Source organism: Dermacentor variabilis, chromosome 4 (assembly GCF_050947875.1).
Source record: "Dermacentor variabilis isolate Ectoservices chromosome 4, ASM5094787v1, whole genome shotgun sequence".
NCBI classification, from domain to species: domain Eukaryota; kingdom Metazoa; phylum Arthropoda; class Arachnida; order Ixodida; family Ixodidae; genus Dermacentor; species Dermacentor variabilis.
In genome coordinates this window covers 76,901,214-76,973,302 of record NC_134571.1, presented here as the reverse complement: position 1 = coordinate 76,973,302, position 72,089 = coordinate 76,901,214, and the positions used below count along the sequence as shown (strand labels likewise).

At 44.9% G+C, this 72,089-nt stretch overlaps 2 protein-coding genes across 3 annotated transcripts in view; both read right to left on the bottom strand.

Annotated features, from left to right (window-relative positions):
* Nucleotides 1–21,853: 21,853 nt before the first annotated feature.
* Nucleotides 21,854–39,159, bottom strand: LOC142578246 (uncharacterized). The gene is made up of 5 exons (XM_075687646.1): nt 38,789–39,159; nt 36,623–36,794; nt 30,943–32,181; nt 27,288–27,638; nt 21,854–23,488 (listed from the first exon to the last, which is right to left on the bottom strand). Exons 1-5 carry the CDS (start codon nt 39,157–39,159, stop codon nt 23,357–23,359), a joined length of 2,265 nt encoding a protein of 754 aa, XP_075543761.1. The 3' UTR covers nt 21,854–23,356.
* Nucleotides 39,160–44,537: 5,378 nt separating this feature from the next.
* Nucleotides 44,538–72,089, bottom strand: part of LOC142579398 (cell adhesion molecule Dscam1-like) — a 377,301-nt gene continuing 349,749 nt past the window's right edge. The window contains exons 23-28 of one of the 2 annotated variants that reach the window (XM_075689534.1): nt 71,272–71,442; nt 69,111–69,355; nt 64,551–64,635; nt 55,342–55,462; nt 50,983–51,110; nt 44,538–45,455 (exon numbers count right to left, since the gene is read on the bottom strand). In XM_075689534.1, coding sequence (XP_075545649.1) covers nt 45,400–45,455; nt 50,983–51,110; nt 55,342–55,462; nt 64,551–64,635; nt 69,111–69,355; nt 71,272–71,442 — 806 coding nt within the window. In that variant the 3' untranslated portion in view covers nt 44,538–45,399. The remainder of the gene's footprint in view (nt 45,456–50,982; nt 51,111–55,341; nt 55,463–64,550; nt 64,636–69,110; nt 69,356–71,271; nt 71,443–72,089) is intronic. The other variant, XM_075689535.1, reaches the window with a different exon arrangement.

Genomic DNA, 72,089 nt, shown 5'->3' with positions numbered 1-72,089 from the left:
CTGCTATTTCTTCGTCATGTCACACACAAAGAAGTACGCCACTTCTCGAGCCATTTAGTCGCTTCATGTATACCCAACATAATGTGACGATCTTGACGGCAGGTTCCAACGTGATAGTGGATCTTGAAGAGGAAGCAAGGAACTTTATACAGAAATTGAATGAGACGGCTGGAAATATTATAAGTTGGGGCCTTACGAGCAAATACGGCTACTGGAGCAGCAATGAAACCAAAAAGTAAGTTACAAGCCGACAAGCTCCGCGGTTGTTTGTTTTTACGTGAATGCCACTAGTCTTACGTATACCCAGTGCGACTTCGTCCGTGGTCTATCAGGAATAGCACTTCACAAGTAAAACAAAAACAAAAAAAGGTTTCTTTCACGTGTCTGCACTCATTTTAAATGCCAACTACAACGAAATTAGAGGAGCCTTCGTGCGAAAGTTGTAGTTTGAAATACGAATGTAAGCATGACAAAAAGCTCTCATAAATCGCGCTTTTTCATGCTGAAATTGAAAAAAAGAAAAAACAATTATGCAGATGCAGCTCTCATGCTGGAATCAATCTGAAGCGAAGCTTTCGTGAAGTGGTTATTCTAATGCTACAAGTTAGCCCATTCGATTTCTGTGGCTTTAAGGTAAACTGGCGCGGGCACGTCCGCGCTCTGTACACCCATGCTCCGCAATGCATGTGACACACTCGGAGACCCTCTCAAACAGCTCGTTGGCATTGGCCCGAAATAAGTATATACGTGTGATTGTGACCTAGTGGCTGGAACATCGGGCCGCTCTGCTGGTGGACAGAGGTTCGATTCCCACCATCGAGCAAGTAACCTACTTCTGTTAGGTATGAGCTGTTCGGCAGAACAGCAGCAACCAGTCACGGTCAGGAAAGTTCAAGAAAGTGCACAAAGGCAGCTCCGCCTTAAAAAACGCCGCCATTACCGCTTACCCAAAGTGACGCGTGGCCTTGAAATCGTGGCTCCTCAGCGTGACTCACGGGATAGGCGACATGCGGAATAATCTCGGAAGTGAGGTGCTGGAACTTACGCCAGAGCCTCTAACCACCGCTTGCGCATGTCGTCAGCTTAAGCTGCTGTGTAAGGTCTGCTAATAAGAATTTTATTCAGTTACGAGCCCCGCAGCTTTGCGGAGATTGTTTCAGTGGCACATACTAATCACCGTTACAACCAATTTACTTAAACTGAAGTTTTGTTGCAGTGAGCGTTCAAAGGTGGTGGTACACATCAACGAATCCATCAATCTGCGAACTCACTCACGTGATTATTCACTTGCTAACAGAAGTGTGTGCTGGAAAGTGAGCTCGCGCGAATGCACTGTTAGCTCCGATTCTGAGAGAGGGCAAAAAAAGTGTGGTGGATGAGCTTTCTTGTCGTAGTAAGCAAAACGAAGAAAAAGAAGCCACGAAAGCCACAGCAGAGAGCAAATGACCTGTCATGCGATACTGCGCCCTCCAGCACGCGTTGGTGCGTCCGCAAGTTTACGAAAGGTATTGTCCCCAGATCGAGAGCGTTTTCCTATCCCGTTCAAAAGGGCTTTCAGTAGCCCTTTAAGAACACACACTGTATAATTGGGTCGTTCTCTGCTAGATTGCATGTGAGGCACACTGCTTGTGCATGCGATGTTCTTATCGTGTTTTAGTGAGTAGCTCCCTTATAAGTAGTGTGGACTTGACAGAATGTATGCACCAACTTACTTTCACTATCGCAGTAAGCAGAGCCTACGCCACTGATAATGTTATTTAATATTAAAGATAGGTGTACCAATCACTGTAGCTTGTCGTTTCTTTTTCTTCAGGTACGCAGTTAAAGCCCTAGTGAATGAAATGAAATGTGAAAACGGCGTCAATGACCAAGTGCCTCCTAATATTGCGAGAAAGTTTTTTGTATGGAATATCACTCATGGCATAAGTAGCCCTTTTAAGCTTGCCACGAACGTTACTGTCCCAATGATACGAGAAAAAGGTGCCCCCGGAACCAAGATCACAGTCGACGTGAACAACAAAACAAAAATAATACTATCCAAAAAAGTGTCCCTGAAAGAAGCTGCGAATGAAGTTGTCAAAAGATGGTCGCAGGTAGGTACTTTAATACCTCTTTTTCCGTGCTTTGCTATTTGCTTACCTCTGACTCGCCTACAATATTATTTTTTATAACTAATCTAACCCGATCATAGCTTTTTCGCTCTAACGGGGGAAATGCTATTCAAAACGCCAGAGGCGCGGAGCTGCGCAAAAGAATGAAAGCAGCGTATTACAACCACAATGTTGGTGCGACTGTAAGTGCTTGAAACCGCTATGCACATGTATTTCCACTGTACTGAGAAAACTGAACTCTGTATGTAGTTTAAATTTTCAGGGAATAAAGGGCATACTTCAATGGCAGGATGATTTTTTTTTTTCAAATTGTGCGGATTAGTTCCCTATGGTGTTATATATCGGAAAAATAACTGAAAAATTATTGCTGGCTGAATTCGCTTACCAGAACCGTTGTAAACCATTACACAAGGATGAATTCGCCTATTTCACAAATAAACTAGAAATAACATCGCATCATAATGTGCAGATCTATACTCATAACTGTCATTAGGTATGGGCTGAACGAGTACCGGTGGCTGTTTGTAACAAACACCGGCACTCAACTATAAAAATTTGTGAAGACACAATCGCGGTTGTTATGGAACAATAAGTTTAGCATGCTTCCAGATGTGTTTATGTGTCCCACTATGTTGTATTATGTGTTACGGGTGAAGTTATGTGTTTTGCAGTTTGATTATGATGGGTGCATTCTTTTAGTGTGCAAGCGCTGCGCGGGGTTCTAAAGTGGTGCTTGAGGAAATAGTACTCGGCGTAGTACAGGTTGTCCTCCACATATGGGTCTGGTTAGACTCTATGCTGTCTTCGGGGTTGACCCACGAAAACCATTAGACAGACATGCGAAAGCGGAGTAAGTTCCCAGAGAATATTAAACGCAATGAATAAACTGGACCTCGATGATTCAAAGATGAGCGAGCCAAATCGTAAAAATTTAGGAAAGATCCGAACGTTAGAACCACTGACGCGTCATGTTATAAGCGGTCACAGACGCAAATGCCAGTGCCTAGATTCGTTTCAAAAGTTACGTTTTACAGCAAAGCTGTATACCTCTACCATCCAAGGAAATTTTCGTGTCGTTGTGGGTGTGGTAAGCAAAAAACTCCCCATACGTGGGCCGATCCAGGAGATAGTGAAATGCCGGGCCGACCGGCGGCGGAAGTGAAGCAGGCGTTAAGCATTCCCCATACGTGGGCCAATCCCGACGATCCCGTCACCAAACGGTCGTTCGGCGCATTAGTAAAAACATAAGTCTGTGGGTCTCGGAAGCCGCCTACAACACAGTATGTTACCAAACGGTAGCGCCGCTCCACAGAGGGTTAAGGGCATTTGATAAGATTACTAATATTTGATTTCTCCCTCTTTAAAGGCACTCCAAATGGAAATTATTCAAGCGAAACACTGTTACATGAATCAAACATTGCACAATCTCATTAAAATGTCTCTTGGAAAATTTTGGAGGTACATTTCAGGGCCACAATCTGGCATTCAATTTCTGACGAGTGAAAATGCAACTATACCGAATAACTCTGAAATGGCTTGCCTCTTCAATGAATATATTGAATCGGTGCTCACTTTGGACGATGGCATGGCACCCCAAACACGACTTTCTATCAAGCAATATCTACCTTAGCTAACTATAATATAAGACGGCATTCTGAATCTGCTTCTTAAACTAGATGAGGAAAAGGGACCAGACCCTGACCAAATTTCTAACGCTTTTTAAAAGCAATATGCTGTGGATATCACTACCAAATCTCTTCAATCCGGTGACGTCCCGATGTAATAGAGGTGGGCTAAGATAATACAAATTCACAATGTTCCACAGTGATGTCGCTAATTACCGGTCAATCTTACTCACAAGTACGCATTGCAAGGCGCTGGGACACATTTTAACTACCAACCTAAAGAAATTTATGGCAGGAAATGGCATTTTCGCTAAAAATCAGCCTGGTTTTCGACGAGGGTGCTCGACACTCCCAATTTTCACTAATGCTACACATGAAATCTGTAAATGTATTGATGCAAAGGGTGAAATGCGTATAATCTTTATGGATCTCCGGAAAGCATTCAATAGAATATCCCACAGAAACCTGCTTATAAAGTTTTCTCGTTTCCCAAGTATACTACTCAGCTATCAAAATGGATAGAGGCATATTTGTCAGAAATCCAACAATTTGTTTCAATAAATTATATTTGCAGTACCCATAAATCAGTTCTATCGGGTGTTCTGCAAGGATTCGTTATAGGCCCTATAGTTTATTCATTTATATTAGCAATATGGGCGCACCACAAGTAGGACTAAAAAATGCAGATGACACCATTGTGTATGTTAAAATATGCTCCCCTATAATGACCAAGAAGAACTTAGTAACCATTTAAAAAACCTAGTCTCTGGCACAGCGAGTGGCAAATGGAAATGAACGCATCAAAAACTGTCTTTATGCGTATGATGCGTAAAAAAATATCTATTAATTTTTCCCTCCAGCATCAGTTGAAGTTAAGGAACTTAACTACTGATTCATATTACACATGAGCTGAATTGGTCAGTACAAGTTCACAACATTTGCAATAAGGTCATGCGTAAACTGTGGTCATTGCGACAATACCTTCACAATGCCACCTTGGAGGTAGTAACAATGGTTTGCAAAATTACTTCCTGCACTGACTTACGTAGGTCTTATTTGGGAACCGTACACACAGCAAAACACAGTAAAATGTGAGCGCGTACTAAACAATGCTTTGAGTTTTTTCTTTAACTCACACGCTAGGACCCAGTCAGTCACTGAACTTAAAGGCGAAACTGGACTCATGACTGTACAGCGGAGAATGCAGTTTAATAGGTTAATAATGTTTTTTTCACGTGTTGAGCGGGGACTATAAGGTAGATTTAGAAAAACACATCACATTACAGAATCCCGCCAACCCCGAAACAGAGCTCTAAAAACCTATCAAACCACCCAATTATAAAACAGAATCAATTAAACACCCACTTTTGGATAGTAGAGTGTCCTGACGTGCAAGGTTTTGAAAGGGCTGCTTCCAAACATTTGTAAACGGTTGTTTACTTCATTGTTTCTTTTATGAATTTTGTATAGGTATTGTTAGCCGTTATTTCTGAATCGTCTTTATTGTTGGCTGTTTCCTGGTTCCAGTTGGCGCATTACATTGTTTCAAATTCCTTCAAACATAGGCGCCTACTACGGAGGGGGGGGGGGCATCTCCGGGGCCAGAGCCCCCCCTTTACAATGCTGAAGCCTACCCCCCCCCCCTCTTAGGTGTCATTACCAGAGTGTCCTGTTACCCAGATCATTTGGAGTTTTTTTTTTTTTAGTTGCCTCCACCTTTTAACATAAAATTATACTGCGGCTTATTGCATCATTGTTGGCGCGGACGTGCACGACTGTAAATTCGTATTATCGATTGATTTCTCCCAATCCTGACAATAGGAGGACAAGCGCATTATAGTAGCAGCGGCGGCTGCCTCACCGGTATTTTTTCACTTAAACATTCTTGTTTTTAATTTACACTATGTCAACCATGCACAAATACAATATATGTGAATATACAGCGTGTCTAAACTATATCATGCACCAAGATGCAAGATAAGCAAATTCCACAAAGCTCACAAAAACTAAGGTAATGTTGTTTGCCGTTGCTTGGAGATAAATGTTATGTTTTTGAATTCAGCCTAATTAGATCATTGGTCCTAATTATTCCACTTCTCAAATATTATTATTAGATTAAAAGTGTGTGTGTGTCTGTGAAAACATTTATTGTAATGAGGTCCGGAGTCTCGACTTCTTAAGCCAAGGCGGGCCACTCCCACGTTGGCACTGTCAGGCCAAGCCTTTCAGCGACATCATAGGCCCTCTGGACTGCCCTTAGTTGGTCCTGAAACAATGGGCTTTGAATCCTTTTCTCCCACTGTGTCCATTCTTCAGCGAGGTTGGGGAGAGTCGCGAGACACCCCGCCAGCATATGTCTGATTCCAATGATGCCATTACAATCGTTGCAGTCCATCTTAATCTCCCTCTCTGGATATATTTTATTAATGGTGTACGGTGTGGGATATGTACCCGTTTGCAATAAGCGCAGTGAGACTGCCTGAACCCTGTTCAGTTTTGAATGTGACAATGGGAATTGTCGGCGTGCTAAATAGTAATGTTTGGTAATGTTATTGTATGTTAATAAATGATATCTAGATTCCCTGGCTTGGTGGTGAACGGCTCGGTTGTGACTGTCACGGTTAGCAAGTCCCCGTGCCAAGTCATGAGCAACCTCACTGAGGTATACCCGAATCTCGTCCACTTTCCCCATATGCGTAGGAAACCAGCTGATTTCAGTTCTCATAATCCCAATGTTTTCAAAAAGTTTAGCTGCAACTCCAGCTACGTAGCCTTTATCAAAGCACATTACAGTGCATTTCGAATCACTGTAAATGCAGGCCCACTTATTACTCCTGATGGCTAGAGAAATTGCCGCTTGTTCCGCCACCATGGGGTCCTTGGTAAAAATAGTGAGAGCGTCTTGCATCTTACCTCCTTAATTTGATACAATGGCCGTATTGCTTCTTTACCTTTCACCCAGGCAGCATCAACTATAGCTGCCAGTTGGTTCTGCTGCTCTATTTCCTGCAAGAGTGCTTTAGATCTTGCATTTCTCCTTTCGACATTATATTCTGGATGCATGTTTCTGGGGAGAGGGTTGGTTCTGATCTTGTTCCTAACTTCAGTCCTTAATTCTACTTCAGCCTCTATTGGGCTCCTTGATGTATTCAGTTCTGCACCTATTGCCTGTAATATGTTCCTGCCAGCACGTGACTTTGTCAATCTTTCGTGTTGTGCTAGCTGTTGGGCCTCAGCAATTTCTTCCATTGTGTTGTGCACCCCTAGACTCATGAGTTTGTCGGTTGCAGCGTTACTGGGTATCCCTAGGGCTACTTTACCGAGCGTCCTGAGCATCACGTTAAGTTTGTTAAGTTCTGCCTGCTTCCATTTGAATAATCCAGCCACATAAGTGAAGTGACAGAGAGCAAAGGCGTGTATTAGTCTCAAAGCGCTGTCTTCTCCTAAGTCTTTGTGTCTATTGGTAATTCTCCTTAGTAACCTAATGACTTCATCTGTTTTATTCGAGATATGTTGTATTGTTCTATAGTTAGTATTGTTTCCGTCTACGTAATACCCAAGAACCTTGATTTTTTCAACTAGCCTGATTGCGGATCCTTCATGAGTGTATAAGCACACTCTTGGCTCATCTTCCGGGATGTAACCTTTTGGTTTACGACCTTTTCTGCGATGTTTAATGACTAAGAGTTCTGATTTGGCTGCCGAGCATTTCAATCCCATGTCTTTCAGTGTGTTCTCTACAACATATAAACTTTTTTTGTAATCTGGTCTCTGTCTGTCCTACATTGCCCTTGGCACTCCATATGGTTATGTCGTCGGCATATATCACATAATGTATACCCTCAATTTTGTCCAGATTTGTTGCAACCTTGGACATTGCTAAATTGAATAGCATGGGTGAGACCACAGCCCCTTGTGGAGTGCCCCTATTTCCCAAATTCTCAGCTTCTGATTTAAGCTCACCCAGCATGATTTGTGCAGTTTTATTTCTAAGAAAGTCCTTAATCATGTTAAAAGGTATCTTACCTAAACCCATCTCCGAGAAAACGTCGAGCATTGCTTTATGCTTTATACGATCAAAAGCTTTTTCCACATCCAATCCCAAACGAGCTTTCGTATGCGCTGGGCAGGCCTGTATAAGTTGGTGTTTGACCAGCAGCATAGCATCCTGAGTTGAGAACCCGGGACGAAAGCCGATCAAGTTGTATGGGAGGATGTCGTTCTGCTCAACGTATTTCGCGAGTTGATTTAGGATGACATGTTTCACAGCTTTGTCTAGGCATGACGTTAAGGAAATAGGACGGAGGTTGTCTAGAGTGAGTTGTTTGCCTGGCTTTGGTATGAGGATAGTATTGGCCACCCTCCATTCCTCTGAGTATACCCCTTTTCTCCAACATTCATTGAAGTGTTCAGTTAGATAAGAGATTGATTAATCATCTAGATTTCTTAATATCTTGTTAGTTATTCCGTCAGGTCCAGCCGCCGATCTACGATTAAGACATTGAAGAGCCGCCCTCACTTCACTCTCAGTGAAGTCCTGGTCAAGTTCTTTACATATGCCTCCCGTATATTCGAGGCTGTCGTCTCCTTCGTTTGGTTGTTTAAGTGGCAGATATTTGGCTGCGAGACTATTCGCGATATCCCTATCTGTTTTATCTTGGCTTTCCTGATGAACCAACTAAGCTGTAGCTGTTCTTTTGCTTGTCCTTGTTTCATTCTCGTTGAGCAAGTGCTTGAGGAGGTTCCAGCTACCTCCATGTTTGAGTCTACCATCAGCCGAATTACAGATCTCATCCCACTGTTGCTTCACGAGGGTCTTCGAATGAGCATCAATTTCTCTGTTTAATCGCGCTATTTTTTCCTTAGCGTTCTGTTAAGTCTCTGCGTTTTCCATCTCTGTAATACAGCCTGTTTGGCCTCAATTAGATGCGCCAGCCTGCTGTCCATAGCTTCGATATTTTCCTCTGTCCTGATTTCTTTAGTGGCCTCCTGGACGTCCTCTCTGAGCTGGACGACCCATGTCTGAAGGGGCTCCTGCTCGGCATCTAGAGGCCCCACTTTCCTTCTATCCACCCTGATTTTTCTGAACTGATCCCGATCAGTGAATTTGAAGATTCTAGTTTCCTGTCTCGGTATGCGTACGGTTATGTGTATGATGTAATGATCGCTTCCGAGATCCAAGTTTGAATTTCTTGAATTGCTTGCAAAAGTAAGATCTGGCGTGGAGTCCCTGCTTGTGGACGTGCCACAACGAGTGCGATACGCCGGATCAGTAATCAAGCATAACCCCAGATCCATAGCAAGACTCCATGGCTCCTCTCCCTTCTTTGTGTTCCCAAGTGTATTCCCATGTGTGCCAATGAGGAAATTGTAGAGCAACATGAAAAACTCCCGATACAGCTTTGTGTTGCTCAATACGTCCTACATAAAAGTGTTCTTTCGAGCGTGAAAAGAGCCCCCGAATACATGCAAAGTGCATCGAGTGGCCAGTCGCATGGCAATCTTGCGTGTATTCGTGGGCTTCTTTCATGCTCGGAAAACATTCTTATGTGGCATGTATTGAGCAACAGAAAGGTGTGTCGGGAGTTTTTCACGTTGCTCTACACCTTTCTCATTTACACTACTAGCCTAATTACAGTGGTTGAGAAGTTGATTACCCAATTAAGACTAAAGATGTCATTATGTGGAATGCAAAAAAAAAAAGAATCTAAGTATTTCCAAGCGTCGGCAAACAAGATTACCTCAGTTCTATCCTGCAACGTGGCATTTGGATATTTTCAGTCTCGGTGCATGATAGTTGGGACACTCTGTATACACAGGAGAAAGTTTATTATATTTTTTAAAGAGAAGGAACTAGTAAACTAACAATTATTCCTACTGATCTGGATAGCCTATCCCTAGAGCACGAATACTGCATGTTGCTGTATGTTAACTTCGCGCTTCAAATTGCTTTGCGTGCTTTGCTGATCTTGAAAAAAACCTGCAGACTTCAGTGACCCCTGCGGCAGAGTCTTTCATCAAGGGCGTGTGAAATGCACGTGAATGATACACGTCTCAGTATTGCTTCTCTTTCCAGCAGGCAATGCTAACAACTCATGAAAAAAATCTTCTAATTTACAACATTTATTTGGGATGGAAACATCCCCACTTGCATGCAGTGATCATAGATATGTATAAGTTACTCAGTAATCGATATGAGGCCAAGCCGGGTTCACCCGAAATTATAATCAATAGCAGTCATGCTCAGAAACGCTTACGCTTGAACTCACAGTAAAAAAAAAAAAACATTACTCGCCATTCCGGCCCAGGCGTGCGAAAATGGATGTCCAGCGAAGCTGTCGAAAGCCGCCACAATTACAGCTGCTGAGGAGTGTGTACAATGCTTTGTTGCATTAAAGTAATGGCAGCAGTGATAACTTAGAGCAATGTTAGTAAGGGTAATTTTGAGAGCACGCGCTGCCGCTGGTCATATTGCCGTTTCTTTTTCCCGTTGCCGCTCATCGTACTCACGCTCCGTCTCTGGAGTACTAACTGTGCGTTGCCTACCCATAGCGGTGTTGCAACAACAATTAAATCAGTTGCTAGGCTTGTTATTTTATGCACGAAAGGCCAAGGACGTCACTCTCCATGTCGCAAGCTGTCGCTGCCGCAGCACCTTGCGCGACAGTAATCTTTGCCGCCGAACGGATGCGGGAAGTGCTACGACCTTCTCATTCTTATCCGGAGATCTTTATCATCAATTCTGTCGTTCGGATGTTTGTTTTGTGCTTTTTCTTTATTGAAGCGAACGCCGTTCTGTATATTGTATACGCGATCCCAAAGGATGTATGCACTTTTCCCTTCACTTTTCTGAGCGCTTGAAGACTGCCTCACCTCCGCCGCCGTTCGACCCGTATTTCACAACAACCGGGATCGGCCCACATTTCTGCCCACGGACCGCGGACACGACAAATGCCGACCAACGAGCGGCGAACAGCTTCGTTGTAAAAAAAGAGCCTGCAGTTTCGCCGGAAAGACGCAGCAGTATTAGCCCGTTCAGTCACGAATTGCGATCGACCATTGATAAATGTGTGCAATTTACATAATTTTATGTAAACGTGTGTGTGTGTGTGTGTGTGTGTGTGTGTGAGAGAGAGAGAGAGAGAGAGAGAAAGAGAGACTGAAAAGCACAAGGGTTGACACTTGGCCAGTTTTTCCACCGCCACAGCCGGTTTCTCATCATCAAGGTACCAGCTGCTTGTTGAACCCCCCAACACCAACGCATGATTTTCCGGTTTGTCGGTTCTCCCTAAATCGGCGCATTATAACCTGCATAGCAAGCGCTGTCTCGCGATTATACATAACAAACAACGCAAACGCGTTCATTCCTTAAAAACTTTAAAAACTAAACTGTCGCCTCTGTTTTACTCCCTTTATTTTTTATGTTATTCAGGACATGGGGAATTCCGGCACATTGTCGAATTCTATAATGGGAACATTTTCAGCCAATCAGAGAGACCGCGGCAACCCTCTGGACCAATCAGAGCCGACAAGATTTTCAATTCGACAATGCGGCAGAGTTTGCCTATATCGAGAATAGCACCCCTGGTTGTCTATTGGCACATTGAGTTACCCTGTGATTGGATTCCAACTTTCCTTACGTCGTCCTTCAGTCTTTGACCATGCTTATGAAGTACAGCTTTTGGGGCACTTTGGCTGCTAATTTCTTTTAATTCATGTTCCTGAGTCTTTCTTTGAGACAAATTTTGCTCAGCGCTTCTTTCACTATTGCGTGATGAGAGCCGAGCGCTGGCGCGATGAGCGGCACCAGTTGTGCTGCATGCGTTGCAAATCGACAGTGTACGAGATGAGACCGGTGGGAAATCGTCGGTGTTAATCAGCGCCCACTGAAGTATTAGAAAATTTTAGCTTGACGTAGCACGCAAATAGCAGCTTGGCGGAAACGACAGTATGCTTATAGTATACGCACGCACAACTCTCATGACAGCAGCAGAACGTATATACAGGGTGAACATTATTAAATTTCCCAGAATTTTTAAAAATCAGCTGTGGCAAATTCTTGTCCTTCAGCCCAATTATTCGAGAAGAAAGACATTCTTAGCACGAGAAATCGAAACACGCAATGAACTAATTTAAATAATATCTATAACAAAATTCCTAATTAAATACCTCACGAGACATATTCCAATTCACGAATTGTAGCCGAAGCGTTTGCGACACGTATCCACTTGGAATGAATTTCCATAACGACACTGGTTTCGACATATGCGCCATCAAACACGCCGTAAAAATGCAGTGTGGTTCCACTTAACTTTTTTCAACAAAGTGCTCTTTTATGCATTGATGCACAAAAGTAACTGGAACGCCCATATACTTCGTCCCACACTTTTTTCTTATGCGCCACTTCCGTCCCACACTGTTCCTCACTACGTCACTGTAATATTGCTGTGTTCTGCGCATGTGCGTTTGTTTTCGTATGTTTCTTTTTGTAATATTTGTTTTTAAGCATGAAATGCTTTCAGCGCCCATTGTCGGCGACCTCCAAGAGACCTCGAGCTAAAATCCAGAGCCATTATCCGGGTACTCAAGACGAGAAGGGAGCGAGAATAAAACGAGATCATACTGGTAGCCACTCCAAGCTTAAGAAAATGCGATTTCTGGCCCCAAACCGTTTGTACAGGACCACATTACATACGCTAGTTAGTGCCTAAACAAAGTACAAAAATATTCCTTCCATTTATTCCTAATCTTTCTTCACAATATCACTCAAACTGTACCTTCTAGTACGCTGAAATTCAATTTGTAATATCCAATAGCGACGTTACAAAGGCAGATACAGGGCACCATACACTTGAGTGTCATCTTTCGGCGCTGAGACAGGGTTGCCTGTGCTCTTTTCAACGCCAGCGGTCCGTGAGTTCCGCGGCGCGGTTTTCGCGCCACCTCGAGGGATGGCGCCACGCTGCGTTACCAAGCCGGCGGCGGCCGGCTTGGCCGAGACGAGACTTGCAACGAGGTTCACTTCAAAACGGGTTCATTTCGGCAAAGTAAGCTTTCAGGCCTGCGTCGTGTCGTCGTCGCATACGCTTCTGCATCGTTCTTCCTTTCAATGAGGTTGCAGTCACAAATGCTTAAGCCGAGCGACGCAGCCCAATGAAAGGAGAGGTAGGGAGCGTTTTCTGGAAACCGATCGCTTAGCGAGCTATACGACAGAGCTGAGTACTGCTGGACTGTGCCGACAACGCCAGGGTCATGCGGCCGTTCACGAAGGTGACAACAGCGCCACGGACTACGGCCACTTACCTAAGCACGCACATTTGCAGCCGACCACTTCGACGCGACAAGTAGAAAAAGCAGCGACCGACACTGAACGCACTGTACTGTTGGAAGAAGAAAAGCGAGTGAAGGCCATTCTTTGCTGTCACTATCTGTGACCGGAAACAATTACGTCCATATGGACCAGTGCACAGTATGCGTTGGTGTGATGTGTTCGGGTGTGCCATTGCGAAGATGCACTATAACCATTTTAAGATTGCGGCTAGTATCATCTCCAACCAATATGCTTTGCCGGTAGCCATTTTATGCTTACATCTACTCTCCATTACGGAAGAGCCAGCATTTTTGTTTGTTCATACGCCGCATTGTTTCCATAAAAAATTAATTAGAGATAGCGAAGTGTCGTTTCTTACGCATTCGTCATTGTTTGTTTGAGCGGCATTCCTCGCTTGAGAGAGAGAGCGAAAAACATGTATTTAATAAAGGTTGCACGTTTATTGTCTGTTTTCGGCTACGTCTGGGAAACTGTGGCTTATTGCAAACTGAAACATATTCACATTAACTTAAAGGGCCTCACTCTTTCTTGTCTTTGCTTTTGTCCTAGTCCTGCCCTTTCATCGCAAGTGTGTCATTCCATGGATGGTTTGCCTACGAGACCATGGGCGTCCGAAACGGCACGGCAAATGGCACTAAATATAACACCGTTGGTGTAGGAAGCCTACGCAACCCGTCGAAAGGACTCACCAATGCTAGTGACCACATTTTGAATTATACATTGAGGGGTGTTTTCTGGCAGCTATTCTGGTGGCGCAGCGAAAAAACAAGTTTTAAGTACTATATGATTGGCTAGGAATAAAGTTGATGCAGACAACCTTCTGAACTTTCAATTCACAAAGGTTGTATATCATTCTGTGACGTATGTTGCTCCTGAATTATAATGTTAAGCATAACGTTGTACGGCTTGCACTGAAGCACGTTGTGGTAATACGGGGTCTGCATTTATTTGCCTTTTCATTTCATTAGATTGAACTGATTAGCTCTTTTGAGTATGGTCAATGCGCACCGTAATGATCATCGCTGCCCAGATTGTCCGGCATTCGATGAATCTATCTTAAGGCTGTAAATCTTGTAATAGTATCACTCTATTTAAGCTCTGCCAAACCCGCTGGCGTTTCACGCTGTTGTAACGCCTAATATGAGGGCTAACGTCCCAGAGGTGCACAGGGTCAATGAGAGACGCCGTAACTGGGGCCTCCGGATTAATTCCAACCACCTCAGTTTCTTTTACTTCCACCTAAATTAAGTAGACGAGCCCTTTTGCACTCCGCTCGATCTTAGTGTGGCAGCGGCCGCAAGGAATTGAACCCGCCACCTTATGCCAAGTAGCAGAACACCATAGCAAATGAGTCACCACGGCGGGTCCGTCGAAGTCACTGACAATTATGTACGGGCCTTGCGATGGTCAGTGTTCTCTTTCGGTGGTGAACGGCCACTCACAGCACAAAATACGCGATGTCATTTTTTTCAAGGGGACACAACGTGCTCCGGTAAGCATAGTATGTTAACAATGTCATAACGTATGCACATAAAACCTCTACTTTTATGCCGCATTCTGGCGTCAAAAAATATCCGGAGAGAGGCAACGGATAAGTAAAATTTTGCTCACATATAATACCAGTGGGTAGCTAGTACTTTGGCAGTGAGTGGCGAAAGGTCGAAAGACGACCTCGAAGATCTCAAGTATGTCATGGCGTGACAGTGGATCAGCACACAAGCTACAGGTAAAGCTAAGGAAGTCAGCGTACTGATAGGAAATGCCCCAAAGTTATCTTTTTTTTGCGTGTTGCTGTTGTTTGCAGCGTCTTTTCTTTTTTGTCCCGCAATTGTCCAAACACGGACGCACGTTATGATGAATGTGATCATGGGTCAGAAATACCAACAATAAACATTATTAGCGCGCAGCAGTACTTTATATTAACAGCGTTATGGCGGACTGCTAGTAAAATGATGCTAGAAAAGGTAAAGATCCCCAAGGATTTCCACAGCAGCCTATGCGTACCGTGTATTTTAGTTACAAAACACATGCATTGACGTCATCATTTGCCGGAACCTATCCCGAACTTGGACTTTTGTCACATTGCACGAGGCGACGGAAACGTCACAAATCTTGCATAGTAAGTAGTTGTTAAGGAAATGTAACCTGCCTGTATTAGAGAAGAATATCGGATGATAAGAGGCAACGTGCTCACGGAACCTCAGAAAAATCCACTCACCAGAAGTATTTCGCAGCCTACTGACAAGCTGGTTCTCCGCAGGTTATCAGGGCTGAGCGCAAATTACAAACGTCTTGTGCGGAATTTTTCGCAAATCGCCGAGCCCATCACAATTGAGCCTCACGAAAGCTGACGTGCAGTTCACCCAGGGGAAGCTTCAGGAAAACGCGTTCCTGGAATGCCGAAACCAAGATACACACGGATGCAAGCGACGTCGGACTTTGGGCCATGCTAATTCAACAGAAACAACCATGCTGACAAAACACACTTGTTTAATACTACGAGAATCGAAGCTTTCGTGAAGCGGTCATTAAATGTCATAAAAGAAAGTGCGGTGCAAACGATTATGTTTATTGTCGTCCTGAGCAATGTTAATTGCTTGCAATATATATGTTTTTGCACCAAGCAGGACGCAACACACTGCTTAAGAAAGGCCCGTCAGATTACGGTATAACAACCTGCAAACGCTTGATGCCAGGAAGTTCCCGTAATAAAACATGATACTACTGAAGCCGTAGTTACTTCCAAACATTGCCAATGCCGCACCACGAACGAAAACTTTTAAAGCCGTAGTTACCTGCCGACATTGTCAATGCTGTACCATGGGTAAATGGTTATATAAATGTAACATGCAAGTTCAGGATCGAAACTGTAATTGGCGTATGAGGGATCTCATCTGTGAGACATCGTGACTTTAGTGACACCGTATTGAATTTGTATGGTTGCTGTGCTGTGCAGCAGCTTTGATGACTAATGAAAACTTCATAAAGTCACGCAACATACATACACAGACGGAATCACAACACCAGCGACTACTACCGGTGATCGTGTGTGTGACTCCTTTCATTTTGTTTTGTGCAGCATTCCCCACTTTTGTACCCATCTATTAAATATTCTAATTAAAGTGGGGCTCATACAATCAAAAGTTCATTAGAAAATAAATATCTTAGCCAACAAATAAGACCACCTTTGTGGTTCTTGTATGGGTACCAGGGGCTCAACTTTGTTGTTAAGCTTTCTCCTTTTCTAACACCAGCAAATATTTTTCATGCAGTAATGATTGACACTCTATGAAGGCTACATGAATACTCAGGGTAGCCTTTAGGGAAAGAAACACGAGATTTGAAGAACACAAACAGCTTGCCTTGACCATCAGAAGAGCACAAAATGAAAAGCAGGAAATGTAAGTCAGTACCTGAAGTCAAAATATCAATAATAAAAAAAGACACACTGCTCCATTTCTACTTGAAGATCGCAATCTCTGCGCAGGCCGCCAGGGCCTTTGAGCGGCCAGCTTTGTTTCTATTCATTTGCTGGCGTGTGCCCTCTTCGCATATGACAACGATGTACCTGGAATGAATATATAGAGACCGTCCGTCACTTCGCCTTGCCTCGCCGCAGGGGTTCATAACCCACCGGTTTTTCTTGGAACCGAGGTGGCTGCCCAGCTGGGGCGCCACCACTGCCACTTGGCCGACCTGTTTTTACTTTTGAATAAAGCCAGTCGACTATCCATTCCCAACCTGTCAAAACGTGTATTCCTTGCCTCCGCTAAGCCGAACTCCCAGCAAATATGAGATAGGCAGGTGATAAATTCAACTGAAAACGCCCATTCAGAAAACAATTGCGACAACTAATAATCCTAACTTTATTCCGCATCATCTGCTAACTCTGGCACGTAATTTCAGTCCCCACCACTATTATAGCTTGTTAAGATACACATAGATATCAGTAGCCACACACGATCACCTATCCAAATCTTGGTACTCATGCTATAGGCTATTCCGCACTGCAACGGAAATACGTGTAGCCATGATGGTATACAAGCATGAACAGCTTGTGTAACTATATGTGTACCAGCATTCTTAACAGGCATAATCAGTGATGGGCCAACTGAAAACATTGTTCTTATATATGCAAGAAATAATGTGATTATGATAACTTAGCTTGGAACTGCCAAATCTCAACAAAGAAGGAGTGATACTTTCAATGTAATACGAGGCAGAAATGAAAGATGGCATGTTCTCTTTTTAATGCATAATTCAAAATCAGGTACGATTACAATAAAATCCGAATGACACTGTATTCCATTAAACCGGCCTTGCGTTCATTTTCTTAAGTAATATTGTTTACAGGCAATGCTACCTGCGTAATAGGGGTAACGGAGATTGAACGCACTAATATATGTCACTGTAACTTGCGGATACAACTTGCAAAATATACTGCCAAGCCTCACATGCTTCCTACAAAGTATCATTATCTGCTTTTGTGGTAAACATGTAAAAATTGCAGGGCATGACAGAGAAGACAATACCATGTAATATTACCTTGGAGTGTTCCCTTGGCTAGTCTTGGCTAGAACGAACTTTTGCAGAAATAAGTTGAAAACTGCCAACTGTATAGCCCACGTTTTACAGCAGTGTTATAAAAAGCAATGCCACTGAACAAGCTAAAGTCCATCTATGGCAATACATATCCGTAATCCGTCTTAGCTCTGTAGAATGCCCACTATTTGCTTTGTTAGAATAAACTAGTAATTCCACAGGATATTACATAAGAGGTGGGTTTCTGTTCAATAAAGAAAAATTTCTTCTATAGTGGCCTTGAGATGGCACACCGATCGGCGACATCATTCCAGTTCCTGTCCGTCTGAACGAAGGACTTCAAGTGCTAAGAAGTACGTGCGGGTGACAGATGCATGGCCTTTCTATGACGTACTCGCAATGGCTCACTGGCCATGTAAAGAAATAATTGCAGAGGTAAGCGAGGAAGAATTTGAAAAAAAGAAGAACATGGAAATGTGTCTTATTTCTAAACCGTGAAATTTAGTCTGTAAGGACATGCTACTGCAGTATAAATACTCGTTATAAATAATTATAGCTAATGCTTTTCGAAGGTCCCAGACTGGACAGGAATATTTTATTTTCGGTCATACTTTTGACGAATATGCTAATAGTTTTACAGAAAGTGGTGCGAATATGAAGGAACGACGCAAGTAATCAACAACGCAGTTAACTTCCTAGCTTATTTTAGTGTCGAGAGCACTACTAGCCTACCGACCTGGATTTCGCCTGTCTGAGTGAAGCCTCCTTAGATAGCACCGCGCAAAATGACAATAATGTGTGACCGACGGTGGAACCGAAATTCGGCCGTCGCGCACAGCAGCCCGGCGTTCTAACCATCAGGCCACTATCTCATGCATACTTTTCTCGTTCCAAAGCCAGCCAGTCCTGAAACGCTCGGCGTGTGCACCCCATGACAAAAAAAAATTAAATTAAATTATGGGATTTCACGTGCCAAAACCACTTTCTTGTTATGAGGAACGCCGTAGTGGAGGACTCCGGAAATTTTGAACACCTGGGGTTCATTAACGTGCACCTAAATCTAAGCACACGGGTGTCATCGCATTTCGTCCCCATCGAAATGCGGCCGCCGTGGCCGGGATTCAATCCCGCGACCTCGTGCTCAGCAGCCCAACACACCCCATGCCACTTCCTCACGTTCTTTCTTTGTTACAGCTTGTGCGTGACATCGTGAAAGTCAACCGTGCTTCCTAAAAAATGTGCACGCGTGCCCTGTCGCTTAATCATTCCTGCATTTCGCCTCGCCTTGCCTCGTCCGCAACGACGCCCGCGGGCATGTGTGGAAAAAGTATCTAAATAAACGAGAAAAAAAAAAGCGGCGAATTCCGCGCACAGCGGGAATCGATGTATGCGAAGCTTTGTGTACTGTTTGCTTTGATCGACGACAATTAGCGGTGATGTTGGCGGTGCATATCTAATTTCTTCAACGTTTAGTCCAAAACGAGAGTGGTGAGTTAATGTTACACGTTACCTTGCGTGCACCACTGCTGTTTGTCTGCGTGGTTCACAGAACACACAAGGAGGCGTGTTTGCTTGAGGCGTTGTTGCGCGTCATTGTTAATAATGTCTGAGAGGGTTGAGCATTATCATGGCCTCACATGGAATATACCATCGTTGCAGAAAAGTGTTAAACTTTAATTGAACTACGCGACTGCATGTAATTCAATTATTATAAAATTGTATGTATATACATTGTTTACTAGCAAACATTTTTTAACTTCGCGAATAAACGATCTCAGAGAGAATACACAAGGACAGGCGGTTATTCGCACAGTCAACAAAAACGGTAGGCGACCCTAATCTTTGACTTGTGTGTCTCTTAGTGGCACTCGCACCTCGGCGTTGGTGTTCTGTAGGTTAACTTTAGGCGAACGCAACGCACGAACCGAACTCGGAGCCAACCGTGTTACATTAATTAGCCGGTTAAATATCACGCCACCTTCTTGTGTGCGGCATGATTAGTGACGCCATTAGTTCCGATTTCTACTTCCGGGTTTCCCAGAATTTCGCCGGAAATCATACTCACATGGCGCGTCTCTAAGGTTTACGATTCTGTGCTTTAGTGTGTGGTAATTAGTGATTTCTAATTAATTATAATTAGCCCAGACACTTCAGTAACTCAACTTGACACGAAACTTATGCTCTGCTATCATACCTATATTGAAACCCATAAATTTCGTACTGCACTTTTTTCTATTTTTTCCACATTTATTTTGAGTTTCCTCCCCGATCGTCTCAGGAGGTCAAACGGAAGTGCTGCGCAAGAAACACGAGTGTCACTCGATGCTCGTGCCACTGAAAAAAAAATTTTTTTTTTTGCTAATATACGACAACTCGCCCAACAACAAGTTCCTTCAAAGTACATTATATACACACATTAGCGGTCTGCACCACGTCTCGCTGCGTAGAGAAGACGCTCCTGTTCCGCGCGACGCTTCTTTCGGGCCCAGGTGTTCTCGACCCTGAGTGCACGCTTTGGAGCCCTTTTGCTGGCGCAAGCTCACGTGCTCCTTCTGCATACGTGACCAGCACGGTGTTGACACGCCAGCGCCAGGCGCTCTCTTCAGTCTATGGACGATTGTAATGCTTACACTATCACAGCCCAGCTCGCGACCTCCGCCGCCCAGCACCTGCATTCTTGTCGCATAGGAAAGCAAGCCCAGCACGTACCACAGGCACAAACCACATCCCGACCAGAGACAGCGCCCGTCGGGATGATCCAGGAGGCGAGCGCTGTCTGGTGGTGTTGCAAAAAACCCAGCGGCACGCATGGCAAGACCATTACAGTGGCGCCCGGAAAGTCGGGAGAAAAGGCAAAGAAAGCTTCGCTTTAAAACAGATAAAGAAGATATCTGATCCACGCCGGCTGGCGCGCGGATACGAGTGGTGTCTCTGTCGAAGTAGCTCAGCTTTACCAGCGTCTCGTTTGCCGCCAACGTTGGAAGCGATGTGCGATGCCTCAAAGGAAGATATAATCGTGCTCTGATAGCCGCAGCTGACGTGCGAATTTCTTTCCAGCGTTATTCGAACGCGTCCTGAACAGCGGCGCGCAATCTAACGCCGGTGCACCTGTGTAAGGCACGGGTGGCACCTCTGGCGGCGCTTTCGCACGTTATTATTAGCAGTTGCGAGGTATACGCAGGAGACATGAGCACGCCGTCAATGCCGATACAAACTCGTGCAGCGACACACTATGCAAATCACCACCGCACAGGCACATCAACTACATATATCGGCTCTGTGAGCGGCTAGACGAAGTGACAAGCAAGCACCGGCCGGCCATTTGGCGACAAAATTTAATTTCCCAGGGGCGATAGCACAAGCTATATACGTCGTTCAGTTGCATGCCTAGAAAGAATGGCGGCGGCTAAACGTCATAAAAGCACTCGTGCGAGGTATAGAATATTAATCTAAAGCAAGGAAGCGTGCCATATAGAAATGTAGGCGAACGGCCCGGGCAGGTGGTGGATCAGTGATTCGTAGATGAACAGCTTTCTGACACAGCAAAGAATTCAATTTCATTCGAACTTACGTTGCAGTAATTTGACAGGAGCCAGAGAATGCACAACGCCGCAAGGTTGGATTATGCAGCAGCGAATCACGCGGGAAATGATGAAGCACGGGACGCCGCCGCTGCTCGCACATCCGAAACCACCACGGAAACCAGAGGCCGTGTTCTTCCGCGCGGGGGCGTCGTCGCGCAAGTTCCGAGCGAAAAGTTAGTTCTATTGAAGTTTTAACGCTGCATTAGCGAAACGAATATAGGATAGGCTTTCTAGAAATCGCAGACAATAACAGTACGCGCCACATCAGTCACATTAAACCATAACTGCTTATCATACTCAAAATAAGATTCATTTGTGAAACGGGTTCGGCGCCGTTGAAGCCCGTTACATGGAGTGGCAGGTATAGCATTCGTGCGCTGCGGTCCCGTAAAATGTTCCTGTAATTTTAAGGCTTTTTTTTTTTCACAGTGCATTCATGTCCTGCAATCTTTTCGGTTATGCATGAACAAGCTATGCCGAAATGCGCAGATCAGTTAAAATATGAAATAACCCAATTCTGGGGATTTACAATCTCGTTATTAGGCAGGGAGCAGTAACGGGGAGGAGGGGGCGGAGGTAGCGATTTGTAAGACGAAGGAACATGAGTATAGGTGCAGGCGAAGAAATGAACAAGACTTTATTTATACAGGACCTATAACGTTTAGCAGAGAAATAGCAGTCATAGCAGAAAATAGGGAAGCTAACAGCGGCGAAATAACCTTCGGAGCCCACCAGGCCGATCACGTCGACTGGTGGGCTGGTCTTGCCTTAAACGCCCTTGCCTACGCAGGCTTGCCACTACATAGTTTTACGAAACAAGGCGAAGAAGGTCGTGAGGTCACCCACGTAGCATTCCTTCTCGCAGGAAGCAATAAGCAGCTTTAGATTTTGCGTACGCAAACAGGGCTTGGGCACCCCATGCAATGGACCTTTGAGTACACAAAGGGCCACGCTCAGATTGCTTTCCTTTATAGACTCCTTTGGGGTTGTTTTGTATACATTTTTGTGTTCTTTTATAAGCCCGGCGGTTTATAGTAGTGAGTAGTGGTCCAGCTATTAATGAGCGTTTTGCAAAACTTATAAATCCCTTTGTATATGTATAATACACATGCAAAGCGAGCAAGTAACGCTACTCTTACAAGACACTGGCATAGTCGCTTAAAACATCGAGCTCACGTCCAGGTGATGCCAAGAGCACTATCAGAGTTATCGTTATAACATTATCACCCGCTAGCGGAGATTAAGAGTTTAACACATGTTGCGGAAAAGAACATCCGTTGGGCAGTCTGCATAGTACTGTTATACATCTGGTTGATTAACGTAGGTTGGACCACAATGCACACCATTTTGGGCCACAGCATAAATATTAATGGATGTGCATAGACAGGAATTAAGGATGATAACCGCACAGAGAAAATATCCATTTCGCAAACGTGATATGAAGGCCATGTGCGTTTTAGAAGCTATCGGCTAAAATTGGGAAATCTTTTAACATTGCAAAGTAAAACATTCAAAAACGTTCAACTTTAAAAAAGACTATAGTCACTCTCAGTCTCTGTAGGAAATGCCAATGCTTTTAGGATACACAAAGCGGTCCCCGTATTTTTCTCACTCTTCTTTCATCAAGTTATTGTTCAAAAAAGGGCAATTGATAAACTACAAAGCATGGCGTACAATAAACTATCAGAAACAAGCAAAAAAGAAAAGACATGTCGTTGTGAACTCCACGTAACGCTTTGTTTCACCATACACAAGTCACACACGTTGCTGTCTAAGTGCCAAAATAAAGCCGCTTAGCCAGATCATCATTGTTCCTCAAGTCAGCACAATGTATACCTCCGAGTAAACTGTTTCGGGTACCCTGCTGAGCAAGGTCAATCGCATTACGCTAAGCACCGCATGAAGTATCCCAAAAGAACGAAACATTATCAATGCATTAATGTAGCACGCAGCGCTGCCTCTACGATAGAGCGAAAACACAACAAATAAGAGTATGGCAAGAGAGCAAGAAAGAAAAAGCTATAAGTGTCTAATAAGCCAAAGGTAGATAAAGCACTAGACACACAAACGCACGGTCTTTCCTCCAAAACCTTTCGCAAGGCGCAAGTCCCTCTCCAGCAATCGGCTACGCTTGACTTGGAGCTTATGATGACACCGAGGGAACTACGGCGCGGCGGTGGTCGGTTCTGGGGGTTCTGGCCACGTGAAGTTCGTGATGAGTAGTCGTTCGGGGCTGCACTTGAATGCCCGCCGGAACCGCGGCGACGCCGGGAGAGCGATATTGCAAATGCCGATCTGCAAAGTGGGACCAGGCAACCAGTCGCGCAACGTAAGGATTCCGGCCAACTTCCAGTGGCATCTATACTTGATAAAAAGTGATAAAACGATTTTCCTTTCGATGAACTGCCTCCCGTTTGATGTCAGCTGAATGTATACGTTTTACTTGCGACCAAACTGCGGCTTATCGCAAATTTTTGGTTAAACGTAACTCGAACATATTCACCCGACTGCTTCCAATGCGCTTATTTATCGACTTATTACTTTCACATAGATGAGTTTGTACCTTACGCACGAGTCGAAACTGTGCATTTCTTTTTGTCTCTACCTCTGGCGTTGTGCATGAGGGCGCGAGTCTGATTTCCATTCCAAGCTTATCAAATTCGGATGGGCGGGGAATGTAAAAAAGGAGAACGTTCCTGTGCCCAACATCGCATGCACACACGTTGAACAACTCCAGATGGTCGACTTTAACGTGGTAATCTCCACCATACGGCTACTTTTATAGGCTAGTACCTGTTTATTTTGTGACGTTAAACTCAGCCAACTATAACAAGCACATTTTTTTTCAAGCCATCATTATACAACCGGCACAAATAACAAACCTTTTTAGGTATATCGATCAATTAAAGCTGAGTGATATAAACGATTCAGTCAAGACAAATCACAACACTTGACGAGTCCCTGAGATTAGATATCAATGACTTAATTACCCCGGTGTTACAGAAGGTTCCACCACTCAACACTCCACTTTCACTCAAACAAAAGTTGGAGGACGCTTAAGCTTCGCCTTCAAGAGTGGAACGCGATAGCGTTATCGCACCCCGTTCGCACCGCCCACTCAGTCGCTCGGCATGTTCTTGAGTCACACAAAGACGAAACGTGCGCCTGAGCAAGCGGAACGAACCAAATAACTCGGTGACTATGAGGGAGAAACGATCTGAGCGAGCCAAACGTCGTGATCGGCACGGACAGTCGGGCCGCGACGCGCCATGAAGGCGGACGCGATCATGGCGCTGACGCCTTGATGGGATCGTCCTCTATCTCGCTTGGGAGCACCACACAGACGCATGACTCCTCGCTAGCAGCACGGCACGCATCGCAGGGGACGCTTTGCCACCAGACGCGCTACGGCGCAGCGATCACGTCAGAGGCGTCCCGCATCCGACGCTGCACCTAGGAATGAGGAATGCGGAAGTAGGAGCCGCGTCGCCTAAACATGAGGGTTCGAGTGACGCACGCTGGAAGTTGGAAGGGAAAAGAGAGCGAGAAAACTTATTAAACGCAAGGGTATTAGGGCATCCTCGCACCGGTCCCCGCACGGCCCCAATGCGCTCAAACGAGACGAAGGGGAGAAGCGGGCGAGTGGCGCGCCAACTGTCGGGGCCGCGCCGTACATTGCAAGGAGGGGGTCTTCTGAGTTTGCCGCAAGATGGCTCTGCGTGTGTGCCAAGCGCAGAAGGAATGTGGCGGAAACGTACTTCGCTACTCGTTTAACTGCGACTTCTGTAATTTACATGCTCATAATTACCGATATACACCACAGTATAACTTTATACGGCACGTTTCTAAGGCAACACCGCATTCACTAGAGGCGCTTTTGTCACGCTTCGAACCATCGAACTCATGGCTGAGTGGTAGCGTCTCCGTCTCACACTCCGGAGATCCTGGCTCGATTCCCACCCAGCCCATCTTGCAAGTTGTTTTTATTTATGAATTGCCTTCCGGGATTTTTTCGCTCACGGCTAACGCTGCCGACGCCGCCGACCTTCCTGCGACACGAGCTCCTTAACGCTGTCGCGCTCAGAAAAAGCAGATAGCAATGCCATCCCGCGACACAAGTGCTCAATGCACTCCGTGATCATCTGCGGCAATTCTTGAGAAGTGTAGCGTCGTTATCAGTCGAGGGGCGGAGTTGTGCTCAACTCTGTTTAAGGATGTGGTTCGAGTCGAGGGTCGCTGAGAATACGGGAGAATCATCAAGCGCGCTTAAACATGAGTCCTGTTAAAATAATCCTAGATTATGGCATCCCCAGTGTCAGCTGCCACATACAAAGCATGTAAGGGTATAGAAACGCCGTATCTTCATTGTCCTTTAATTTGTATACCACAACCTGTCCGCAACTTGACTCATGGCCTCTTCTGATTACGGCCCACTTAATGTGCCAAGAACGAAGTCCGAAGGGCAGCGGATTGGGCGAGTTGGTGTTGCATGGTAACAATAAAATTCAAACAGCGCTAAACGAACGGGACCAGAATGAGGAGGAGACAAACACGGCGCTCCTCCTCATTCTGGTCCCGTTCGTTTAGCGCTCTTTGAATTTTATTGTAACGAAGTCAGGTTTATGCCATAGACAAGTTGTGATGCCTAAGGTCAAATTCAAGCAGTATTTTTAATGCACAGCGGTTGGCATTCAGTCAGTGCTGAAAAACGCAGTGCACGAAACTAAGCATCTGGCCTTGGCGTTGTAGATAAGACGACCTTGTGAAAAAAATCCACAGCTCTGCCCGAAAGGCGAAGCACCGATAACGATAGCAAATTAGTAGATAGCTGTACGAAGTAAGGATGATAGATTTATGAGCCCTATCTAACTAAATTAACTACAATAGAATGTGTAAACGTGACTCAACGAGGACGTAAAAAGGAACAGACACGCAGAGGCAGCGCTGTCTTTGTGTGCCTGCTTCTTTGTACGTCCTTGTTCAGTCCCGTGGCTTTGTCTCACCCCCTGCCTCGCGCGCCACAGGAGAGGGCACGCATCCGGGCCGCGTTCCTCACTCGCGCACGCGAGATTGAACCGCGTTCGCCGGCTCACCCTCACACGCTTTCACTCATACGAAACCTCTCGGCGACGGCGACGGCGACGCGACTGTTGGAATGTGTCTGGAGTGTCCATATAATTGCTATCGCAATATAAATGCAGCACTGAAAAAAATCGAAAACAAAAAGAAACAGGCAAGCCCCAATTGTGTTTGCCAAAACTGTGTTCGCTTACGCTCCTCTAAAGCTCACTCAAAGCTAGAAATAGGCGGCGCAGTGGTCATAGATTTCTGCTGTCAAGTACGAGGCGGCGAGTTCGATCCCCAGCTAAAATATGGGCGAAATTTAAAAGCGCTCCTGTAGCCTAACTTCAAGTTAGGTGCATGCTAAAGAACACCGGGAGTTTAAAAGTAATACCAAGTACTCTACTACGGCATTCCTCATAAACCACTGTGCAATTTCGCAACGTTAAACCCTACAATTTCATTTAAGCTAGAAGTAATTAGAAGGACAACGACATGCATCTATATCACCAACGCACACATCTTTCTCAGGTACCAGAGTCCAGAAAGACAACTCTAAAACGAGAACGAAGGGAGGGGTCGAATTCACAAGTCTTTCCATTCATACGTGCTTTTTTGCTCTAGGAAGAATATTTGTTTCACTAGTTGGTCTTGCATTGCATCCAGCGCTTGCCCTCGTCTTCCCTTCGAGCGTGTGTCCATCTTACTTTTCGCTTATTATTTCTCATCTCTTGTGTTTTTTTGACCCTGTCCAACCGCCTTGGCTTATCATGTTCAGCATCGGAATTGGCTGGAATTCACTCTGAAGAATAATTGTATAACTTTTTTTGTGAATATGATCCTTGCTCTGAATAGCTTCGCAGCCTCAGGAGAACGGCGTAGCTGCTGTAAGCGTTGCCTTAACCATGAATGCACGACACATCGAGACTCACGTGCTTTCGGTATAAAGAACGCGCGCGTTCAATCACCTCGTCATAACGCGATCGATTCGCTAATATAATACGCTCTGGCAAATCGGGAAAAGAACGCGCACCTTTCCCTGACGCCTGCTTCCGGCATTCCCGCAATGATAGAAACAACTGAGCAGGAAGAAGATTTGCTCGGGCCTGAATCTCTGGAACACACGCTCGTTCTCGTAGAGCCTGTGGGTTTTGCCGTGGGTCGGAGCAACATGGTGGCCAGCCGCGGACGGTGCGTGGCGCTGCTCCATCACGTCTAGCATGAGGCTGGCGGTGTGGGCTGCGGTGCTTGCCGAGCACACGTCGTCCTTTTCGCGCAGGCTCGCATTTTTCATGATATCGCTGGCTTTCACCAACTCCGAGAAACGCCGCATGCTCGCAAGCATATCTCGCGCCCCCTGGTCCAGGCGGGCCTCGCTGTAAGCCTGCGCACGCGAGAGGGGAGAAGTCGATACGGGACATTTCCAAAGCGAACATGCTAGTGCGATTAATAAGCAAGCACTCGAAAAACGTTACACGCGTATTTTACCGTTGTCGCGGAATGCCTACATCGTTAATCTGCAGCTTATATTATGTAGGGGTGTGCGATATTTCGAAGTTTTGAATACAATTCGAGTACATGCTCGCTGTTCGATTCGTATTTGGTTACACAATTCGCTAGTCGATGTTGTCGAATATTTGTTTCTTTCAAATATATGACACAAGGACACTTATCGGATTCTCGAAAGGAACAGTACACGATGGATGTTGTAAGGACTGTTCCGAATGATTCTGCTGCGCGCTAACCACGGTGGCTGCACAGGGACACCACATCCCGATCGAACGCACGGTACAGGATACTTGGAGCTCGATAATTTCGATTCATTCAATACGGCTTGCTCGCTTTTAGGCAGCTTATATGCGAATTTATTCTAACTCGGTCAGTTTCACCACGTCTTCATCCGTTTAATACAATGTGCGGTCCTATAGCATCACACTTCTCTCTATTTCATTGTACATAACACTGCAGTTTTACCTCGTAACCTGCTGTTTTCTTTCTTTCGTTACTGCCATTGCACTGGTGCTTCAGGTAACTGAAAGGAGGTGTTTATGATATACAAGCTCCTTACTTGTCCGAGCGTGTAATTTTGAACGCTTTTACGTATATGTGCTAACTAAATGTATACAAGCCGTACTTCCTTTATTTTTCCAGACACTCCGCGTAAACTTTATGACGTTGCTTTAGAAATTAGTAAAAAACTCGGTATTGAATTCAATATTCGGTGGTCATTTTTTCACGAATGTTTGTGTTTGATTCTATTTTGAAATTTCACTACTCAGACAGCCATAGCTTCTGGCTTACTTACGATCTTTGCAAAAAATTACTGAACCCTATTTTTTTCCTGTATTTCAGGGCTATATATATATATATATATATATATATATATATATGTATATACACACACGAGAGCCTCGCGGTGTCCTCAGTAAACTAACTGAATCACCTTGTTTATATTTCGCGATAATTGGGGGCAGATTTTGGGAGATGTGAAAGATATGGTTCATTTACAGCGCAGAATTATTACCACCTTAGTTCAAATGGGGTGAAAATGGAGGAAACACTATGGCTGATGCGAGTGCAAAAGTTGAAAGTGTGTAAGAGAATTATGGCATTGGCTGAAAACTTAAGCAAGCGTTCGAAAGCGTTAGAAGGGATGATAATTTTTAAGTCTTATGGAATTTTTCGAAATCGCCTGTTGCAGATGAAATAATTCTAAAGGCGGACAGTACTTGCATGAATAATCGAAATACATATTCAACTAATCAACAAGAATTTGCTAATGAACTTCCTAAATAATATTTTTGCGGCACACGTTGTAATTTGCGAATTGCAGCCTGTGAGTTTCTGAGGCGTATCCACTTGGAATGAACTTCTGAAAGGACATCAGTTTGGAGATATGCGCCATCGAACTCGCCGTAAGGATTCAGTGTTGGTCCATTTACTTTTTTTTTTAAACAAAACGCCCTTTTATGCATTGAAGCGCAAACATATAACTGGAACGCCCATCTATTTTGTCCCACACTTTGGTAAATGATATCTCGAAATTGGCGTCATTCTGGAAATTCAGTTCAAGTGGATGCGTCTTGCAAACTCATCGACTGCAATTCGTAAATGGCAACATGTGCCGTAAAGTAATTAACAAAAAAGCTTAGTAGTCATTTTTTGTTATTTAGTTCAATGAGTGTTTCAATTTCTCGTGCGAGTAATGTCTGCCCATTCGATAATACGGCTCAACGACAAGAATTATGCTCTCTCAAAGGTTATTTTCAAAATTCCATAGAATTTAAAAATTATCACGATGTATGCGGACAACGTTTCAAACGAGCGAGTCATATGAAGCGAACGTTTCACAAAAAAGTGTGATTCAATTACAGGCAAGTGAAAATCTCAATGCAACTATCCGAAAGAAACAGTTCCGCTAGAAATTGAGTTGCGATGCGGCAATGTCGCACAAATCTGCTTTCTTTCTTGTCTCTTTTTTTTTTTTTTGCCGAGACGCATATCTGAAGCATTTTAATGCGAACCTGCCCGTTTCGCACCCGAAAAAAAAAAGAACAATTCGTAACCTCCCCGCTACGCTTTGATGTTGACATGCGCAGCAATCGTATACAATGCGTTCGCCAGTATGGCTGAGTAGGTTGTTCTCATATTTTCAGCCTTGCACACATACATACCCTCAGTGATATATGACTGACCCACCGTGGCGGCTTAGCGGCTATGGCATGGCGCTGTTAACACGAGGTCGCTGGATCGAATCCCGACCGCGACGGCCGGATTTCGAAAGCGGCGAAATGCAGAAATGACCGTGCACCATGCATAGAGCGCAGGTTAAAGAACCCTAGGTGGTCAAACTTGGCCCGGAGCCCCCCACACTACGGTTAGTAATTTAGTTTTGAGGAACAGCGCGCGACTCGCGCACGCGCACACGCGCTCACATGCGCATGCAAGTACATGAACCGGGACCTGTGACGCGGACGTTGAAGGAGTATCATTGGTGAAGGCAGCGAAAGTTTGGATGCTTAGATATCGTCACGTTTGTCAAAGTATGCGGCGGCATATCACGCCGAGAAAATGCAGCGCAACTTGGCTCGGCGCCTGCAAAATATTTGTTCCAGAAGGCCCAAATTTTGTCACAAATGGACTTACACTGCATAACTTTCGCTCATTCAAGTTTGAGCGCTTATCCTTGCCCCCTCGTATCGCCTTTGATCACTGATTTGACCCGATATGCACCGAGGTGGCGTTGCGCAAAGAAATGAGTACCAGCAGCCTGTGTAACGGCGTTAGTATACACACTGCCACTAGTACTGCCACTCGTGACACCACATAATCATCAGCATGGCGAAAGAGGTCGTGCGTTCAGCGTGTTCAGATGTTCTATATACACATTCACCGCTCTATAAGGCACCAGCCTTTCGTCGAATGGCCGGTTCGGCTGTAAAGAATGACTTAAGAGATTGCCGTCTGCTTTTTCCGTCACAAAATGAAGATTTGGCGTCTTCGATCCTTTATGGCCAAAATATTTATCCCTCGCAAGTTTCATAGATTGCTTGTGTGACTTCATTTCCTTTCCGGTTCGCGCTGCAGCTTTTATTAGTTAGCACTTACACGCGCCAAGATCGAACACGCCTTGTTCCTTTGACCTTGAAATAATATTTCGCGGTGCAGAGATATACACGAGCACTCACCTCGAACCGATCGTTGTAGTAGAAGAATAGTTTGAGAACGGCCAAAATCTGGCCCGTAGTGTCAGTTCCCGCCAGCGCTGCAAGTATCGGTGGTGGATGCCAACTTTCGTAGAGCGGTGGGCTCACCAGGAAGGGACAGACCACCACCTCGCGTGCCGTAAGAACTTGGTACTGTCGGAGACCGGCGAGTCCGGGCACGTGATAGATGCTGTGTTCCGGCTGACGCAGCGAGTTCTTGAAAAACTTGGCGGTAGCCCAGGCTCCCCTTCGGTACGAATCGAAGAATGAGGCGGCCGTGGAGTTGGGGAAATAGCTGTACGCGTCGTCGAGCAAGTCCCAAGTGTTGGTCATGTTGAAGGCGTTGGACGCCAGTTTTGTCGTGATGGCATTCGCGAGCTGCTCGGTCGACTCTCCGTACGTGCGTATCCAAGAGTTCACCGAGTGTACGCTCAAGCGGACTATGTTCCACGAGGGCGCGGTGTCTTGTTGAGCGTCCTGCTTGAGCTGCCACATGACAAGCGGCAACAGAGACTCAATCGCTTCGATGCACTTGAGGAAACGGTAGTCTCGTTTGCTCACTTCTCGATTCATGTACCCGAGCATGCTGCTCGTCAAATATTGCGATAGCATCGGGGACAGCGCCCAAACAACGTAGGCGCCGAGGAACAGTTTGAATCTCTCCTGGAACTCGCTCTTACTCAGGTACATCGCGTCCAGCTGCGCGAATAAGTTGGGCTGAAGGTTGAGCACCTCGTCCTGTGGCCAAATCTGTGCATCATCGGGAAGGTTGCCGTTGATTGCCCGCCGAAGGTCAGGATCACTCAGATTGTTGTAAGCAGGAATGGCGGACTCGGACCAGTGACTTCTCACGAGGTCGACGATGGCGAAGTGGATGTCTAGCACCCCGCTGATCATGCGGGAGTAGGACTGGCCTTCGCGACCAACGACCTCAGCGCAGCGTCTCAGATAGGCGTCTTCTTTTCCTCGGACCCTGAGTGCCTCGATGTCGCTAATCCACGCCATACAGCGCGGGTCGAGCGTCATGTAGATGGTGTTCTCGGAAGTGCGGGACGGATGGCGACCCACGTAGAAGGCCCAGAACATTGGCATTCCGAACTCGAGCGACGCCCGCACCAGGATGTTGAGGAGCTGTGGCCGAGATGAAGATGATTTGCTCGGCCAAGGGAGACCCAGATCATCGAGAAATGTTTTCATCTTGTCTATCCCTTCCCGCTCAGTCTGCGATGGAGAAGCGGCAATATAAACATCCATGCCACTACGTAGGCACAAACAGTGAGCAATAGACACATCTAGTTGCGCGTCCACAGCAGCTCTGCGTACGCTGGAAATCAGCGGAGGCGACAGTGCACATGCGCAGTGCGCAGGAGCTCACACGGTGTCGTGCGTGCACACACAGCTTTTCAAAAGCTGCGTAGCGTCCGTTGCGGGCTATGCGGCTTTTGCGGGACGTTCCCGCGTGTTCTCGTGTCTTAACGAGAGCGCATTTTTCGATATTCGACAGTTTTAGTTGGGCGTCCGCAATAGCTTTGCGTACGCAAGAATCCCGCAGAGGCGGCAGTGCGCATGCGCAGTACACAGCTTTTCAAAAGCTCCGTAGCGTCCGCTGCGGGCTCTGCGGCCTTTGCGGGACGTTGTCGCGTGTTCTCGCATGTCCACGACAGCGCATTTTTAGATATTCCTCCTGCCGAAGAAATGACTTCGGCTTGTAGTTTAACTTCGAAGCGGCTGATATTGGCTACACAGTTTCAAAAGCTGGCATATGGCGGCGCTGAATAGCACACTACCGACTCCTGCGCTTGCAAGACAGCAATTGCCTTCTCAACTTTTGCGTTCGACCAACTATTGCCGTTCCGTGCGCGCGCGCTTTGCTACGTACAGTCGCGATCAATTTGAAGGTGATCGCGCGAGCATCGACTGGCGGTCCTTCCAAGCAGCATAGCGGCCGATTTCGGAACTGCGAAGATAAAAATTGCACTGCCTTCTTCCCCTATTATGCTTTTCCAGGCTGCAACCATCACCCCCAAGACCAATTCGCCACATTTTTGTGTTTGTTTCCCTTTCATGGCAATGATCTGTGTGCGTCGCTTCCTCATGCATATCTTGGCTAACAATGACGCCTCTGTGCAAACGCTCATAACACAATCGAAATGAATTCGCAGGTTATGCCATGAACGGTGACGGGAGGGACAGCTTTTCAGGGAACACCAAAAGAGAGAGAGGGGAGCTATCTGATGTTTCCCTCTCGACCGACGGTGATGACGTAACGTGGAGCTGCTCCTAGTTTTGGTAGCCGCTCGAGCGATCACCTTCAAATTGATCGCGACTGTACGCACTAACTCGCGCGCTGCGCACGTGGGTGGTTGCGGACACCCAACCAAAACTAATATCCTAATCCATAAGAAAGGGGACGCCAAAGACTTGAAAAATTATAGACCGATCAGCTTACTATCCGTTACCTACAACGTACCTACTAAGGTAATCGCAAATAGAATCAGGAACACCTCAGACTTCTGTCAAGCAAAGGACCAGGCAGGTTTCCGTAAAGGCTACTCAACAATAGACCATATTCACACTATCAATCAGGTGATTGAGAAATGTGCGGAATATAACCAACCCTTATATATATCTTTCATTGATTACGAGAAAGCGTTTGATTCTGTCGAAACCTCAGCAGTTATGGAGGCATTACGGAATCAGGGTGTAGACGAGCCGTATGTAAAAATACTGAAAGATATCTATAGCGGCTCCACAGCCACCGTAGTCCTCCATAAAGAAAGCAACAAAATCCCAGTGAAGAAAGGCGTCAGAGAGGGAGATACGATCTCTCCAATGCTATTCACAGCGTGTTTACAGAAGGTATTCAGAGACCTGGATTGGGAAGAATTGGGGGATAAGAGTTAATGGAGAATACCTTAGTAACTTGCGATTCGCTGATGATATTGCCTTGCTTAGTAACTCAGCGGACCAATTGCAATGCATGCTCACTCACCTGGAGAGGCAAAGCAGAAGAGTCGGTCTAAAAATTAATCTGCAGAAAACTAAAGTAATGTTTAACAGTGTCGGAAGAGAACAGCTATTTATAATAGGTAGCGAGGCACTGGAAGTGGTAAGAGAATACATTTACTTAGGGCAGGTAGTGACTGCGGATCCGGATCATGAGACTGAAATAATCAGAAGAATAAGAATGGGTTGGGGTGCGTTTGGCAGGCATTCTCAAATCATGAACAGCAGGTTGCCACTATCCCTCAAGAGAAAAGTGTATAACGGCTGTGTCTTACCAGTACTCACGTATGAGGCAGAGACCTGGAGGCTTACAAAAAGGGTTCTGCTTAAATTGAGGACGACGCAACGAGCTATGGAAAGAAGAATGATGGGTGTAACGTTAAGCGTTAAGAAAAGAGCAGATTGGGTGAGGGAACAAACGCGGGTTAATGACATCTTAGTTGAAATCAAGAAAAATAAATGGGGGGGGGGGGGGCATGGGCAGGACATGTAATGAGGAGGGAAGATAACCGATGGTCATTAAGGGTTACGGACTGGATTCCAAGGGAAGGGAAGCGTAGCAGGGGGCGGCAGAAAGTTAGGTGGGCGGATGACATTAAGAAGTTTGCAGGTACAACATGGCCACAATTAGTACATGACCGAGGTAGTTGGAGAAGTATGGGAGAGGTCTTTGCCCTGCAGTGGGCGTAACCGGGATGATGATGATGATGATGATGATGATGATGATGATGATCCAAAACTGCCTAACGTTAAACATGCTAATACATGCTCAACATATGTCTTGTGTCAAGCTGTTCAAAAAAAATGTTACAAAATCACGGTGCAAGATACGATTATAAAACCTACGCTGTTCGTTCCTCACGAGGTCTGACGACCGGACACCGCATGTCTTACAATCGCATCGTCGCCGCGTTTTCTTAAATAATTATTTTTCTATTAATAGCTAGGCTAACGTTAGCTGAAACACCCTATGTACGTGGCGTGACCCAAAATAACCCGAACTTGCGTTTTCACGCCCATTATGAGGTTACGTCTATGTTCCACCACTAGGTGCAACTAGCTATAACCCTCTGCTATCGGTGCCCTGGCGAAGAAGCAAGTCATTCTGCGCATCGCTGTATTTTGAAGTGGTTAAACACGACGCAATTGCGAAACCATCATTTGAAATCGTGAGGAGCGTCTCTGCATCAAACTGTTTTCTTTTGGAATAAATTCACAGAATCTAACGGAATGCTTCAAGAAGCATTCCAGAAACAAGCATTGAGCCATACTCAAGTCTACAACCGGTACCGTCGATTCAAAGATGGCAGACTGAGCATGAAGATATACCTCGTTCGGGCCGCCCTTCAAACAGTGGGACCGACAAAGGTGTTGATTTCGTTCGTGAAACAATCAACCAAGATTGGCCGAATGACAATCTAGAGTTTTCAGAGAACACATGCATTTTGGAGTGCATGCTAATGGATTTTGACTAAAATAATGCAGAAGCGAAAAAAAAAGTTTTTGAAGGGGCAGCCTTTCAATGATGTACCGGCCTAAAAGTAGTTTCGCAGGTGGCCCTCGACAGCATCCTAAATAAAAAGTTCTTAGAATACATCAAACAGTGGAAGAAAAAACGAATTGACATGCGCATTGCAGCTCAAGGAGACTACTCTGAAGGCAACTAACTTGTTCTCTCCCTTTAAAATTAACAAAAAAATTTTATATATATATATATATATATATATATATATATATATATATATATATATATATATATATATATATATATATATAAAACAAGTTAGTTGCCTTCAGAGTCGTCCTCCATGCACCCGTATCACCTCGGACTTCTTGGGCGCGCAACGCATCCCGCTCGCTGCCGCAAATATCTCCACGGCCGTCGCGGCCTCTTAAAGGGTCGCCACTTTTCGCGCTAGGGAGCCCTTGGTGGCCCAGAGCGTGATGTCGTCTGCGTACGGGGCGTAACCTAGGTCGGGGATCTTCCGCAGCTCTTTGGTCAGCGCTAGCATCGTGACGTTGAAGGGAATCGGGGAGATTATCGCCCCTTGCGGTGTTCCTTTGTTCGGCACGTCGATCGTATCCGATCGAGTCTGGCCTATTCCATTTGTGATATGTCCCCTCGTGTATAGATATATATATATATATATATATATATACTGCACGCCTTACCCCTTCTTTGCATTATGAATTCAATTTCTTAACGGGGTTGCTGGCTTATTGTTTAGATCGTCTTTCTATTTTAAAAAAGATATGCTGCTAGAAATATTACTATGTCGAGTACCCAACCGCATACAACACTGCAAAAGTGAGTATACAACACTGCAAAAGCAATGTTGTATAAAACTGAACATAGGTTTGCTGCTACAGTGGTATGAGCGAGCTTAGCCAAACACGTGATTTGACTCGGCTGCTCCATGTGCTATAGGTTTAGAACACACTGTAAGAATTCCATTTGAGACAGTAACTATTGTCTATTCTTCCCCAAAAGTGAAGATTCCGTGTCTTTGCTCAGGATATATATATATATATATATATATATATATATATATATATATATATATATATATATATATATATATATATATATATCTATAAGTGCATAACAGCTAGATATATAGCGCGCTGCATGTAACCGTGCCTGTGTTTAACTCACCTGGCTGAGGCATCGGAATAACAATCCTGCAGCCTTTCCCTTCGCCTTCGTGGAACGCCGGGGAGTATTCTCAAGCAGTATGGCATTGATGACGCGCCGCGTGAACGTTATTCGGTACCTGTCTATCGGTGTCCGGTGACCGTGCTCGGCGTCCCAGCCACTGCACACGTGCCTGGGCATGAAAGTTTTCGGCAACCACTTTAGAATGCGCGCAGCTATCGAAATGTTTAAGCAAGATAACAAGGTGAACAGAGGGAATGTTTGGCGCCTCCCGAATCGACAGGCTCGCAAGAATACCCCAGAAATGTGTACATACATTTACCCTCGGCGGCGCTTATGTGAGAAGACATTTTTTTTTTCTTTCTTTATAATAAAGCGATAGCTTCGTCTACTTCACCAACTTTGTTTCTGGCTTGGTTTCTCGCCTCCATGCGAAGCTATGGCATCCGTGAGTCGTGCGCTCTCGTCGGGGAGCTGGGAAGCACAGGTAGCATGTGGGAGCTACTTGTTGAGAGGAGCACGAGAGAAGAAAAACACGAAGTAAGAGGCGCTGAGTATGAAACCTCACAGTTGAGTATATGTGGGCACGTGCCGTGCGTGGCGCAGCGTCAACACGCAAAAAAGAGCGTGTTCGGTGCGCATCAGTGCAGGGGTTTTATAAAGTGAGCGCATGGTGGCTCGTAAACTCGAAGCGGAGCATCGTCGAGTACCTACGATAAACACCAAGAATCGCACTGAGCATTTCGTACAGGAACGCGAAGCACCGAACAGCTTCGACATGCAGCCAATCACGACGTGGAACTCGAGTGCACACATGCCCTAAACACGAAGCAGCGCTAAACATCGATACGCAGCGATCCTGAACCGGACCGTGTAGCTTACAGCCCAGGAAGCCCGCAGCTAGCTAGTAGACGTCTACCTTCCAGCTGGATCTAGCTAATGCCACAACTGGGAGCTGTCTTTCGTAGGCTGTACTCAAGACCTAGACGTTTACAAGCCAGCTGGTAGCTCAGCTAATGCTCCCTCCACTTACGGCTAGTAGCCACTTTGGGAAGCACTGCTGTAGATGTGGTGTAGACACTCAATGTTCAAGCTTGTTTCAACTGCGCAGGTGCTATAGTTAGCTCTACTTATCACGTTCGCGATCCTGGAAGGTTGAATTCTTATTTTACATGTCGCTGCAAAAGCGCAAGAAAACGACCATAGTGAAATTTTCATTTTGACTGTGGTCAGTGTCTTTCTTGTGCCAAGTTAATTTCCAACCAGATGAGCTGTTGTCAAGTCATTGAATTTATGTCACTGCAATATCGGACAAATATCAATGTGACGATTATTCTAAAAACGTAATAGATACAGTGCAACAAAATACTTTTTGTCAATACATAGCACCAGTACTGAAATTGTTATCCCGACGTTCACATGGAAATGCATTTGTGCTCTATGTACTGTTCTCCCAGTCCTTGTGAACTGAAAGACAGCAGTTTTCACCTGATTTCGTGCCAGTATATGCATTTCTAGTGGTCCAATGGCATCAGCACTAACTAACCTTAATGCGTACCAAAGTTGGTAACGAAACATTATTAGAGGTTTTCATAGAAAGTATGACATCTGCCTCTGCGCATGCGCTGCAGAACAAGCGACTTTATGCCCCTATATATAAAAAAAAATGAAGATACAGTTTAAACAAGTGTATGAGTTCAGTCTAAGCACACACTAAGTGCACATAATGCATTGCAGTTCACCCATCTTGTTCAGTGATTCTCATGTTCGAGCACCATGCCTGTAAAGAGTTACACATTTTCAGAGTCAGAAAGAATCATTGTTTACAGCACTCCTCTCAAACACTCAAACAAAAAAAAAGGAAACGCCGACTAAACAGATATATAATAATTCTGAAAAACCATATGTTTTAAGTTAAATGCTCGGGCATCAGCCGGCCTAAGGTAACTTGCATCGGCTCAGACGACATAGAATTATCGCCGCTTGAACACAAAGAACTCATGTATTAACAACGCATTATGCCGTAAGCTGCTGTATGTTCTTTTTTAAAACCGATGATTGCTAAGACCAGAGTCCTTTAAAGGAAGTATTAAATGAGTTGGAGCTAGGACGCCAGAGACCGTAGGGCGTAGCGGAAGCACAGATGGAAGCAGCTGAACGCCTCACCCGTAAAAGTCGTCACACGGATGCACGTTTCGGTTGAGCGAGAGGATCAGGTCCTTGGGGAGGGGGAAGCAGCCGCGCTGGCAGGCCCCGATGCGCGCCACGAGGATGGTGGGAAAGGTGAACAGCGTCGCCGACATGGCCATGGCAATGGGCACCACGAACGAGACGTAGCGCAGCCAACAGCCAGCGTGCGACGTGTCCTCCTCGGGGAGCAACTGCTCGCCAGACCCACTGACTGCTGGGGGTTCCTTCTGCGGCCCCCGCGGCTGTGGCAGCTCTCCGGAGTGGTGGATTTCTTGCGAAGCCCAGCTCTTCTCCCAATGAATTGTGCCAATGTGTTGCGGAGAATCTGACAGAATAATGGACTCCATGGTCGCGTTAGACGAACATCCGTGCCGAGGAAGGGAAAGCCAGAACTCTGAGGAGCGGTGAGCACTCGCAGTCGATTGCCCTTCGAGCGATTCTTCTTCTGTCAGTGCTGGCTGGCTCGCGGTGGGCACTCGCGCACGGGACAGATTACATGCTTCTTCTTTGTTCAGTGCAACTCAAAATGACTCGACTCACGTGGGAGCCGCCTGCGTCAACCTAAGGGTTGATCTTCAGGACCTGAATAAAGTTCATCATACCATACTGAGAAATAAACGACTACACACATTAGGATTGGGCGATAAAATAGATTGGGCGCAAATGTTCTTGTAAGCAGGAGAAGTTAAGCTACCTGAGGCCGACTCCCTGCCTTTTAGGTTAAAATAGAAGGAAATGCGATGCGCACAATTGTCCCAATTGTCATCCCATATGCAACATGTGTAATCTAATGCGATGTTATTAGGGCAGCAATTCTGCCCTAATAAATTCGTAAAGCTTGCCAATTTGTTTTCTCTTTCCTCGCGCACACACAGGAAGACTGAAATACTTGCAAATTCTGTCGTCACGAGAAGTCACGTGACGCGCATTTCACCTCCGTATAAGAATAAAATATATAATATATAGTATAAATTATTCATCAAGATAATTTTCAATAGACTCAGCGAGACACTCAACTTCAATCAACCAAGAGAACAGGCTGGCTCCTGGAAGGGATATTCTACACTGAACCAAATCCATGTGGCAAGCTAGGTAATTGAGAAATCTGCGGAGTACAATCAACCTCTTCATATTGCTTTCATAGATCATGATAAGGCATTTGATTCAGTAGAGATACCAGCAGTCACGGAGGCATTGCACATTCAAGGTGTACAGGAGGCATACGCGAATATCTTGGAAAATATCTATAAAGATTTCACAGCTACTTTGGTTGTCTACAAAAAAAAATTAATTTACATATCAACAAAGGGGTCAAGGAAGCAGACACAATCTCTCCGATGTTGTTCACTGCATGCTTGAGTATTCAAGCTTGAAGATGACGGTGTAATGTTCAGTAACACTGGGGATTAAATGCAACAAATTATTGAGGACCTTAGCCAAGAAAGTGTAAGTGTAGGGTTGTAGATTAATATGCAGAAGACAAAGATAATGTTCAATAGCCTGGCAATGGAAGAAGAATTCATTATTGCCAGTCAGCCGCTAGTCTGTGCAGGAGTATGTTTATCCAAGTTGATTAATCACAGGGGACCCCGATCACCAAGAGAAAAAAAAAATTTACAGAAGAACAAGAAATGGGGTTGGAGTGCACATAGCAGGCGTTACCGAATTCTGGCTGGTAGCTTACCAGACAAAAAAAAATTGTTGAAAAGTGTAGATTCATTGATTATACCGGCACTAACACATGGGGCAGAAATTTGGAGCTTAACAAAGAAGCTTGAGAACACGTTAAAGACTGTGCACAGAGCGATGGAACAGAGTGGTGTGGATCAGAGAGCAAGTAGGGATAGCCAATGTTCTAGTTGACATTAAGATTTTAAAAAATTCGCAGTTCTGCCGGAAAGGCGAAGCCCCGATTGCGATGGGAAATTAGAAGATAGCTTTACGAAGTAAGGATAATAGTTTTATTGGCCGTGTAAACTTGTAAACATTCGCTTACTAACTAAATTAACCATAGCCTGCGTAAGCATGACTCAACGAGCACGTAGAAAGAAACAGACACACTGAGACAGCTCTGTCCTTGTGCCTGCTTCTTTCTACGTCCTTGTTCAGTCGCGCTTGCACCATTCTATCATGCCCAACCAGCCCGTCAACTTGTTTTAACTAAATTAACCAACACGGTGTCACGCGCGCACAGGTAAACATGAACACACATCGCTCAATGAGAGCGGAAACTGCCTGTGAAAACGCTGGAATTAGGAATCGTGGCATAATCGGTCGCTTGAACGCGTACAAAACGTCGAAATCACAGCGCATACGAAGCTACCGGCACTACGCGCCCTATGCAAACATCGCAAATTGCTTGGAAGATGAGGCGCGCGCGAGCGCGCACTTTAGCCACGTCGCAGAGCGCTTTCAAGACGCACAAGTGCCGGCAACGCGTTCCTACGGCGTCCGCGATTCGCGTGACCAACGCCGTAGTAGACGCCACGGTTGTCTCCAATCTGTACGGAGATGCGGGCGAGGAGGACATCGAGGCACCCTAGCAGCCGCCGGAGAACACTCCGCCTCCCTCGCCTCACCCCCGTCTCGCACGCCACAGGAGAGGGTACGCATCCGAGCCGCGTTCTTCACTTACGCACGCGAGATTGAAGCGCGTTCGCCAGCTCACCCTCACACGCTTTCACTTATACGAAACCTCACAGCGACGGCGACGGCAGAAATGTGCCTGGAGTGTCCATATAATTGCTGTCGCAATAAAATATGCAGCTGGGCAGGCCATGTAATGCGTAAGGCAAATAACCAGTGGACCATTAGAGTTACAGAATGGGTGCATAGAAAGGGAAGCACAGTCGAGGATGGCAGAAAATTAGGTGGCGTGATGAAATTAGGAAATTTGCAGATGCAAGTTGGAATCAGCTAGCGCAAGACAGGGGTAATTAGAGATAGCTCGCAGAGGCCTTCGTCCTGCAGTGGACATAACAATAGGCTGACCATGACGATTCTCTCTCCAGTGTTGGGTGTGACAGTTCCCACATATATCTTCATACACTTCTGAGCATCGTGGCTAAAGTGCCTATAGGCAACATAATGCACAATTATACATGGTGATCTCTTTTATGTATGTTGTCCTCTTGCGACAGAGACAATGCGGTGTTTTGCCCAACATTGCTATGGCGCCTGCTCCCAAACAAGTCAGATCTGGAGAAAATGTCAATTCTTCCACCTTTAGGTGACCAAGGCCAGGCCCAGTTACAGTGCATTAAGGTCATCAGTCACCTATATGCCACTAATTGTCCAAAACTTCACCTGCTCTGCTATATATAGTGCGATTGATTGCACTAGCCTAACAACATCATAAGACGCATTGCGTGAAGGACAGAATATTTTCACACAGATAATTGATGCAGTACATGAACAAGGCTTTATCCATTTGATGGTCAGCTCCTACATGGCCACTAATTGCTTCATCACCTTGATAGTTGCCAGCATGTTTCAGATGACAGGGTCCTGTTGCTGAAGTTACCTTGTTTAACAAGGACATGCTGAAATACTTCATTGAATCGGCAAATGCAACTGCAATCAACTTAGATTGCTGAGCACCTGATAAATCTTGGGCTAATGACGCAAGTCAAGCAGTGTGGGATGAACAAAAACCAGAGTGGGATCCAGCCTTTTCTCACACTACTATAACATTGTAAAAAAACTCGCAGTGTTAAAAAATCTTGCAACGTAAGCCAATGTAAATTCTCAATGCAGGGGTTTATTTAGGCAATGCAGACATTATTCCGGGCCTGAAAAGACACCATAACATGAAGCACTCCTGTAACATGAAGTTCCATCACAATTTTAAAAAAAAATGTATATTCATTCAACAAGTCTTATCTGATAAGTGCATGTAAGGTCAAGTGTCACAATGACTAGCACAATAACAAATAAATATTTAACTTTAAGGAAATGCCTACTATTATGCTTCACAACAGCAAACAGTGTATTTGGCATCTTTGATGCAAAACAAATGTTAACATCCTAGCTGCCAACATCCTCTTTTCTGTACACTGTATATAAAAACATGGTCTGCTTGACGAAATATAACATGACTTCTGTACATATTTACAAAAGATCGAGCAACCTTTACCTTTACGAAAATATCAAACATGCATCCACTATATAGCTTTCACATGCTGTCGACCCACTTGTTGACGATTTTCGTCTCACATTCTTGTTGCATGCACATAATAAACTACTTGCGAATATCAACAAGCATGTGAAGAATGTGCAACTGTAAGACTGCAAAACCATTAATTTCAAGAATTTGAGAGAAGGGAATCATTTTTGTCTGACACCATTGGACAATTGGCATTGGTGAGCTGCACTGTGTATGCCAACCCCCCCCCCCCCCCCCATCTTCCTCCATCCTTTTCAGGCACTGTCTTTACAGTGCACAGATTATACTTACAGTTTCTCATAATTTTGTACAGACGCCGACAAAAGTGGTATACTCCACGCAGCGGAGCCGGAGCAGCGGCACACTGCATCGCGACGCCATCTACAAGCGGCATCTGGGATTGAGACAGCCAATGGGTGCCTTTTATTATCGGCAGACATGATCCCAGATGCTGCCTGTAGATGGCAATGCGATGCAGTTTGCCGTTGCTCCGGCTCCCCTACGCAGAGTATACCACTTTTGTCGGCACCTGTACATAACTTGTGTAGCACATTGTAAGGGAGACTACAAACACAGGCATGAAAATTATCCCAAAAGGCTTTTTTCACTGCAAGTTGAAATTGTGTTGGCTATGGTGCCTGCTACATAGCAGAGGCCTATGTTGAACATGATGACAACAGTTAATTTTTTATGCAAGCGTACAGTTGTTGACACCTTCCAAAGTCTGATCTTGCACGTTCTGGACTAAACTTCCTTAAAGCACCAGTATATACCACATTCTGCATAGACCCTTCTAAGTCAATGTTTTATTTAATTGTTGACATTGTGCTACATGCCAAAAGATGCCAAGGACATGGCCCTGTTAAATACTATGTTCCAGGTGCTTAGTTCACTCCGAAAAGGTTGCAGACTTAACTAATCCCTCAGACATGTTAGAAAACTAGCTTTTTTTTACCAGGACCGTCCATACCGTGAATCTATTGCCTTTCAAGTGCCGCTGAACACATTCAAATCTCTGGTAATCACTCGTATGCATTGCTTTGTTAGTGCAATGCTGTGTTGCTACATTCATTAGTTATATTTCAGTTATTGTGTACTGAAAGTGAACCTTGTTTTGCTCTCATACAGTGTTTCTTCTCTTTCTTCTTGTCTTAACAAGGAATATGTCTATGCAATCATGGTTAAGGCCCAGACATGCATAAAAAGAATGAATGAATGAATGTTGTGCAACTAAAACAATTAAGAAAAACAGTTAGCCAGGCTTTTAAAAAAGGAATACTAAGTGTTGGGCTCTCCCACAAGAATGCTGAACTCAATTTTTCCCTTTGTTGAATTTGAACCAGCCAGACGTCACCAATGTGCAGTATGCTATAGTAAGAAGCTTGTGCAGTGATACAGTGGAAAGATAAAATAATAAATTTGTTGCAAAAGTCGGGACAAGAATACTGACATGAAATTTTAGGCTTTCCTTTTTTGTTAAATGATGGCCCAGTACTTCAAAACTATAGAAATAATACCGGCAAGCCTCAGAATGCACTAAATAGTTTATACTATAATAGCTTTCCTATGATATCAGTTTTATATTTGTTTACCCGAAGATATATGTGTTAGTGCTTTCATGATGTAGAAGGTGGTCAAGTGGGAAAAGGGATGTGTGCAACCAAAAGACAAGCTTCGAACGTAAAAAAATTAAAAAAGGCCTGCAAAGCTTAATATGTTCAAAGATCACAAGAATATGACAGAGAAGCCTGGTACTTCAATATGAAACATTGACAGGTTGTGAGTGAGTTCTTTAGTGCAAATTTCAGTAAAAACCAGAATATTTCTTTAATTTGCACAGTCAATAATGCTTTCTAGCCATGTTGCTTCAATAACCCTAGGTACTATAATGAAAGCGACTTTTCAATACGGTCATTATTTTCCATGTTTAGGATCACTGGATGGTGCCTGCTTTAATGAGCCCCAGCTGGTCCAAAGCAATCAAGAGGACATCCCGCCCCCTCATGACCAGACTGACTTTGGGGCATAGCCTTATTACTCCAAGGACAAAGTCGGCAGTGTGAAAGCAGTGGCAGATTGCAGCAACATGTAGTTTCCCATGACAAGACAAAACTCTCTTTCCCTCAATCACATACAAAAATGCAGCACAGTCTCATCACACTGAGGCACGATATGCAGGCTTCCATTTAGAGCACTTTAGGTCCTCGCGCCCGAGCTTGAGAGCACACCTGGCAGTCTTGAAATTAGGTGCTTCAGGAGTGCTGATGAGCAAGACGCAACTGTCACCAACACACACTGGTTGCAGCAGAGTTTGCGCAGTGTGTAGTTGCTGTGCAGTCTTGTGAGGTCAACCCATGAGAGATGAAGCGATTCACACACACGTCTCCCTCACTTCTTTTAGATCTTCCGAATGTAGTAGGTCTCAGGTTATGCCATAGCCTGGAGTGACATGAATACCCAATGCTTCCAGGTGTTTGGCTGCCGGGATGAAAAAACAACAAAGCATTGCTGAGGAATGAGCGCAGATTGTGTAAGAACTCTTCCTGGATATCATGCATCACTCAAACTCACACAGACATGTCTTGGAAACACATTTATCTGATTACTCAACTCAGGATTCAGAAACTTAGGCTTGTTGCAGCTTGCATGCCGTCATGAAGACATATGTTCCTTTTAATGGAAATTTCACATGCACTCTCCTCCAACTGCAACTCTGAAATTTGCAGCGATTCTCCACCAGAACCCTACCCTCTCCACATGTCTTTGCAGTGCCTGCACATTTTCTCTGCATCAATACTCATATCTCTGCAGTATTGTCCTCCAAACACCAAGTTGGAGGCACCTGTGGACAGTTATCTCATAGTAATGTAGTTGTACAAACATCTTATTTCATAATAATGTAGTAGTACAAATCTCTCAGGTTTGTACGACTACATTACCATGCCTTATGGCTTACGGTACAAACTTCTAAGTTTGTTCCAAATTAAAGAATTGTTAACAGCTTCGAATTGCTTGTGTGTTGCACAATACATATGTGCACCATGTCTAAAATATCAAAGTAAGGCAGTAAACTGAAAACAAGAAAATGATTGTTAAGTGCTGTAAATATGCAATTAGGCAATGAGTAATTTTTTTTTCCAAATCCTAGGGTGTTATGTGCTATAACCATGATCTGATCATGAAGCACATTGGAAAAACTTTTACTACAGGAGTTTTCTAAACTGCAGCTAATGCATGGTATGCAGGCGTTCTTGCATTCTGCCCAAATCGAAACACAACTGCTGCAGCCAAGATTTGATCCTGCAAACTCATGCTTAACAGCATAGCACCATAACCACTAAGCCACAACAAAACTATGGCAGTAATAATTGTTATGTAAGTTTAACCGCAAGTCTCTGAATTCTTAAAACTTCTTCGGTGTCAGTTTCGGTAATAGGTGAGCAGTTTAGCAGGAGGTCAGTTTTTAAGCTTGTGATGGATTAGTCTTAATTTGCAATGTGCAAAAGCTACATGCGGTTTATGTAGGAAGGCCACCACAGAGGTCCAGTGAAAGTAATATGAAGGTATTGGAACAGTGGCATTATCAGCTACCAGATGGTGCCCCCATTCATCAACAGTGAAATTTCTGTTTTTGCCAAAGGTATTGCTTAGTCATGGCACTAAAAGAAATCAGCACAGTAGTCCACATTTTCTGCTGCATAAGATTTAAAAAGAAAGTGATGCAGATTTTTATGAATTGAAGGAGAAGGCAGGCTGCTTTCTAAATAAGAATATTGGTTACAAGCTGCACGTAACGTCAGCATTAGTGTTTGGTTCAGATGTTCATGCTAGCATTGCATAGAAATTATGCCAGCTTCTGTGCTATACTATTAAGTATTGGAAGGCCCCTTTAAAGCATTGCTCTGAGCTTGTCAGCTTTCCTCTTTGTTGCTGAAACCATTGAATGAGTTCCCAGTATGACCGAAATGTCACTCCCTTCAAGCAGGGTAAGGGTACTCTCTGTCCCCTTAGGTCTTACAATGAACAGTCAGTGCTTGACAGTGAACAGTTCTACGCTGTTCTGCACATGGCACACCAATCCTGCAATCCTGTCTACTTTCTGTCCCTATGATGAAACCGCTATATCACAATCAGTCAATCAATCAATCAATCAATCAATCAATCAATCAATCAATCAATCAATCAATCAATCAATCAACCTTTATTTATCCAGAAAATCTGGATGGTCTTCAGGGCTAAAAGCCGCTCTAGGCAGCTTCACTGGGTCCCTGAAGACCGTTACATTGGTAGCATGCGACGTTCTTTCTGCAATTTTACAAACGTGAAAAATGAAGCAAACACGTCGCAATTACAATGATGTTGGTTCTTGTGAAGATAACAGATTTACAATATGAAGCACATCAAATGTTAACGTACCACAAATAATTTGACCATCTTAATATACATATTTTAAACGAACAGTAAGTAAACCTGCTTCCTTTTTGTCCAGTAATGAATCAATATTTTTAGATTTGTCAACATCTCGCTTTTAAGCAAATCCCACAGCTATGTGAACTATCTGCTTCAAAATTATTTGACAGTAATTACTATTCACATCGACTTCTAAATGAAAAACTAATATACAGTAAAACTTCGTTAATTTGATCTCGGTCAATTGGAAATCCTGGATAATTCGAAGGTTTTCTGCAGTCCTGTATTTTCCAATGTAAATATGACTGGATAATTCAAACCGGCAGCCTAGGTTAACCCGGTTAATTCTAAGATTTGGGGTGCTATGCAGCAATTCCCGAACCCCATTTCACCGCAAACACGACGAAACAATGGCCATTTGGAGCCGCGAGGCGACACTACATAGCACTCGTGATTATTTATAGATGAAGCGCCTGACCCTTAGTACTGCTAGCTCAATAATCAGTCCATGGTACGCCCCGCACACCACCGAAACGCGTGCCTGCAGAGGAGAAGACATGCTTCCCTGCAACGCAGCGGGCATACCAGTTTTTGTCACGTGCTCTCATCCCCCACTCTGCACGCTTCTCGCAGTCGCAGCATCAGCGCACGTTCCGTGCCGCTGCCACTGGCTGCCATTGGCCCATTCTCCCTCCGTGCCTGCGGCGACGTGTCTATGTGTCTGGTTAAGGGTGTTGCAGCTAGCGTGGTGTTCCTTTATTTCTTAACTGTGCAGAAGTGCCAGTGAGCGAAGATGCCAAAGTATAAGACTTTAACGCTGCAGCAGAAGTTCTGCTTGATCCAAGAAGCCGGTAAGAAGATGTTTTCCAAGACCAAGTTGGCAGAAAGACACAGGATGCCCCTCTCAACGTTGTCCACAATATTGAAGAACAAGTCAAAGGTACTGGAGGCCTACAGCAAGACATATTCTTCGAAGCGGTCACAAGTACGGGCTCCCACGTACCAAAACATGGAATCAGCTTTACTTCGCTGACTGCAGAAAGCAAACGCAGCCCACCTTCCCGTCAATGGAACGATACTGCAGAAGAAGGCCAACGACTTGACTCTACAACTTTCGCACGAAGAGTTCAAGGGTAGCAATGAATGGTTCAGCCGTTTTAAAGAGCAGAATAATTTGACCTTCGTAGCAACCTGTGGCGATTCTCTAAACTTTGAAAATGATCAACAAATGTGCTACTCAGACTTGGAGAGTGAAGCTACCACTGATGCGACCATGTGCGATGACAGCGACGACGACACTAACGAGCCCTCCTGAGCACCCACTTTCGGGGAAGTTATCGGATTGCTGCATGTTATCTGCAGTTTTGTTGAGTGCAACGGTGAAGATTCTCAAATGCTGCACATAGTTGGCCAACTAGAAAACATGACTCTTGGAGCCTTGAACTACAGGATGCAGCAAACCAGCATCTCTGTTTACTTTAGTAATCCAAAGATCGCCAAATAAAAGTAGCGCATTCTTGCAGCGAAATTTTTTGCCCGGGCTTTGTGTGTTCGGTTAATTTGAAAACCCGTTTAATTCGAAGATTTTTTGCAGTTCTGATGACTTTGAATTAACAAGGTTTTACTGTACGCACGAGCCTACCTTTCACAATACAAAAGATGCCCTTCTTACTTTGGAAGAAGGCTCGGTAATCTAGAAAAGATATAGAAATAAAAACAAGTGCTGATGCTGCTTTGATGTTCCCGCACCAGCTCACCAAGACCTCATGGATTTTGATGGTGCCTACTTGGGCCTAGATAACTTTTTTTTATCGGTAAAGACTGACTACATTGCATTTTCAAGGAGCTTAAAGACAGCAACATTTTTAGGAACTTTTGCGGCAACGTTTCAGGAACATTTACTGCACCATAAAACATCAAACAAGAGAAAGTACTTTCAAATCCACATCATCCTGACTTGCCAAAGATAGGCTTAGGACACAAAATTAATCTTACGAGGCAAAGTTTAAAAAATGAAAATTCGGTCTTCATTTTCCCTTCTAGCAATCAACCTTCTTACCACAAAATTAGCATACATAAAGTTTTGAATGAATACTTTATCAGCCTAAAATGATTAAAGGCTTCTCTTTAGTCGAATGGTTGGGAAAACAGCACTAAAAAACACAGAGACAAAGACACACATTACACATGACGGGCCCTCTACTATGCGCCTTTGTCCCTGTGTTCTTAGCGCTGCTTTCCCAACTATTCAAATATAAACCAAACTCACCCAAAACAAACTTCTGCTTGAGCAAATCTCTTCAGTGCCCCTTTAAAACTCCTTCAACCTTCTAGGAAGCAGGCAGCTTCTTTTCCCACAAATTCAGTTAAACCTCTATATAACAAACTTCAATATAATGAAATTCTCGACACTATAACGAAGTGTTTAACTTTTATAGCCTCTTGTCCATAGAACAGCATGTATTTAGAACCTCAATATAACGAAGTGTGTTTGTATGCGATTTCGTAGATTTCACTGCTGCCGCAAGGGAATACCAAAACAATACATGGGCGAAGATGGTCAAATGATTGAATTGGAAGTGGCTGCTTGCAAACGCACCTCACAAATCGCACGTCAGTCGCGCAACGTAGGTGACCGCCGAAGTGGAGCCACATCGTGTTCCAAGTACGATAAGATCCTAAGGAGCCCCACACCACTGTGTGCTTAAGATATAAAAAATGCAAGGGCGAGACAAGAAAGATGGTGGCTTCATGAGTGCCACGTTCCCACGCGAGCAAACGGAAAGAGGAGGAGGGGAGAGAACTCGCGGTAATATGATCTAGCGTGTGGGAGTGGGGTTGGAGTGGGTGTCAAGTTGGCACGTCTATCGGCCATGGCTGCGCATGGCTGGAAGCGTGGGTGAGCGCATACGCAGCCGTGTACCCTGCTTTAGAGGTAATCTGCCGTGTGTGCAAAGAGCGCATGCTGAGACAAGAAGGCGTGGCTCCATGTAAGCTGTCTTACCGCGTGTTTAGTATTGGATGTTGTGTAATCTCGAGTTTCAGTGACCCGTTGGAGCGCGGGGTAGCCGAAGCGTTCGCTGCCCGCTGCTGGAGTTTTTTCTGATATCATTGTCCCGGTGAGGGTGATGCTCTCAGCCGCAGGAGCAGAGTGCATGCAAAAGCGTAGCTGGCTTCGCTTAATTCGTACCACCGAGAAGATATCGTAGACATATGTGGCGTCAAACTGCATCATTCGTCACCGACTCCCAAATTTATTAAAATGAATAGTTTTCTCATTCAAATTTGCTTTTTTTGATTGACCGATAATTTGTAAAATTCTGCGGCCCCTTACCATGAAACAAAAATTGATCAGCAACTGCATTTATTTGAACAAAAGGTTGAACTTCAATGGAAAGAAATTTTGGTACAAAAAAGCAAATTGCCAATTTTACAGACTTTGTTATATTGAGGTTTAACTGTATAATGTCACAAGTTGCTTACAGATGGGGATAAGTGCTCGTTCAAGCTTGCATGCATGCTCATTAGTTACGATAATTATGAGCATTCGTTCCTTTCATTTCCTTCTTTCCCCGACTTGTGCAGTGCCACTAACCTCTTGTGTGCTGATCCCTGTCACACTCTGCCTCTGACATCTCTTGATGATCACCGTAGCTTCCATTGGTTGTCAGGCGAAATGTGTACGCTGCTCCCTCGCTGTCACTGTCATCCGCAGCAGAATGACTGGAAGAGAAGAATAGCCAGAATCAAAAAGTGCCTTCACCAGCTCCTCAGTTTGGCACATGACAATACTGCTTAGCACCTGCTCGAATAATAGACCCAGTCCAAGGAAACAGTATGTGCTGCTTGAATCGCTTCTTTTTTTATGCATTTGCACTTTGAGTAAGCTATCAAATGTTGTGCTAGCGTCGCCGCAGGTAATTTGTGATCACTGTTCAAGGTCACGAGTACTGCACTAATGAAAGGAGGCACGATAAAATTAAATCACAGCAAGACCAGTCAGCGCAACACACCAATAAAGGTCGTGTTCTGGAGGCTGCAACCCATTGCGAAAACTGAGCTGAATGCGGTGCTGTTGCTGCTCGCCAGTTCTTCCCAAGTTTCCCTTCCATTTCCATACTAAAGCAATGAGGCTCTTGTGCTCTGTGTCCTGAAGACTATGGCTTGGGTCTTCAGGGCCTAGGCACAGTACTTCAATGGGCCCCAGCATAAGAGTACTTATATATAAACACAAAAATCAAGTCATGCTGTAGTGATAGACAATGTTTAGGCAATAACACACATCACTACATTTACTGCACACAATGCTTTATAAGGCAAGAAAGTGGTGACAAGGTGAATTGCAGTCCTTGTTTTTTTCGTTTGTATATAGAGTGAACATTTTTAAGTTTTACGAAATTTTTAAAAATCACCAGCATAATTCTCGTCCTTAAGCTTGTCTACTCGAAGAGGCAGACATTACTAGCATGAGAAATAGAAACACATACTCAATGAATTAACAAAAATTGACTAATTATTTTACCATTTAGTTATTTTACAGCACATATTGCAATTTATTAATTGTAGCCAGTGAGTCTGCAAGTCTCATCCACTTGAACTGAATTTCCAAGATGACATCAGTTTCGAGATATTTCCCGAAGCGTGGGACGAAAAACATGGGCGTTCCAATTACTTTTGTGCTTCAATGCATAAAAGAGGGTTTCTTTTTTTAAAGAGTAAGTGTACCAACACTGCATCCTTACAGTAAATTTGATGGCGTATATCTCCGAACTGGTGTCATCCTGGAAATTTATTTCAAGTGGATACGCCTAACAAGCTCACTGGCTACAATTTGTAAATTTCAATATGTGCCATAATGTAGTTAATTAGGAAGTTAATTAGTAATTGTTCTTCATTATTTGAATATGTACTATTTCGATTTTTCGTGCAAGTAAATGTCTGCCTCTCTGAACAATGCAGTTCAAGCACTAGAACTGTGTTTTCTGCAACAGGCAATTGGCAAAAATTTCACAAAACTTAAAAATGATCTCCCTATACACCGTATTTACTTGTGTAAGATCTGCAAAACTTTGGAGGACTCCTTACAGGGTATGAGCCTTACACGAGGTAGGCTTATGGTTACTCAACGAAGCCTCAAACTGTGCTCAGACTGCATACAGAAAAACGCCACCACAAGCCGCCGACTTGAACACATTTATTCAGCTGTCCTCGTCGCTCCTGCTGGCCGTTTGGCAAGCCCCTGCGATAGGGCTCGCCAAACGCTTGGCTTGGCATGCCTTGTAAGCTCGGTTCATCAGCACTCTTTTAAAGCTGGTCGTCCTCCATGTCGATCGTTACTGTATGAGATTCCATCACTTTTAAAGGGACACTAAAGGTTAATATTAAGTCAATGTGGACTGTTGAAATACCATCCCAGAAACCTCGACACGCTTGTTTCGTGCGAAGAAGAGACTTATTTTAAGAGAAAATGCGTACTGAAGCGTCCGTATATCTCTAGCGCAGTTCAAATCGCCCGCCCTCCGATCGAGGAGTGGTGATGTCATGGTCTCATAGTGACGTTTCGCTGTCGGTGAGTAAAACGGTGCCCACGGACGGCGCTACGGCTTTTCTGCGCAAAACGCGAACGTGCGGCTAGAAACAGAGCCAAGACAGAGCCGACAGCGGCGCGAAAGCGGAACTATGGTGGCTAGCAAAAGGGAAAGCGCGCGACAATAAGCTGGTTCTTTATTTTATGACGCCAACTTCGATGCTCGTTGCAATGGACGACCCTGATAACGACACATTGGCTCGCAATGCTGGGCTCGACTTCAGCGATTTAAGCAGTGATGAACATGACCTACTGCTGAGGGCTCACACTGACGATGTCGTTGCATACTACTATGACGACGGCTTGCTTTGAAACACACTGCACATGACTTCAGTAAGTCGGCGTTGAACTCGCAATCCTCTGGACGAAGGTGCAGCGAGCACACTATGCGATTTTTCGGCTCTTTGCCAACGCGCTGTGGCAGAGGTACGGCACTTAACCACTTGGAATGGAGAGGTTCACTTGTTGGCACACAGTGATAAGTAACGTTGGATTCGCCACTGCAACTGCCCTTGGCCAAGTTCCGCGGATCATTCGTGCATCCCACGACATCACGTGGACGTGGCATTCTCGCTGCTTGTCCCAAATGCAAGTTTTGCAAGCCAGCAGAACCAGTGCAGCACGACGCGATAACGAAACAACTGAAAGTCCAAAGCGCGCATAGCGCAGAGTCGAGCGAAAGCGAGACCTTTCGATCACCCATAGTGCTCAAGGGTAACGTCAAAATGTTATTTTTCTTAGAATCGAATAGAAGTAGACAAATAGTATTTTCTTCCGTCATATAATCTAATGAAATGATCTTTTTAATACGAGTAGTTGAGTACTAGTGACATAAATTATGATGAGGAGTGCCTTCGTCATTGAGCTTGTACAGGAATGTCGCTGGGGAGTCTCAAATCGTGTTAGGCATTTACCTCAATTTCTCGGTTACTAAAGCTCTATTCACGATTATATTGATACCTTAGACGTTCTAGCGCATTGCTTTATCACTTTAACTTGATTTCATAGTAAACTTTAGTGTCCCTTTAAGGTCTTGACGATGGTCTCAAAAAAAAAAACCTCATGCCAAAAGTTCAAAATACATGCACACAGTTCTTGCAGTGACGCCATCATAGCGTGCATGAAAGCATGATGAAGCTAGGCAACATGCCTTAAGAAAGCCAATACCGTAGAAGCAAGCTGAATTGGTTCATGCCACGTGATTGTGATCCATGAGTTGGCGAGGTCTGATGGCGATGCTATCATCGGCAGGACCGAGGGACCGAGGGCATTCTCACCGAGGGACCACCTCAAAACTTCAAGCCCAAATGTCCCGCCTGAAGAAGCTGCTGACCTAGGTTGAACGTGAGAAGCAGACATAAGCTTGCCGATGCCACAAAAATGACAATGCGTATCTCAGGCTGATCGAGCCCCACCAGCTCAATGCATGAACGCATCTTGTGCCACAATGATTCTCACCAAGGGACCACCTCAAAACTTCCCGCCCAATTGCCCCACCTGAAGAAGCTGCTGCCCCAGGTTGAACTTGAGAAGCAGACATAAGCTTGCCGATGCCACAAAAATGACAATGCGCGTCTCGGGCTGATCCAGCCCCACCAGCTCAATGCATGAACGCATCTTGTGCCACAATGATTCTCACCGAGGGACCACCTCAAAACTTCCCGCCCAAATGCCCCGCCTGAAGAAGCTGCTGCCCCAGGTTGAACTTGAGAAGCAGACACAAGCTTGCCGATGCCACAAAAATGACAATGCGTGTCTCGGACTGATCGACCCCCCCCAGCTCAATGCATGAATGCATCTTGTGCCACAACGATTCTCACCGAGGGACCACCTCAAAACTTCCCGCCCAATTGCCCCACCTGAACAAGCTGCTGACTCAGGTTGAACTTGAGAAGCAGACATAAGCTTGCCGACGCCACAAAAATGACAATGCGTATCTTGGGCTGATCGAGCCCCACCAGCTCAATGCATGAACGCATCTTGTGCCACAACGATTCTCACCGAGGGACCACCTCAAAACTTCCCGCCCAAATTCCCTGCCTGAAGAAGCTGCTGACCCAGACTGAAGTTGAGAAGCGCAGACGTAAGTTTGCTGAAGCAGCAAAAATGACACTGCATGTCTCCACCACCAGCTCGCTGTGCATCGGTTTCTCTCGTGCAGTGACGATTTGTGTAACACTTGGCGTTTCGTAGATTTCAACTACAGTGGAGATTGCCAAATTTTTTAGTGGCTTCCGGTCCCGGTTGTTAGTATGTTTTATCTTGCATTTCTTTCCAGAATGTATGAACGAAGTTCTAATGTATTATTGCTGTGTGGCATTCAACTGGTCTTTCCTCCCCTTGCCGCTGCTTTTATGCTGCTCTTACTTGTCAGAGGCTAGGCTAGATGACTTGAAACCCAATCTATGGTTTCTGCTTTCTCTGGACAGTCGCTGTTCATCCATGGCTAGCTGTGCAGCAGAGTCCGAATTTGTCCTAGCTGCCAAGCCTGCAAGAGTAAAAGGAGAAAGAACTTCATGGTTATGGCAATTATGCAAGTCACAAGGTTGCCTCCTCTTAAGGGGAACAAATAATTAGTACATGTAACTACTCAGAGTGGCTTAAATTTGAAACAAATGCCTGCAGATTCACCTGCAGATACCCCTGCAGATACACCATACATTATATCAGCCATTCTCTTTTCATAAATGTTAGACTAGTATTGTGATGAACACTAACGAGGTGTTCTCCCTAAAAGTGGATAAACCTAAGCGTAAGACATCAATTCAATAATGTTTGGCTATGTAAAAATTCTGCAGGTTGCAGGTGCTGGGCTTAGTGTGGCATGCCATATTGTAGTACATGCAGATGCAGTTCTGTGCCAAGGTAGGGAATGGCTAAAACTCTCTAGTAGTAGATGGCTCTGCTGTATTTGTGTGTCAGTGGTAGATCAGCAGAAATCTTATACTTTTCACCTGCTCTATCGTGGCACATAAAAACATGACTCTACAGCCACATGAGTCTTCATGCGGTATTACCACTGTTGACCGAAACTTTCTAATGTATATTGTAAGCACTATAACGATCTTCCTTGACTATTAAAAAATCCTTGACTATTAAGAGCTGCATCTCAACTTTCAGTTTCTCCCAGACATGTGGTCTACAGTTAAATGGACAGTATTCGTTATGGGGTACGCAGAATGATCTTGCACTAAGAATTCATGGTCTTCTTTTTGTTCAGCATTTGCCATGCGTTGCGGGTTAAGCCCTACAGCAACAATGAGACTGTTGGCTACAATGTTTTGTAATGACAGGGATTTCACATTCTTCTTATCTCAATAGGACAAATTATTTTGGGGAGGCAAAAAATTTTTATTTGAACCCATTTATAAGGATACCAGTTTTAACAATGAGAAACTGCTACACCGTCAACTTTTTGTACGTCTTCTGTAGTGAAATAACCCGCTTACTACAATGCCCCCATGCCGTTTTATTGGTTATAGCAGTGAAGTCTGGCTGCCGGATGTCCATGCCGAAAGGTCTTCACATAGTGCTGTTGGCACCAACATTCAGTACATCGCCAAACTGCGATCGTATGACATGTTTTTCCTCGCATCCTCAACAACTAGGTACATTGACATTGACATATATAGTGGTGATAAAACGGGACTGTTCTTCCAGATGTTGCTGTCCAAGATGCATGCACTCAAAGAAGACTTGTGTAAGGGCGGCAAAATGCAATATCAAGGTTCTTGAATGCGAAATCCTTGAAAAGAAAAAGAGAAATTTTAGCCGTTGCACCCTTGCTGGCCGCTCCAATGGCGGCCGTGTGCTTGTGGAATACAACCTGCCTTCCAGCCTTCTCGGCGTCGCCAGCCTCGCGCACCTCTCTCGTGTTGCTTATCCACCCCTCCGAACACGAATGGGCTGCACCGATAGCTCTATGCCATGCTGCCCTGCGAAACACGAATGGCCCGCACCAACTGCACTGACAGTGCTGTTCCCACATTGCTCACTGGCCCTTCATTTTGCACATTTCTGCCAATGGATTAAGTCGCTCATGCTAGTCTTTGTTGGTTGTGTCAAAGTTGTTCCTGGCCACATGGTTTTTCCACCTTATTTGAGTTGTCGCTGCAACGGAAGAAGGCTGTGGTGGCTGATCCAACAGCTGATCATTGCCAATGCATGACGTTGCCGGCAAAAAGAAAGCACACTGCTATAGATTTGGAAACAAAGTGCAGTAACGAGACATACTACAAGAACGGTTAAAAAGTTATATGACTTAGTGAAGAAGTATGGTCTACCACAACCGGCTGTCAACAATCATCCACTCGGCAGAGAAGTTTGACAAAGAAAACTGCTTGGTAGACAACAGGCCCAAACACGTTCGACCAAGTGCCTATAAGGAGGTGGGAGAGGCTCTCTACGAGTGGCTTATCTGTGACCATGCCATGAACTGGCCCATCACCAGGAAAATAGTGACCACAAAGGCGATGCAGTTTGCCATACTCAATAACACGATGTACCCGACATAAAGTTCTTGTTGTACGCTGATGACATCACGGTATGGAGCACTCATCACGACCTGCAGACTAAAGCCACTGCCCTTCAATCAGCTTTAGATATCACGGCGACTTACGCTTCTTCGGTCGGCCTTAGGCTTTCCGTCAGCAAATCTGCTTACATGTCAGTCACCAATCGCTGGGGCCGATGTAAACTCTCTGCAACACCCATTCGTCTTCATCTATCCGGAACCCCTCTTCAACAATGTTCAACTATAAAAATTCTGGGTCTGATGGTACACGAGTCGGGAACTGGAACTGCTTGGCTCTCCAGCGCTAAAAAGCAGGCAATTTAGACATTGGGTCTGATTAGGCGCATTGCTCCTAAAACGGGCGGCGCCAGCTCATATGTTGCGCGACAATTGGTGAAGGCAGTAGTGCAACTACGCCTTGTTTATTAAGCCCAATTCCAGCATTTGACGAGGGCACAATGGGATGCCTTGAGGCTGTTAATCGCGAGGCAATGAGGGTCATCACTTGCCTTCCCCGCATCACACCGATCCTGGCTCTCCAAGAAAATGCACAGCTCAACACACTAGATGAGCTGGTGCAGCAGCGACGTGATGCTCGCAGGCTTAAGGCCAGCCTTTCACACGCAACGTGTGCTCTCAGGGCTTACGCTTTCTCGAACTCCCTTCTACCACCACCATCGCCATTTCTTCCTCCCTGGAGTTTTGTACAGCTGAGTGATAACAAGCCAACAGATATACATCACCTGACATCAACTCATGTGGTGGCGGCACTTCGTGACCGAATTATAGCTCAAGATGCCCACCTGCCGCTTGACTCCATCGTCCTTTACGTTGATGCAAGCATTCAGCACTGTGAAACAACCACTGCAATTTATTGCCCATGCGCACCTGCCCTTAATAAGACGACCCGGTTTCGAATCCAAGAGCCTCCTTCCTCCTTTTGTGCTGAGCTCCTTGCTGTCCGTGAAGTGTTGTGCTCTGTGGCCGCCTTTGCCATGGTCCCCCCATGGCCCGCATCGTCATCCGCACTGATGCCCTCCAGGCGACGCGGCTTCTGCGACGTATCAGTCGCAGCCCTGACATATGCCAACAGATCCATCTTCTGGTGGAACGCATCCCGCAGCCAATATCTGTCGAGTGGATCCCACGTGACCTTCTAAGCTTCCAAAGCCGTGCGGATTCTGCGACCCATCTAGCGACCTCTCCATCGTCACTGCCTCAACTCTTTCACCTAGTTGATGCCACCCTCCTTTCAACAAGAAAGGAGCACCTCCGGCGCCGCACACGTGCTCTCATACCTCCGTGTGTGGTAAACCTCCCCCGCGGTCTTACCCGTAGAGAGGAGGTTGCGCTTCGGAGGATCCGGGTCGGGGTTGCCCTCACTCCTGCCGTGACTAGGAAGTGGCCGCACTTTCGCCCGTTATATCCTCGTCCTGAGTGTCCACTCTGCACGTCGCGAAATGCTGAAGCCGACATCCACCACCTGCTGTGGGTTTGCCCTGCACTGAAACCGACGAGGCTCCAGCACCTCGCAGCAGCAGGACTTTCGCCGCATAATCCGAGCAATTACACTGCCTGGACGCAGGGACCGCATTATCGATCCCTCTTGGACTTCATTAGGTCAGCGAATCTTTTTTCATTCATTTAATCATCCTTATTCACCCCCATCCCATACCCCTCTATGCCCGAAGGCATTTACCGTCGCATTAAAAAAAAAAAAAATAACAATGTGGACTTGCAGCCAGGTGGCAGCTAAGTACAGCACTTCGAAGAGAGGCACGGCGTTGTTTACAAAGCCGTCACCGGCAAGGAAGCCATTGCTTGACGTGGAGGCAAAGCAGAAGTGGGTGGAGGAAACGCTGCCCCGCATCCTCGACTACACTGACACCATTGTACAGTAATCCCAGACATAATGAAATCGCTTCACTCAAAATATTGCTGTATTCGAAATTTCTTCCAGTCCCGACCCAAACGCATGTATTTTAAGCCCCATTACTCAAAGCTTAGGAAGAGCTTGATTCGCTTAGAGCAAAGTGGCGAGCAGGCGGCGACCCTTCAGTGCATGTAGTGTCAAATCAATATCACTGACAAATTAGTCTCATGCAGGCACAGCACAGGCCTCAAAAGTACCAAACACACGACTAATGACCGCCTAGTAACGGTACCAAGCGAGTGCCAAGTGCTCCCAGCTGTTTACTGTGGAGCAAACAGAAGCTGTCCAATTCCATGGTGCAGCGCGCCCGAACCGTTAATCTCGGTCGCAATCACATCGCTGGTGTCCCCCGTGATAGAATCCACACGAAAATAAAGTTTTCTTGACGCTTTGCAATGCCAGAAAACCGTGGTCTCTTGGATGGCAAAAAGTGGCCAAAAGACTACGGGCAGACTTGCATTATAGCATTCCATGAGGTGCACTCGATGAGCAAGGTTATACCGCTCTAGAGAGCACTTCTGCCAAAAACCACAAAAGAAGTGTTCCTGCGATTATAAGTGCTGTGTTTGAGGCGAGAGATATGTTAACAAATCAGGAAGACGACTTTGGGGATGCCAGTCTAGAAATCTGCTTCCCACTTACCATAATTGACCTGCATCACAATAAAACACTGCCCCTAGCTTCGTTGCACTTTTGACGGTGCAAATCGACCGATAACTTGCCGAAAACACGAAAAATATGAGCGTGGCCAGCGGGGAGTCAGGCTGTCAACATAGCGTGTCAACACATGCTGATGTTTCCCCAGCGATTTTCTCAAGCCAGTCATGCTCGATTCGTGCCATCCAACTTCAGACAAACATTCTAAATGCATGGCAGGGTCATTAAATATTGTTCCAAGACATTTGTCAATGGCACAGATGCGATGGTGTGCAGGCACCAACACTCATACCGTAGAATTATCAGTGTCGTCGACAACGGTGCGCCGAAAAACTCATTTTGCGAACTTCACGGCTGCACACCTCAGGAAAACATTGCCCAGTGATCATGCAAAGCCCCTACTGCAAAACCGTTCAGTTTTCACGATCGCGCTGTGTACCCACAATGAGCGGCTAATCGTTTTTTGAGCCCAACAAACACAACTTCACACTCGAACTACGGCATTTGCAGCGCTTTCCAGTGTGATACTCTCGTATACTTCCGTAACCTTTGCACTCCCCCCCCCCCCCCCCCCCATATAGAAGCGGCGACTGACTTCCCCTCTTCATTTGCTCTCCAGTCTGCAAGCTGTTTGGACCCCAGTCACTCCTTTCACTCGCTTTCATGGTAACTCCTTGCCTCCTTGCTGCCAGTTTCGACGTCACTACTCGTCCAAAGCTGCCCTTTTCCGGCCGGCCTCCAGAGCACAATCTTCCACCAATTAGTGCCCTTCTACGGTTCCTGATTCTTGGTCTCCACAACTCTGATCACCTTTCTTGCGCTACATATGAAGCTGATGCCAAGCCTGCCATTGCAACAGTCGCCATCACCAGCGTTTACTGACGAGGAAAGCGAGATGTCCTGATGACATTTTGAAGCTTTTGCCTTCTGTATTGCCCGCCACATTCAGTCACTTTGGCGTCGACGGCACATGCGTTTGGATCAGTGCTGCAGGCCATGTGATTGTGTGTTAGTGAAAGTGCTTCGTTACGCGTGCCTCGCGTGTGCTTTTGTAGTCTACAGTGATAAATGGCTCCGTCAGCCTCCGGGCGAAAGTGTGACTTTGGAGCAAAAAGTTCAGCTGATAAAAGAAGTGGGAGAAGGTGGTCAGCAGAAAACTGACATCACCAAGGAATTCGGCATACTGCTGTCTACTTTATCAACTGTATTGGAAAAGAAGGAAGCTGTGCTGGATGGCTTTGAAGAGAGCTTCTCGGCTAAGAGAAAGAGGAATCACGATTCAAAATACCCCGAAGTGGAAGGTGCACTTCTACAGTGGCTGAAGAACATCAAGAATGCAAATCTCCCTGTACAGGTACCTGCACTTACTGCACAAGTCGAAGCTCTCGCTCTCCAAATGGGCCATAAAGATTTCAAGTGCAGCAATGACTGGCTTGAGCGGTTCAAGAAACGACACGGGGTGACCTCAAGGTCGATCGTTGGCGAAAGCGCAGCCGTGAACCGTGACAATGCAGATTTATGGCACCAACATCAGCTCCAAGCTCAACTTGAAAAGTATGAAGACAAAGACATCTACAACCTAGATGAGCCTGCATTTTTCTACAAGATGCTACTGAATCACACATTCACTACCGCTGGTGGATCCTCATCCAGAGGAAAACAGAGCAGGGAGCATGTCACGGTGCTGTTTGGTGCCAATGCAACAGGCAAGGACAAGCTACCCTTGTTGATACTGGGGAAGACAGAGAAGCCGTGGTGCTTCTGAAATGCAACTATTCCCAAGGAATGCATCTACAGAAGTAACAAGCGGACATGGATGACAGCTTCAATTTTTGAAGACTACGTGCGCCTTCTGGATAGACAGTTCGACGCAAAGAATCGGCAAGTGCTTTTTATAGTTGACAATTGTCCAAGCCACGGGAAGATTGACAACCTCAAGGCAATCTCTGTGGAATTTTTGCCTGCAAACACAACCACAGTATTGCAAACGATGGATCAGGGCATCATTGAGACCACCCGGAAGCTGTACTGCAATGCCCTTTTGCAGCACATGCTCACAGCATATGATGCCAGCAAGAGGTACAACACTGATTTGCTTGGTGCGATCCACTTGCTGAACTTTTCATGGAAAGAACTCACAGCTTCGAAGGTCATCAGGTGCTTTGCATATGCCGGCTTTTTCCACGCTGTCATCAGCGACCCTGATGATGACCAGCCTGACGATGACCAGACTTGTAGCGATCTGTACAAGGCTGTTCATAAAATTGCTGGCCAAGAGGTAGAAGGCAACTTCAAGACATTCGCATTAGCAGATGCTGCTGCTCCCGTGGTCACCCTAGTGACGGATGCAAAGATACTAACTGACACTGTTGGTGGCCCCGATGAGGACAAAGAGCTGGTGGACGAAGAGCCTCGTGAAGTGCCAACTATGGTGTAGACATGGGAGTACCTAAGGCTGCTGTAATATAAGCTGGAATGCATGGGCGGCGACCACAGCCTCATGCAATGCTTGGTCAGATTAGAGCACAGGTTGCTCACCCCCAGTAAGAACTGGAAACAGCCAAAGCTCACTGCCTTTCTTGTATCTGAATAAAGTTTTGCTTCACTGAATACATTGTATTTTGACTTCCTCGCAGTTGTGGCATAATTAAAGCTCCACTGCTTTAGCTTTTCTCAGGTGGTCGCTTATATCGAATTACTGCTTACAATAAATTTTTTGCCATCTCACTGACTTCGTTATAACGAGGGATTACTGTACACAATGGTGATAAAACAGGACTGTTCTTACGGATATTGTCGTCCAAGGCGCATGCACACAAAGGAGACATGTGTAAGGGTAGCAAAAACACCAAGCTGCACCACCATGTCACTTGCTGCCCGTGATCCCTCTTTACAGTTCTTAGCAGTGCCATTCTTCAATGCTGATAGCCATGGCTTGTTAATGCAATCAGAGTGTGCAGGAAGCATAGTTAAGCAGTTAAACGAGTCAACAGAATCAGCAGCCAGATGGAGATGGAGATGGAGAAAGGGGAAAAATCACGGCTTTCTCATAACAGCTCTGCCATCCCCCTATTTTGCTTTTTTTTTTTCATGTAGCCCGGTTATAACAATAGAACCTTTGTGGCACTTGAATATTTTTATAAGTGGGCTTGAATGTATATATTACTTTCCACACCTTGTTTACGTGGGGTGCAGGAGTATGCACGAGGGTGCATACACCCACAAATCGAAGGCTTTGGAGATTTCGATAGTGTTTTGCACCCCTTTGTTGATTCGTGAATCAACAGAGGGGTGCATTGCACATTTGTACAATGACTAGTGAATATATTTCAGTGCTGTCATGGTGAAAGGGCCTGTCAGTGAAATGGACTGTCAGAACAAAGGCCTCTTAAATGATCTTGTAACATGATTACTAAACACATGTCTTTGGAGCCATAATGAGAGCCAGTTTATTCTCTTTCCTCACTGTAATCACTTGATTCACCTTTCTGATTCATTGTTCTATTAACGGTGAGACAAGGTTGGTGGAACACAAACCCAAAATAAAAAATATCACCACGAATTTGGAATATTTGTATGTATATTTGAGTAATGTTAATGCACACCTTTTTCTTGAGCAAAGCACACGAACTCACATGACTGTAACAATATGTATAGTACTTCTGCTTGCCACCATCACATGTAGAAGTGCCTTTTGTAAGCTATATGGCAGTACAAAGAGATAACACACATGTCAGTTTAAGTGTTTAGTCCTAGATCACCAGAAGAAGAAAAGCAATAATGGAAAAAGAAAAGCAGGTGTGTACAGTGGTTGTAGCAGTGCTCGAACAGTGATACATAGCAAATAGCTGTTTTATCTTCCAATCTTGTGCAGTCACGTAGAAACGTACATGTGCAGTGCGCAGTATGATGTAATATAAAACCCCTGCTGATGCTTTGTCATTCTGTGTACCTTTGCCAAAATACTTTTCCAATATTAATAAGAAGAATAAAGTGTGAAAATGTATTTGAATAATTTTGCTGGCTACACGTAGCTGTAATCTATCACATTCCCATTTTATATTCTCCTGCTGCCAATGCATTGGACCACTCCCATTTGGCGACAATATTGTGCATATACGGCGACACCAAAAAATGTGCAATGAACACTGAACATCTATTTGCTGTAAGAGGGCATGTTAGAATTGTGGCAACATGGCAACCAATTTACCATCTAAGCCTCAAAATAGGAGCTATGTGAAACAAGGGATGGGTTGACGTACAAGACAGATGACTTTGACCGACGCAGTTTTTCAGACTGAAGGTGAAAAGAACAGCACTGTTGAACAGAAACATTATCAACTAGGGCAGAGAGGTTTTTCACAGCTAAAGGTACAAAAAAGTTAAAGAGAAAAAGGTGCAGAGCCAAATAGAAGTGCTTATGCTGAGTTTTTGTGCTTTTCTTGCCTCACCTAGACTGTACAGAAAACTTACCTGCTTTCCGTGGAGTCTGATAAATGTTGGACACAGGAGCTGGAGTGCCATCTCTCATATGTGAGTAGTTGTCTTCTTCAGTCTGCTAAAAAGTAAAAACACAAGGCCTTCAATTAGGACTGTCTAGCAGATGCAGTTTTTAGACATGGCATTGTCTGACAAAACACCACTGCCTTTCAAGCTGCGCCCACCCAGAACACAGCCCACTTTGCATTGATAATTTATTAGTGTGACTTATTGGAGTACAAAATTTTGTGGCTTTGGTATACAATAGCACAGCTTCATTAGTTCGACTCTGGTTAATTTGATTGTTCAATTAATTTTATCCCAGCCAAATGTCCCGACTGGAACCCCTGCAGTTCTATGGGCTCAAATTTTCCTTATTTAAATCCTAAAATTAGCCTTTGCCAAAGAACTTGAACTTGACCAGTCAGCATGAACACAGCTGACCCCTATGAGGGCTCCAATAGTGACCTCTTTATTGGCGACGTCTGTCTAGGTAGAGCTTAGGGGGGCGGTGAGTCATCCGACATTGAAAATGCCTGTTTTTGACGTCCCGAAAAAGAAGAATTTTCAAGCAATAATCGTTGTGCACAATGTCTCACTATAGTAGTTACCCGATTATAACGCGCCTGTTCTTTAAAAAAAAAATTGGGCCGAAAATTGCTTGCACGGTGCAAACGGCTACAAAACCAAAACCGCCTTAGCGGTGTTTGTATGCTTTACCGCATAATACACGTGCACTGCACTGCAGCTGGCTGCAAGAAAACCGTGCGGCAAAGCTGACACTAGGAAAACAGCCGCCTTTGTGCAATACATATTAACATCTTATACCAGAGTGTCTACCAAGTTGATATTTCCAAAGCCCCTGAGTTTTCGAGATATGCCCTGAGTGCCTCTGCAAAATTTCCTGAGCGACACAGAAATTTGTTTTATATCAAGACTTATAAGACAGTTTTATATCAGGCTGACACCTTGGCGCCTGATGCTGTCACTCTCTAGTAAGCACGTTAAAAATAAATAAATGGCTTAATCCAATTTAAATAGTAAGGAGCAGTGTTTATTTTATTCAAAAAGAAAACAGAAGGGAGGGCTTAGTAAAATGCACAGCAAGTAGAATATCTTTAAATAAAATGGCACACTGCAAATCGCGTCACACATTTCTAATACGAATAAAAAGAGATGCATACTGAAGCAAATATTTTCGAATACGAGTTATTTCTATCAACTGATAGCAAGCTCATTGGTATGAGGCCTGAACTTTGTCACAAGTGAGATTCTCTCTCAGCAGCTGGATAGTCAACCTCAACTGTCCTGACACACTCCCAGCCCACGCACAACGCAGCAGTCTTGCATTTCCCTCCTTTAAAGAGTTTATTTTAGTTTGGGTGAGGGACACCTGCATCTTGGCATCAGCGAACACTTTGTTTTTTGAGCTCAAGCCCCTTCAAAGAAATGGCGGCGCACTTCCTTTCCTGTTCCTTCCGCAATGCATCAGTCCCCTCCATTCTCGCCCTCGTTCTGCCGCGCATTCGCCCCACGGACTATTTTAAGCATCCTCTTGGTCAGCTGTAGAGTCAGCGTACGATTTTTCGGACTCCCTAAGGGCTGTAATAACGTCCGAACACAAATGAATGCATGTTTTTTTACTGCCCTTAAGGGCTCAAATCGCACAGGCATGTCCGAAAAAAAGTTCTGAAGGCCTGCCCTTACACTTATTAGGCATATCGGTGCTCGTAATGTGACAGGAGATGGCGTGTGCATGCGTCTATAATTAAGAAATACATACTGTGTCCAGTGACAATTGCCCCTCCTTACACGTGTGAAGGTTCACCGCAATGCTTTGCATACGCATCACCGCATCACATGAAACTGACTTTCAGGAACTCGCATTATGCAACGCGCTGTTCTTTCCGAGCTTCACAGCCAATCGTGAGGATTACAAAGTGGAGTCGGTGCAATTGCAGGCAGCGGCGAATTCTTTCAATCAAAAACATGCCACAAGAAGCTTAATAGCGAACGTTGAAGCAGCGAGGCATTGCGTTGCCGCAGTGGTGGCCACGGCTGCTAGCAGATTTGCGTGCGAGAGCACCGGTTCAAAGTGGCGAGATAATCAAAACGGCGGTGGAAGTGGCTTTGATTAATGCCGTTTCGGACCTGCGGTCATGGCAAAAGGTCAGAAAAATCGGCCAGCGAAGAGTTCTCACGTCCGAAATTTCAGACGTTTCTATAAATAGACTCTATGGGGTACGTGGTAGTGCCGCGAAGCCGTCCGAATTATCGGGCATGTCCCAAAAATCGGGCGTCCAGAAAATCTGGCACTGAATGAACACTGGCAACTCCTCCAGCCGACGACAGGGCGTCAAAGACGATTTGTTATGATCCCTTTCTATTACTCTATTATTACTCTATTAGCGCAACTTTCATTCCCTTTCAATAAAATTACAGCTCATTTTCCCTGATAGAAGCACGAATTCCCTGAGATTTCCCTGAGTATTTACAGACTATTGAAAACCCCTGAGAATTCCCAGTTTTCCCAGTTGGTAGACACCCCGTTACCCTTGACCATTTTTCTTGCTAAGCAAATGGTTGGGCGTTAGATTTCTACTCTGTTTAGTAGCTTCGATATTATTTCTATATCAGCTTTCGCCTTTGGACACACAGAAAGTGGGTGCACTTTTGATTAGGCAGCGTGTTAGGATTGGGCAAATAGTACCACCAAATGAATTAATGGTCTGTTTCAGCATTTTCCTGCATCTTGTTAAATCTTGGCTGGGACCTCTTGCTGGGACCGAATTAAGCGAAACATCTAATTAACCAGAGTCAAATCAACAGAAGTCTACTGTATACTACTAAATATGCATGTACCGCATGACAAATAAAATACAAGCATACTTTAGTACAAACGCATATGTTAGGGGCAGCTCAGATATGCTAAGTCAAATAAGATTCTAGGATGTCAAGCACTGTCTGTACACATTTTTGGATTCAAATGTTTCCTCGCTAAACAGCATGCATGAAAACTGCACAGAAAGCTAGGACCTCTTTGAATCTCAGCAGCTAGATGTGCTGCAATGGAATGTTAAGCAAAGTGTCTTTTGCTGGTCTATATCAAAAGTATTAGCCACTAATGCCTTTTCGTGAGTGAGTGGTGTGTGTTTGTGTGGCCAACAATTTGCGCAGTGCAAAAGCAGTGACTACCGCTAAAAGCAAATTGGCTGAGTTAACTTTAAAGTGGCGAGGTTAAACGTGTGCTGATACAGCCTGCGTGATGGCAGCATTAGGCCATCCAACACGTCAAAAGGTTTCGCAGCCTGCTGCTCCCTCAATACAGGGTCCCTTTGTATTGAGGGTTTGGACTACCCACAAGGGAACGATGACAACCTTCACAGAGCCAGCAATTTGTGTGCAGATGAATGCCAAACACAACAAAATAAAAGGACACTGCATCCTGTGTTCAAAGTAGGGTTGCATGGAATTCTCCTCCTTATATCATCACTGTCCTCTGTAAATTGCGTCCTGTACTTAGAAGATGGATGCACGAAGCACTGCTTTTTATATCATTAATATATAATGCATGTTAAACTGGTATAGTTGTCCTCCTTTCTTATATCCAGTTGCCCCGTCCCACAGTTTGTGGGATCTGCATTATTTCTTTTCTATTGTACATCATCCTAGCTATCTCTCTCATTAAGTACTATTGAATTCACTGAAGGTTTCATTGTGCTTCGTGCTTCTGTTTAATTGTGGGGGCTTATCCGTTCTGGACATGTGCCAAATATTACCAAGCAACAGTGGCTCCTCTAAACACATGTTGGTGCTGATGAGCTTATGGCTTCATTGGCAGAATGTCTGCCTCTGAAACAGGAGAAGTAAAGGCAGCTCCTCTCCTAAATCTACCAGTGGTACGGATTGTTCCTCCCTTTCGCTAATTGTATAATCATAATTTCAGCTTGACAGTTAAATTACTGGCCCAACGAGTAGGTGCAGAGCTTTATTTGCTGAGCTGCTAATCAGCTAAAAAGTAAAAACGAAGAATCTTTGTCAAGGTAAACCTAATAAATAATGACAGATCATCTTAGCAAAAGTCAGCTAGACTACAATATCAGCAGGACACAGTGCAAGCATGGCTGTGAGCACCCTACTCCTTTTTCTAAGCTGTCTTAATAACTATAGCCACATGATACGTATTTAACATTCAGAATGTACTGATATTTATTCAATGGATCCTGACCAGCCAGCCTATATCTCTGGATCCACACGCAATTTCAATAATTTTGCTTGTAATAACAAACTTGACTTCAGTAAACTGAATCGAACATGAATTAAACCCCACCTAATGCCAATTGTAGTGCACAACGACCAGTAAAAGGCAGTTTGACTGTTAGAAAGACAAAAAGCTGATCACATTGACAAGAATTAATGGTTTGAAAGGTTAGGCATAAATTAACACATGAACCCAAGAGTGTTGTCCTTTTCGTTGTTCCTATGTTTGTGTTACTTATGCTTAACTTCTGAAGCCATGCGTTTTGGCCACATTAGGGAATCTCGAAAACGTACCCATCTTGGGTAAGGTACTTCGTAGATGTGCTCCCGCCTCGTTCTCTTAAGCGTCTGTGCTGCTGCTGCCTCCCCGTCTGTACAGCCACCCCCTTGCTTGCCAAGTGCCTGTACCTGACCCATGGCGTAGGGTGAGGGATAGTAGAGCTGCTCCTTATTGGGGCTGGCACTCTCCAGGCTGCTCCCGGTCTGCTTCAGGATGGACAGGCTCATTGCCTCCAGGTTCTTGTCTTCAGAGCATGCATCTAAGAAGGAGAGTCAGAAAAGAAGAATGAATTTATAGGGACAACAAAGTAATAGCAATAAGTGACTGTGTTTTATGACGAACAGCCACAGATGAGATCATGAAAGTAAAACTTGAAGCTTTAAGTGAAGCCAATTTACAGTAGAGCCTTGTTGATATGATCCCGTTACATACGACTTTCCCGGCCCCAACTTTGCATTCGAGAATAGAAAAAATGACTCCAACAGTTATGCTTTATTTTTTAATAGTTCACATGTTTCCGGAAAACAAGATAAGATAATATAATAATAAGATAATAATAAGATATTTTGGCACCGATGCTAAGTACATTGCCAAACAGCAATTGCATGATATGTTATCCATTAGCTAGGTCAGGTTTAAAAAGGAAAACGCACAAGGCGTGCAAAATCGAAAGCAGTATTTACCCTCCACAGCAGCTTTCCTGCAATACTCGCCTGCCCACCTCACATGAAAATACTGGCACGCACGCATTTCCTATTCCAGTATCAGCAAATATCCTCCCGGGTCGTTACACGTCACGTTCATAGCTATCACCACCAAACCTACTGCGATAAGCATCTTTACCTACAACTTACACAGCATGTAGGGCATAGAGCTTAGTAGAAGCGTATTGCACACGTTTAATACGCGATAACCCAAACGTGCTGCCATTCCCTGCTGCAGATGGCATGAAGTGTGAATCGTGTTTCACTTTGGTGACATTGTAAGCATCGCATGCTGCCGTCACCCACTGACTCAATTTCATTTCGGTTTCTTGCAGCCATTGTAAAACACTATGCCATAGAAAAATAGCAACATGACGCGAGTCTTGGGTTGCTCAAGCCCCAACTGCTTGATGTGCATCGATGACTCCTGCCGCAACGATTCACGATGAGTGGGCACATCAAAACTGGCGAAAATTCCCTGCTTGGAAAAGCTGCTGACCTATGCAGAATTCAAGGAGCATAAATATAAGCTTTCCAAAGCTGCAAAAACGGCAATGCATGTCTCGGGCCATTCAAGCCCCGAAAGTGCTGCAATCGTGCTGAAATGAATTGCGCAACACTTCATTTTACATAGATATCAACTAGTACAGTTGAGCCTGTCAAATTGTTTAGTGACCTCGAATTGCTGATTTTCTTGTTAGTATGTTTCTTCTTGTGTTTTGTTTCCAACATGTATGAATGAGGTTCTACTGTACTATTAATTGAAGCACAATCTTTGCAAGTGAAGAAAAATTTATCTTGGCACGGTAACTGAACCTGGTACCGCTGCATTTCCCCTGAGCACTTGTTCTAACAAATGAGCTTACAAGGATGCTAGCAGTAGGCATCACGGTGCTCAATTAACCAACAACTCAAAACAGCAATTATGGGGTTTTACGTGCCAAAACCACTTTCTGATTATGAGGCACACCGTAGTGGAGGACTCCGGAAATTTCGACCACCTGGGGTTCTTTAACGTGCACCTAAATCTAAGCACACGGGTGTTTTCGCATTTTGCCCCCATCGAAATGCTGCCGCCGTGGCTGGGATTCGATCCCGTGACCTCATGCACACCAGCCCAACACCATAGCCACTGAGCAAGCACGGCGGGTTAACTCAAAACATGGCAGCATTTGTTGAGAATACTAATTCTGCATACATATGCAAAATGGAGAAAGATGCATAAAAAAATGATTTTTTTTTTAACAATGAAGCTTCCTTTCTGAAAAATCAGTATAGGGGATTCTTGGGGGTACATCTATTGGTATATTCTTACATATATATATATCTATGCTATGTCTCTGATATGCTAAAATGCTATAAACCATCTCCATTTCTCGGCCCATAAATGATCCCTGAAACAGCCACTCGGTTAAAACTCATTACCGTAACAGTTCTCAGTGAGTGCGTGCAGAAGGGAGCTTGCAGTTACCGATGAAGTGGTTAGGCACTGCCTGCCTTCGTCTCCGTGGTATGATGAATGCTAGTACAGCCACGATGAGTACAATGACAGCCAAGACACACAAGAGTGGCACCATGATGCTGACACTCTTGTAAAATGCTGGCTTCCGTCCCTCCAGGCTGTTCAAGGGAGGAATGCTAGCTGCAATAATTAGAGCAGTAAAACTACATCAGGTCTGAAATCAAATGAAGAATATGTGAAAGTGTGACAAGACACTCTGCGCTTCAGAAATCTCCTTCTGGAGAATGCAACAAAAATACTACAGTAGACCTTCAATAATTTAACTCCAGTTAATTCAATTTTTCAGCTAATTTGATCCCCACCACAGGTCCCGACCATTGCCCCTGCATTTCTAAAGACCTAAACTTTTGTTATTTTAATCCTAAAACCGGCCTTAGCAGGATAATTTGAACTTGATCAGTCAGCAGGCATGCGCCTGACCCCTATGGTAACCCTAATAGCGATGTCTTTGGTAGCAGCGTCTGTCTCAGTGGAGCTCAGGGAGCAGTTAATGCATCAAACACATGTATATTCTTGGACTACCAAATGAATTGACGGCGTATTGTGTTTTCTCTGCACCTTGTTTGATTCCACATGCCAGATAATTCGATAAATTTTGTCGGTCCCGTCAAGGTTTAATTAAGGGAAGTCGACTGTATAGAATGTGCTATTACTTGCCTTCTCCAAATGTATTTTCTTTGACCTCACAAATGAGCCGTATTGAGAATCACTGAATTGTGCATAAGCGATAAGCTAGTTCTGATCAACTTGACTTCAGGTGACAACTG

What these genes read in the sequence shown, in the direction of transcription:
- LOC142578246 (XM_075687646.1), bottom strand. Translation starts at nt 39,159, where the DNA reads ATGGAGTCCATTATTCTGTCAGATTCTCCGCAACACATTGGCACAATT. An exon ending in TATTCCGATGCCTCAGCCAG is followed by an intron (nt 32,182 to 36,622) that starts GTGAGTTAAACA and finishes TCTCCATCGCAG; the next exon opens with ACTGAGCGGGAAGGGATAGA. An exon ending in GAAGCAGGCGTCAGGGAAAG is followed by an intron (nt 23,489 to 27,287) that starts GTGCGCGTTCTT and finishes CCCACTTTGCAG; the next exon opens with ATCGGCATTTGCAATATCGC.